Source organism: Aegilops tauschii, chromosome 5, assembly GCF_002575655.3.
Source record: "Aegilops tauschii subsp. strangulata cultivar AL8/78 chromosome 5, Aet v6.0, whole genome shotgun sequence".
Classification (NCBI taxonomy): Eukaryota; Viridiplantae; Streptophyta; class Magnoliopsida; order Poales; family Poaceae; genus Aegilops; species Aegilops tauschii.
The window spans coordinates 292,130,255-292,202,343 of NC_053039.3; the positions used below are offsets into that span (position 1 = coordinate 292,130,255).

Below are 72,089 nucleotides of genomic sequence, written 5' to 3' on the forward strand. Positions count from 1 at the left end.
TAGGTTCTGTTTAGCAATTAATTTTGCATCTAGCCTCTGGTTAGATGTGGTTTTGTGCTTTAATTAGTGCTTGTGCCAAGTAAGACCATTGGGATAGCTTACGGTAATAGTTGATTTGATCTTGCTGAAAAAACAGAAACTTTTGCGCTCAGGAAAACAATTCTTATTTTCTACTGGAGCGTGGAAAAACTCTGAATTACAGTAGATTGATATACAAATTTCCTAGGACCTCCTAATTTTTCCGGATTTGTGGAGTTACAGAAGTATGCGAACTATTCAGATTACTACAGGCTGTTCTGTTTTTGACAGATTCTGTTTTTCGTGTGTTGTTTGCTTATTTTGATGCATCTATGGCTAGTATCGGGGGTTATGAACCTTGGAAAAGTTGAAATACAGTAGATATTACACCAATATAAATAAAGAATGAGTTCACAACAGTACCAAAAGTGGTGATTTATTATCTTATACTAACGGAGTTTACGAGATTTTCTGTTGAGTTTTGTGTTGTGAAGTTTTCAAGTTTTGGGTAAGGATTTGATGGACTATGGAATAAGGAGTGGCAAGAGCCTAAGCTTGGTGATGCCCAAGGCACCCCAAGGTAATATTCAAGGAGGCCAAAGAGCCTAAGCTTGGGGATGCCCCGGGAAGGCATCCCCTCTTTCGTCTTCGTGTATCGATAACTTTACTTGAGGCTATATTTTTATTCACCACATGATATGTGTTTTGCTTGGAGCGTCTTGTATGATTTGAGTCTTTGATTTTTAGTTTGCCACAATCGTCCTTGCTGTACACACCTTTTGGGAGAGACACGCATGAATCGTGATTTATTAGAATGCTCTATGTGCTTCACTTATATCTTTTGAGCTAGGCAAATTTGCTCTAGTGCTTCACTTATATCTTTTTAGAGCACGGCGGTGATTTTATTTTATAGAAATTGATGAACTCTCGTACTTCTCTAAACAACATGGTAATTTGCTTTGGTTATAGAATTAGTCCTAATATGATAGGCATCCAAGAGGGATATAATAAAAACTTTCATACAAAGTGCATTGAATACTATAAGAAGTTTGATTCCTTATGATTGTTTTGAGACATGAGGATGGTGATAGTAGAGTCATGCTAGTAAGTAATTGTGAATTTGAGAAATACTTGTGTTAAGGTTTTTGATTCCCGTAGCATGCACGTATGGTGAACCGTTATATAACGAAGTTGGAGCATGAGATGTTTTTTGATTGTCTTCCTTATGAGTGGCGGTCAGGGACGAGCGATGGTCTTTTCCTACCAATATATCCCCCTAGGAGCATGTGCGTAGTACTTTGTTTCAACGACTAATAGATTTTTGCAATAAGTATGTGAGTTCTTTATGACTAATGTTGAGTCCATGGATTATACACACTCTCACCTTTCCGCCATTGCTAGCCTCTCTAGTACCGCGCAACTTTCGCCGGTACCATAAACCCACCACATATCCTTCCTCAAAACAGCCACCATACCTATTATGGCATTTCCATAGCCATTCCGAGATATATTGCCATGCAACTTTCCACTGTTCCGTTTATTATGACACGCATCATCATTGTCATATTGCTTTGCATGATCATGTAGTTGACATCGTATTTATGGCAAAGCCACCGTTCATCATTTTTTATACATGTCGCTCTTGATTCATTGCACATCCCGGTACACCGCCGGAGGCATTCACATAGAGTCATATTTTTGTTCTAGTATCAAGTTGTAATTTTTGGGTTGTAAATAAATAGAAGTGTGATGATCTTCATTATTAGAGCATTGTCCCATGTGAGGGAAAAAAGAGAAAGGCCAAAAAAAAGAGAAGGCCCAAAAACAGAGAAAAGAAAAAATTGAGAGAAAAAGAGAGAAGGGACAATGTTACTATCCTTTTTGCCACACTTGTGCTTCAAAGTAGCACCATGATCTTCATGATAGAGAGTCTCCTATGATATCACTTTCATATACTAGTGGGAATTTTTCATTATAGAACTTGGCTTGTATATTCCAACGATGGGCTTCCTCAAAACGCCCTAGGTCTTCATGAGCAAGCAAGTTGGATGCACACCCACTTAGTTTTATTTTTGAGCTTTCATAAACTTATAGCTCTAGTGCATTGTTGCATGGCAATCCCTACTCACTCACATTGATATCTATTAATGGGCATCTCCATAGCCCGTTGATACGCCTAGTTGATGTGAGACTATCTCCTTCTTTTTTGTCTTCTCCACAACCACCGTCTATTCCACCTATAGTGCTATATCCATGGCTCACACTCATGTATTGCGTGAAAGTTGAAAAGGTTTGAGAACGTCAAAAGTATGAAACAATTGCTTGGCTTGTCATCAGTGTTGTGCATGATTTGAATGTTTTGTGTGATGAAGATGGAGCATAGCCAGACTATATGATTTTGTAGGGATAAGCTTTATTTGGCCATGTTATTTTGAGAAGACATAATTATTTTGTTAGTATGCTTGAAGTATTATTGTTTTATGTCAATATTAATCTTTTCTTTTGAATCTTACGGATCTAAACATTCATGCCACAATAAAGAGAATTACATGGATAAATATGTTAGGTAGCATTCCACATCAAAAATTCTGTTTTTATCGTTTACCTACTCGAGGACGAGCAGGAATTAAGCTTGGGGATGCTTGATACGTCTCCAAACGTATCTATAATTTTTTATTGTTCCATGATATTATATTATCTGTTTTGGATGTTTTATATGCATTAATATGCTATTTTATATGATTTTTGGGACTAACCTATTAACCTAGAGCCCAGTGCCAGTTGTTGTTTTTTCCTTGTTTTAGAGTTTCACAGAAAAGGAATACCTAACGGAGCCCAAACGGAATAAAACTTCCGCGATGATTTTTCTTGGACCAGAAGACACCCAGGAGACTTGGAATGCAAGTCAGAAGAGCCACGAGGCGGCCACAAGGGTGGAGGGTGCGCCCAATGGGGTAGGGCACGCCCCCCAACCTTGTGGGCCCCTCAGTGACCCCCTAACCAAGATCTTCCTCCTATATATTCTCATATACCCCAAAAACTTCCAGGGGAGCCACAAAACCACTTTTCCATCGCCGCAACCTTCTGTACTCGTGAGATCCCATCTTGGGGCCTGTTCCGGCATTCTGCCGGAGGGGGATTCGATCACGGAGGGCTTCTACATCAACACCATTGCCTCTCTGATGAAGCGTGAGTAGTTTACCACAGACCTACGGGTCCATAGCTAGTAGCTAGATGGCTTCTTCTCTCTCTTTGATTCTCAATACAAAGTTCTCCTTGGTGTTCTTGGAGATCTATTCGATGTAATACTGTTTTGCGGTTTGTTTGCCGAGATCCGATGAATTGTGGATTTATGATTAGCTTGTCTATGAATATTACTTGAATCTTCTCTAAATTCTTATATGCATGATTTGATATCTTTGCAAGTCTCTTCGAACTATCGATTTGGTTTGGCCAACTAGATTGTTTTTTCTTGCAATGGGAGAAGTGCTTAGTTTTGGGTTCAATCTTGCGGTGTCCTTTCCCAGTGACAGTAGGGGAAGCAAGGCACGAATTGTATTGTTTCCATCGAGGATAAAAAGATGGGGTTTTCATCATAATGCTTGAGTTAATTCCTCTACATCATGTCATCTTGATTAATGCGTTACTCCGTTCTTTATGAACTTAATACTCTAGGTGCATGCTCGATAGCGGTTGATGTGTGGAGTAATAGTAGTAGATGCAGAATTGTTTTGGTCTACTTGAAACGGACGTGATGCCTATATTCATGATCATTGCCTTAGATATCGTCATAACTTTGCGCTTTTCTATCAATTGCTCGGTAGTAATTTGTTGACCCACCGTAATAATTTCTATCTTGATAGAAGCCTCTAGTGAAACCTATGGCCCCCAGGTCTATTTTCCATCTTATAAGTTTCCGATCTACAATTCTAGTTTCCGATTTACTTTCTTTGCAATCTTTTACTTTTCGTTCCATAAACCAAAAATACCAAAAAAAAAATACTTTACTGATTATCCATCTCTATCAGATCTCACGTTGCAAATAACCGTGAATGGATTGACAACCCCTTTATCGCGTTGGGTGCAAGTTGGTGTTTATTTGTGCAGGTATTCGGTGGCTTGCGTGTTGTCTCCTACTGGATTGATACCTTGGTTCTCAAAACTGAGGGAAATACTTACTCTACATTGCTACATCACCCTTTCCTCTTCAAGGGAAAAACCAACGCAAGCTCAAGAGGTAGCATTTAACTTCAATTCCTGGAACATCTCAAATGGTTCATGACGTTCAAAACATCTTTGAAGTCCTTATTCTAAGCCGTAAAGCATAGCACACTGAACTGTCGAGTAGTCATCAACACGCGACTGCCAGACGTTCACAACGTCTGCAGTTGCTGGGGGTGGCACACCTAGCGGTACATCAAGGACATAATTATTCTGTGCAGCAATGAGGATAATCCTCAAGTTACGGACCCAGTCCGTGTAGTTGCTACCATCATCTTTCATCTTAGCTTTCTCTAGGAACGCATTAAAATTCAAGGGAATGGTGGCACGGGCCATTGATCTACAACATAGATGTGCAAAAACTATCAGGACTAAGTTCATGATAAATTAAGTTCAATTAATCATATTACTTAAGAACTCCCACTTAGATTGACATCCCTCATGTCATCTAAATGATACGTGATCCAAATCAACTAAACCATTTATGTCTACTATGCAACTTTATTCTTGTAGATTCGTGTTGGGCCTCCAAGCGCAGAGTTTTGTAGGACAGTAGCAACTTTCCCTCAAGTGGATGACCTAAGGTTTATCAATCCGTGGGACGTGTAGGATGAAGATGGTCCCTCTCAAGCAACCCTGCAACCAAATAACAAAAAGTCTCTTGTGTCCCCAACACACCAAATACAATGGTAATTTGTATAGGTGCACTAGTTCGACGAAGAGATGGTAATAAAAGTGTAATATTGATGGTAGAAATTTATTTTTATAATCTGAATAAATATAAACAGCAAGGTAGCAAATAGTAAACGGGCACAAAAATGGTATTGCAATGCTTGAAAATGGGGAAAACACCATATGATCCGACTATATTTACAAAGCCCGCGATACATCAAGATCGTGACATCTCAAGAACACAAGAGAGAGAGAGAGAGATTAAACACATAGCTACTGGTACAAACCCTCAGCCCCGAGGGTGGACTACTCCCTCCTCATCGTGGTGGCCGTCGAGATGATGAAGATGGCCACCGGTGATGATTCCCCCCTCCGGCAGGGTGCCAGAACGGGGTCTAGATTGGTTTTCGGTGGCTACAGAGGCCTGCGGAGGCGGAACTTCTGATCTAGGGTTAACCCCGAGGGTTTTTGGAATATTTGGGAATTCATAGGGCAAAGAGGGGGTGTAGGAGGCCACCGAGGTGGGCACAACCCACCTGGGCGTGCCCAGGCGCGCCCTGGTGGGTTGTGCCCCCCTCAGGATGATGTCGCTTGAAGCAACGTCGGTATTTCCCCGAGGAAGGGATGATGCAGCACAGCGGCGGTAGGTATTTCCCTCAGATATGAAACCAAGGTTATTGAACCAGTAGGAGAACCAAGCAACACAACGTAAACAGCCCCTGCACACAACTAACAACCACTCGCAACCCGACGTGTTAAAGGGGTTGTCAATCCCTTTCGGGTAACGGTGCCAGAAATGGTGCGTGGACGGGAGAAAATTGTAATAGATTGATAGATCGAACGCCAAATAAAATAAATAGAAATAAAATGCAGCGAGGTATTTTTGTATTTGTGGTTTAATAGATCTGAAAATAAATGCAAATAAAAAGTAGATCGCAAAGGCAAATATATGAGAAAGAAGACCCGGGGGCCGTAGATTTCACTAGTGGCTTCTCTCGAGAAAAATAGCAAACGGTGGGTAACCAAATTATTGTTGGGAAATTGATAGAACCTCAAATAATTATGATGATATCTAGGCAATGATCATTACATAGGCATCACGTCCAAGATTAGTAGACCGACTCCTGCCTGCATCTACTACTATTACTCCACACATCGACCGCTATCCAGCATGCATCTAGTGTATTAAGTTCATGGAAAAACAGAGTAATGCAATAAGAACGATGACATGATGTAGACAAGATCTATCTATGTAGAGATAGACCCCATCGTTTTATCCTTAGTAACAACGATACGTACATGTCGTTTCCCTTTCTGTCACTGGGATCAAGCACCGTAAGATCGAACCCACTACCAGGCACCTCTTCCCATTGCAAGATAAATAGATCAAGTTGGCCAAACAAAACCCAAATATCGGAGAAGAAATACGAGGCTATAAGAGATCATGCATATAAGAGATCAAAGAAACTCAAATAACTTTCATGGATATAAAAAGATATGACTGATCATAAACTCAAAGTTCATCAGATCCCAACAAACACACCGCAAAAAGAGTTACATCATATGGATCTCCAAGAGACCATTGTATTGAGAATTCAGCGAGAGAGAGAAAGCCATCTAGCTACTAACTACGGACCCAAAGGTCTACAAAGAACTACTCACACATCATCGGAGAGGCACCAATGGAGGTGGTGACCCCCATCCGAGATGGTGTCTAGATTGGATCTGGTGGTTCTGGACTCTGCGGCGGCTGGATGAATATTTCGTCGACTCCCCTAGGGTTTCTGTAATATTGGGGTATTTATAGAGCAAAGAGGCGGTCCGGGGGCACCCGAGGTGGGCACAACCCACCAGGGCGCGCCTGGGCCTCCTGGCGCGCCCTGGTGGGTTGTCCCCTCCTCGGGACTCCCCCTAGGTGCAACCAGGGCCCAATAGCTTCCTTCTGGTCCATAAAAAATCTCCGTGGAATTTTGTGGCATTTGGACTCCCTTTAATATTGATTTCCTGCAATGTAAAAAACAGCAACTGACACTTGGCACTATGTCAATAGGTTTGTACAAAAAATGATATAAAAATGACTATAAAATGATTATAAAACATCCAAGATTGATAATATAACAACATGGAACAATCAAAAATTATAGATACGTTGGAGACGTATCAGCATCCCCAAGCTTAACTCCTACTCGTCCTCGAGTAGGTAAGTGATAAAAACAGAATTTTGATGTGGAATGTTGCCTATCATGTCATATCATATTCTTTTTGAATCAAAGCAATAGTCTAGTTTTGACATAATAATTTAGATACTCAATCATATCAACAAGCAACCACGTCTTTCAAAATATCAATGCTAAAATAAGTTATCCCTAGCCCATCATGCTCAAACATTGATCCATTCATGGAACACACTTGAATATTAGCTACACCCAATACTTAAGTACGATCATATTGCCTCCTAGTTGGTGCTTTTTATGAGAGAAGATGGAGACTCAAATTCAAAAATAAATATTGCATAAAGTAAAAGAAACGCCCTTCACAGAGGGAAGTAGGGATTTGTAGAGGTGCCAAAGCTCAAAGCGAAAAAATAGAGATAAAAACATTTTGGGAGGTGTATCCATCCCACCAACGAAAACGACTCAGAGTTCCGAACACTTTCCATGCTAGATATGCCATAGGCGGTTCCCAAACAGAAAATAAATTTTATTCTTTTTTTCCACCATTCTTTCACTTTCCATGGCTAGCCGTATCCACGGTTGCCCTCCATACCAACACTTTCCAAGGAATTTATTATTTGACAACATAAAGTAAATTCATTTTTGCATTTCGGGAGTAGGCATCCCTAAAACCTTTGCCTTACTCTCGTGCAATGACAAGTGAATAAACACTCATCGTGAGAATAACACATCCAACATGGAAAATATTAGCCACCCCTCACCGCTCCATGAGCGAAACAAACACACAAAAGAGAAGTTTATTTTGAAAATTAGAGATGGCACATGCAAATTTGCTTTAGAACGGCAAAATAATACCGCATATAGGTAGATATAGTGGACTCATGTGGCAAAACTGGTTTAAAGGATTTTGGATGCACAAGTAGAGGTCATACTTGGTGCAAAATGAAGGCTAGCAAAAGATTGGGAAGCGACCAACCAAGAAACGGATAATCTCATAAGCAAGCATTAAGCATAAATAACACTGAATAATTCACCACAAGTAGGATATAATTTCATTGCATGACTATTATTGACTTTCATGCATGCATAGGGAATCACAAACCTTAACACCATCATTCTTACTAAAACATAATTACTCATCAACATAACTCACATATCACATCATCATATCTCAAAACTATTACTAGGAATCAAGTTTATTTTGTCCAATTATCTTCATGATTTTTTTTTACTTATCCTTCTTTAATATCTATCACTTTGGGACTAATTTTCATGTGTTGCTTTTCATAAGCTCAAACAAATATAAGTGAAGATCAAGAGCATGATTTTTTTCTTTCTCTCAAAGTAATTTAAGTGAAGCAAGAGAGAATTTCTTCAAAAAATTTACTAACTCTCAAATAGATCTAAGTGAAGCAAGAGAGCATTTCTTCAAAAATACTAAGCACACCGTGCTAAAAAATATATAAGTGAAGCACTAGAGCAAGTCCTAGCTCATAAAAGATTTAAGTGAAGCACAGAGAGCAATTCTAATAAGTCATGAAATAATTTTGGCTCTCTCAAATAGGTGTGTCCAGCAAGGATTGATGACTTAAAACACAAAATAAAGCAAGCAAAGACTCATATCATACAAGACGCTCCAAGCAAAACACATATCATGTGAAGAATAAAAATATAGCTTCAAGTAAAATACCGATAGTTGTTGGAAGAAAGCGGGGATGCCACTCGGGGGGCATCCCCAAGCTTAGTTGGTTGCTCATTCTTGGATAATAGCTTGGGATGCCGGGGCATCCCCAAGCTTATGCTCTTCTATCCTTCCTTCATCCATCGTAAGATAACCCAAAACTTGAAAACTTCAATCACACAAAACTCAACAAAACCTTCGTGAGATCCGTTAGTGTAAGAAAAATAAATCACTACTATAAGTGCTGTATCAAACCAATTCTTATTTTGTTTTTGTATTATATCTACTGTATTCCAACTTTTGTATGGCAAAAACTCATCAAAGAAAACCATAGAGCCATCAAAATAAGCACACAACACAAAGAAAACAGAATCTGTCAAAACAGAACAATCTGTATCAATCTGATTTGTTCGAATAATTCCGGAACTCCAAAAATTCTGAAAAACTACGAACACCTGGGTAATTTGTATATTAATCTTCTTCAAAACAAATTGGCATTTTATCACGTTCTGGTGATTTTTAACAATTATTTTCATGAGCACAAAGTTTCTGTCTTTTTCAGCAAGATCAAACAACTATCACCCAAGAAGATCCTATTGGTTCTACTTGGCACAAACACTAATTAAAACACACAAAAACACAATCATAACAGTAGCATAATTGTTCTAACACTCAAGTACAAAAAGCAAAAAGCTTAAAATTTATTCATTGGGTTGCCTCCCAACAAGCGCTATAGTTTTACGCCCTTAGCTAGGCATAAAGCAAGGATCTAAGTATTGTCATCTTTGGTTCGAGATCCATAAGATGCCCTCATGATTGATTCATAAGGTGGCCTAATTTTTTTTCTAGGTAAGTGTTGCATACCCTTCCTCAAGGGAAATTGGACTCCCCCCAGGTGCAACCAGGGCCCAATAGCTTCCTTCTGGTCCATAAAAAATCTCGGTGGAGTTTTGTGGCATTTGGACTCCGTTTAATATCGATTTTCTGCGATGTAAAAAACATGGAAAAACAGCAACTGGCACTTGGCACTATGTCAATAGGTTAGTACCAAAAAATGATATAAAACGACTATAAAATGATTAAACATCCAAGATTGATAATATAACAGCATGGAACAATCAAAAATTATAGATCCGTTGGAGACGTATCACCCAGGTGCTGCTCTAGCCCAATGGATGTCTTCTGGTCCATAAAAAATCCACAAAAGTTTCGCGGTGTTTGGACTCCGTTTGATATTGATTTCCTACGATGTAAAAAACAAGCATAAAAACAGCAACTGGCACTGGGCACTAGGTCAATAGGTTAGTCCCAAAAAATGATATAAAGTTGCTATAAAATGATTATAAAACATCCAAGAATGATAATATAACAGCATGAATACTTCATAAATTATAGATACGTTGGAGATGTATCAGCATCCCCAAGCTTAATTCCTACTCGTCCTCGAGTAGGTAAATGATAAAAGAAATAATTTATGAAGTGTGAATGCTAGCAAAGTGCACAAGTTTGATCAATGACAATTTCAATCACTTTTCCTAGAATCATAACAGCAATTTTTTCTTATAAAACTTCTCATGTTAAAGTAGCAACCAATTCACATGTTAAGGTTCAAACAATGATTTCTCTTGAATCTCAACAACCTATGTTCTCAGTCACCAAGCAATTGCAATTCAACTTATTCAACAGAGTCTAAGTAAGAGCTCCACATACTCAACCATCATATAGTCTTCTATGATTGCTAACACTCACCGCATACACATGAGCAAAATGTTTCAACCGGACACATAGAAAGATAGGGGCTTATAATTTCACGTCCCAACGTATTCACCTCAAGGGTGAAGTCAACAATAATAACTCATGCTACCCATATTCAACTGGACATATGTGCCTAGATCTTTCTCACCACGTGATGCTTGCCAAAGGAGAAAAATAAAAAGGAATAGAGAGAATTTTTTTAACTCTTGCATAAAAGTAAAAGATAGCCCCTTCGCAGAGGGAAGCAGAGGTTGTCATGCACTTATTTGTTTGTATGCTCAACCCCTTAGTGCAAAAGAACGTCACGTTATATTGCCCCTTATGATAGCAACCTTTATTATGCAGTCTGTCGCTTTTATTCTTTGCTATCACAAGTTCGTACAACGCTCAATTTTCTCTTACACTAAATGATCTAACACTTTTACAAGCAATTTTTATTGCTTTTTTGCACCGATGACAACTTACTTGAAGGATCTCACTCAATCTTTAGGTAGGTATGGTGGACTCTTGAAAATAAGATTTGGGTTTAAGGGTTTTTGGATGCACAAGTAGTATCTCTACTTGGTGCAGAATTTTTGGCTAGCAAAGATGGGGGGCAAGCACCACATGTTGAAGGATCTATGACAATATAACTTCTATGTGAATATGAACAAACATAAACCATTACGTTGTCTTCCTTGTCCAACGTCAACAATTTTGGCATATAATATTTTGATGGGGGCTCACAATCCCAAAATATTTCCATGATAGTGTATTTGCATATGAAAGTTCTCTTCCTTCTACTAATCATTCATGAATTGCTTGTATGACCAATATTGTGATTGTCAAGCTTTAAAAGATTTCACTTTCTAAACCCAATGTGAAGCTACCACTAGGAATGATATGCACATATAATTTCAACTTCATGATATTCAATTCATTCAACAATTTATTCATAGGATATAAGTGAAGCACAAGAGTAAATGACAAACTACTCAAAAAAAAGATATAAGTGAAGATCAAACGAGTAGTTAAGTAAATGGATAGCTATTTGAGGACTCTCTCTTATCTAAAAACTTTCAGATATAAGTATTTTATTCAAACAGCAAGCAAAACAAAATAAAATGACAATTTAAGAATAGCACAACTCATGTGAAGAAGCAAAAACTTAGGCTCAACCGATACTAACCGATAATTGTTGATGAAGAAAGGTGGGATGCGTACCGGGGCATCCCCAAGCTTAGATTCTTGAGACTTCTTGAAATACTATCTTGGTATGCCTTGGGCATCCCCAAGCTTGAGCTTTTGTGTCTCCTTAATTCCTTTTATATCACGGTTTCCCTAAATCTTAAAAACTTCATCCACACAAAACTCAACAAGAACTTGTGAGATAAGTTCGTATAAACCAATGCAAAAACCATATCATTCTCTAATGTAGCAAATCACTAACATTATTATTCAACATTGCATACTAAATACCTCTGCATATTTAATACTCCTATCCTCAAATAGAATCATTAAACAAGCAAACATATGCAAACATAACAGCAATCTGCCAAAACGGTACAGTCTGTAAATAATGCAATATTCATCATACTTCCCTAACTCCAAAAATTCTGAAAAAATACCACACTGTAGAAAATTTACCATAGCATATTGTGTAAACATTTCAAGATTTTATCACGTTCTTACTTTCCAGAATAATTCAGACAATGAGAGAAAACTTTCTGTTTTTAAACAGCAACATGTAGACTTGCAAAATAAGCATGGTAAAGGCTATCCTTGACATTTTTATTGAAATGAAAGATGCAAAACATTATTTTAAATAACAGCAAGAAAATCCTAACAAAATAAATGACGCTCCAAGCAAAACACATATCATGTGACGAATAAAAATATAGCTCCAAGTGAGGTTACTGATAATGTTGGAGACGAAAGAGGGGATGCCTTTTTGGGCATCCCCAAGCTTAGTTGCTTGGATCTTCCTTGAATATTACCTTGGGGTGCCTTGGGCATCCCCAAGCTTAAGATCTTGTCACTCCTTATTCTCCTCATATCGATATCTCACCCAAAACTTGAAAACTTCAATCACACAAAACTTAACGGAACTCGTGAGATGGGTTAGTATGATAAAGACAAATCATTCACTTTGGTACTGTCAAAGACAAGATTCATACTTGTTCTCACACAATGCCTACTGTACCTCATCATTTCCACAATTTATGTTGAGCAATATAAGCTATAGAAACTAGAAAACAAGCAAGCTATGCATTGAAAACAGAATCTGTCAAAAACAGAACAGTACGTAAAGATCTGAATATTAGTCATACTTCTGCAACTCCAAACATTCTGAAAAGTTAGGACCACGTAGAAAATTTGTATATCAATCATCTGTAAAAAATTCTGAATTTTTTGACGCTCCGGTGAATTTAAATCATTCTGTTTTTGGAAGCAAAAGTTTCTGTTTTTGCACAGAATCAAGTCAACTATCATCCACACTATCCCAAAGGCTTTACTTGGCACTTTATTGAAACAAAAGCAATAAAACATGATTACTACAGTAGCCTAATCATGTGAACACACAAAAATAGTAGATAAAAGTGTTGGGTTGTCTCCCAACAAGCGCTTTTCTTTTATGCATTTTAAGCTAGGCATGATGATTTCAATGATGCTCGCATAAAAGTAAAGAATTGAAACATAAAGAGAGCATCATGCATCATAAGTTCCTCTCTCATAATAATTTTCAGTAGCATCATGAATAGATTCATCAATATAACCATTACATAAAGCATTATTTTCATGATCCACAAGCATAGAAATTTTATTACTCTCCACGTAAGCAAATTTATTCTCGTTCATAGTAGTGGGAGCAAACTCAACACAATAACTATCATGTGATTGAAAATTAAAATCATGATGACAAGTTTCATGGTTATCTTTATTCTTTATAGCACACATGTCATCACCATAATCATCATAGATAGCAACTTTGTTATCATAGTCAATTGAAGCCTCATCCAAAATGATGGATTCATCACTAAATAAAGTCATGGCCTCTCCAAATCCATTTTCATCATTATAATCATCATAATAGGAGGCATGCAATCATTATAACAAATTTGCACATCAAATCTTGGGGGACTAAAAATATCATCTTCATCAAACATAGCATCCCCAAGCTTATGGTTTTGCATATCATTAGCATCATTGATATTCGAAGAATTCATACTAACAACATTTCAATCATGATTATCATTTATGCCAAACATTTATTGAATTCTTCTTCTATCAATTGAGCACAATTTTCCGCTCCATCATTTTCAAGGAAGACATTATAAACACGACTAATATGATGCAACCTCAATTCCATTTTTTTGCAGTTTTCTTTTTATAAACCAAACTAGTGATAAAACAAGAAACTAAAAGATTCAATTGCAAGATCTAAAGATATACCTGCATGCACTCACCTCCCTGACAACGGGGCTAGAAAAGAGCTTAGTTGACGGGGTGTGAGTGCCGCTTACCTAGCCTCCTCGGCAACGGCGCCAGAAAAGAGCTTGATGTCTACTTATGCAACTTTATTCTTGTAGACTCGTGTTGGGCCTCCAAGCGCAGAATTTTATAGGACAGTAGCAATTTTCCCTCAAGTGGATGACCTAAGGTTTATCAATCCGTGGGAGGTGTAGGATGAAGATGGTCTCTCGCAAACAACCTTGCAACCAAATAACAAAAAGTCTCTTGTGCCCCCAACACACCAAATACAATGGTAATTTGTATAAGTGCACTAGTTCGGCGAAGAGATGGTAATAAAAGTGTAATATTGATGGTAGAAATATATTTTTATAATCTGAATAAATAAAAATAGCAAGGTAGCAAATAGTAAACGGGCACAAAAACGGTATTGCAATGCTTGAAAATGAGGCCTACTAATGCAATCTCTCAACAATGCTAATATAATTGGATCATATAACCATCCCTCAACGTGCAACGAAGAATCACTCCAAAGTTCATATCTAGCGGAGAACATAAGAAGAAATCGTTTGTAGGGTACGAAACCACCTCGAAGCTATTATTTCCGATCGATCTATCCAAGAGTTCGTACTAAAATAACACCAAATAATTTCAGATTCATTATACTCAATCCAACACAAAGAACCTCAAAGAGTGCCCCAAGATTTCTACCGGAGAAACAAAGACAAGAACGTGCATCAACCCCTATGCGTAGATTACCCCAATGTCACCTCGGGAATCCGCGAGTTGAGTGCCAAAACATACATCAAGTGAATCAATACGATACCCCATTGTCACCACGAGTATTCATATGCAAGACATATATCAAGTGCTCTCAAATCCATAAAAGTATTTAATCTGATAAAATGAAATCTCAAAGGGAAAACTCAATTCACAACAAGATAGAGAGGGGAAAACACCATATGATCCGACTATATTAACAAAGCCCGTGATACATCAAGATTGTGACATCTCAAGAACACGAGAGAGAGAGAGAGAGATTAAACACATGGCTACTGGTACAAACCCTCAGCCCCGAGGGTGGACTACTCCCTCCTCATCGTGGTGGCCGCCGGGATGATGAAGATGGCCACCGGTGATGATTCCCCCTCCAGCAGGGTGCCGGAACGGGGTCTAGATTGGTTTTTGGTGGCTACAGAGGCCTGCGGCAGTGGAACTTCTGATCTAGGGTAACCCCGAGGGTTTTTAGAATATTTGGGAATTTATAGGGCAAAGAGGGGGTGCAGGAGGCCACCGAGGTGGGCGCGCCCTGGTGGGTTGTGCCCCTGTGAGGCACCCCCCAGGTGCTGCTCTGGCCCAATGGATGTCTTCTGGTCCATAAAAAATCCACAAAAAGTTTCGCGGTGTTTGGACTCCGTTTGATATTGATTTCCTACGACGTAAAAAACAAGCAAAAAATAGCAACTGGCACTAGGCACTCGGTCAATAGGTTAGTCCCAAAAAAGGATATAAAGTTGCTATAAAATGATTATAAAACATCCAAGAATGATAATATAACAACACGAATACTTCATAAATTATAGATACGTTGGAGACGTATCAACCATGTCCGATCATCACGTGAGATGGAGTAGTCATCAATGGTGAACATATCTATGTTGATCATATCTACTATATGATTCACGTTCGACCTTTCGGTCTCCAGTGTTCTGAGGCCATGTCTGTACATGGTAGGCTCGTCAAGTTTAACTCGAGTATTCCGCATGTTTAAAATTGTCTTGCGCCTGTTGTATGTGAACGTAGAGCCTATCACACCCGATCAACACATGGTGTCTTAGCACGACGAACTGTCACAACGGTGCATACTCAGGGAGAACACTTATACCTTGAAATTTTGTTAAGGGATCATCTTATAATGCTACCGCCGTACTAAGAAAAATAAGATGCATAAAAGATAAACATCACATGCAATCAAAATATGTGACATGATATGGCCATCATCATCTTGTGCCTTTGATCTCCATCTCCAAAGCACCGTCATGATCTCCATCGTCACCGGCTTGACACCTTGATCTCCATCGTAGCATCGTGGTCGTCTCGCCAACTATTGCTTCTACAACTATCGCTAACGCATAGTGATAAAGTAAAGCAATTACATGGCGTTTGCATTTCATACAATAAAGCGACAACCATAAGGCTCCTGCCAGTTGCCGATAACTTTTACAAAACATGATCATCTCATACAACAACGTATATCACATCATGTCTTGACCATATCACATCACAACATGCCCTTCAAAAACAAGTTAGACGTCCTCTACTTTGTTGTTGCAAGTTTTACGTGGCTGCTACGGGCTTCTAGCAAGAACCGTTCTTACCTACGCATCAAAACCACAATGGTGATTTATCAAGTTTGATGTTTTAACCTTCAACATGGACCGGCCGCAGTCAAATTCGATTCAACTAAAGTTGGAGAAACAGACACCCGCCAGCCACCTTTATGCAAAACTAGTTGCATGTCTGTCGGTGGAACCGGTCTCATGAACGTGGTCATGTAAGGTTGGTCCAGGCCGCTTTATCCAACAATACCGCCGAATCAAAATAAGACATTGGTGGTAAGCAGTATGATGATCACCGCCCATAACTCTTTGTGTTCTACTCGTGCATATCATCTACGCATAGACCTGGCTCGGATGCCGCTATTGGAAAACATAGCAAGCAATTTAAAAAAATTCCTACGCTCACGCAAGATCTATATAGGAGATGCATAGAACGAGAGGGGGAGAGTGTGTCCACGTACCCTCATAGACCGAAAGCAGAAGCGTTTGACAACGCAGTTGATGTAGTCGAACTTCTTCTCATTCTGACCGATCAAGCACCGAACGTACGGCACCTCCAAGTTCTGCACACGTTCAGCTCGATGACATCCCTCAAAATCTTGATCCAGCAAAGTGTTGAGGGAGAGTTCCGTCAGCACGACGGCTGGTGACAGTGATGGTGAAGTGATCCGCGCAGGGCTTCGCCTAAGCACTACGAAGATATGACTGGAGGCGTAAACTGTGGAGCAGGGTGCCGCACACAGCTAACAATTGTTGGTATGTGCTAGGCGCCCCCCTCCCACATATATATAGGTGGGAGGGAGGGAGGAGCAGCCAAAGGAGGCGCCCAAGTAGGAGGAATCCTACTTGGGGTCCCTCCCAAGTCGCGCCCCATTCTTTCCTTATTTGGAGTGCTGGGAAAGGCAGGGGAGGGTGGCGCCCCTCCCTTTCCTTTCTCCCATGAGAGGGAAAGGCAGGAGAGGCTAGCCCTCCCCCTTTTCCTTCCCTAGGGCTGTCCAAACAAGTGGAGGGGCGCACCAGCCTCCTAGTGGGCTGGTGAGTCCCTCCCTTTGGCCCGTTAAGCCCATAACTTGCCGGGGGGTGCCCGGAACCCCTTTCGGTGACCCGATTCCTTCCCGGTACGTTCCGAAACACTTCCGGTGTCCAAATACCATCGTCCTATATACCAATCTTTAACTCTCGACCATTTCGAGACTCCTCGCCATGTCTGTGATCTCATCTGGGACTCCAAACAATATTCGGTCACCAAATCATATAACTCATATAACACTATATCGTCAACGAACGTTAAGCGTGTGGACCCTATGAGTTCGAGAACTATGTAGACATGACCGAGACACCTCTTCGGTCAATAACCAATAGCGGAACCTGGATGCCCATATTGGCTCCTATATATTCTACGAAGATCTTTATCGGTCGAACTATTATGACAACATAAGTAATTCCCTTTGTCTATCGGTATGTTACTTGCCCAACGTCGGTATCTTCATACCTAGTTCAATCTCGTTACCGGCAAGTCTCTTTACTCATTCCGTAATACATCATCTCGCGACTAACTCCTTAGTCATTTGCTTGCAAGCTTATGATGTGTATTACCGAGAGGGCCCAGAGATACCTCTCCGATACTCGGAGTAACAAATCCTAATCTCGATCTATGCCAACTCAACAAACACCTTCGGAGATACATGTAGAGCATCTTTATGATTGCCCAGTTACGTTGTGACGTTTGATAGCACACAAGGTATTCCTCCGGTATCCGGGAGTTGCATAATCTCATAGTCGAAGGAATATGTATTTGACATGAAGAAAGCAATAGCAACAAACCGAACGATCATTATGCTAAGCTAACGGATGGGTCTTGTCCATCACATCATTCTCCTAATGATGTGATCCCGTTATCAAATGACAACTCATGTCCATGGTTAGGAAACCTTAACCATCTTTGGTCAACGAGCTAGTCTAGTAGAGGCTCACTAGGGACACGGTGTTTGTTTATGTATTCACACATGTATTTAAATTTCCGATCAATACAATTCAAGCATGAATAATAAATCTTTATCATGATTTAGGACATATAATAATAACCGTTTTATTATTGCCTCTAGGGCATATTTCCATCATATATATGGTATGGCAGTGTTTTTCCTTCATTTGTATATCGTGTTTGTTGTCAAAGACGATGTTTGTTCTGAGAGAAGAGTGGAGTTGTTCAATGCATGGTGGTGGAGTTCTTACACGTTTCAGTCTTAGTGTGTGATGGTTGTGTGAGCTTCTATTCCACACCAAAATCGTGGAGTTACAGTTATAACACTCACATGGCCGGTCCATGAAGCTCTCGCCCGCTTAGCTCGGCTCCCTGCTTCGCTCGCTCTCTTAGCTTTATTTTCACTCGTTCCGCTCCTAGCTCAGAAAACCCGACTATGGGTTTTTATTTATAAAAATTTGCTAAATAAAAAGATGTTCACTAATGAACGATGATTTTCTTGAATTAAAAAGTACCTTGAATTTTGGAAAAAAAATATGTTTCCAAATTTAAAACATATTCATGGGGTCTCAACAGTGTTCGTAAAATTAAAAAAGGTTAAATTTTCAAATGTTGATAGAATTTTAAAAAAATCATTAACTTAAAAAAATATTTGTGGATTTTTAAAAAGTTCATGAATTTCATAAAATGTTATTTTTTTTAATAAATGTGATTTTTTTAAAATGAAACAAAAACTAAAGAAAAAACATTAAAAGAATAAGAAATGCATAAAAACAAAAATAAAAAATATTAGAATCAGTAAAGAAAAGCAAAATAAAACAGAAAAACAAGCAATACCTTCTAGAACCTTCTCTTGGAAAACCGGTCAACGCATTGGGACTATATAGGTGTGTTATTCTTAAATAGGGACACGCACCCTTACAAGCAGGACCCATAGCGACCCACAGCCCACGATGCACCAGGAAGCTCCGGATCAAAGGGAGTTTAGTAATAGATGAGTATCATCAACAAAGTTATTGTATCACGCCCACCTTCATATTTTGGACTACATATGCCCTTATGTACATGATCAATGTAATTCTTGCATCAACATTGATAAATTTGATTAAACCTCAACTTTTCGGACTAAAATTTGATAACACTTAGTTCACACATAGTCTCTTGACCATTTTTCATTAAACGTCAGAATCCAATAAGGTACTAGATGCACCTTTTCGAATTAGATGACAATGGCCAATATGAAATAAACCTAAACTGGAAGTGGCAAACACAAAAAATAAAATGAGAGATTACACAGATGGAAGTTCTCATAGTCTTCCAGCTACTAAGAAGAGACCAGGTTTAATCCTTTTCCGATCTTTAGCGTATCATCTTGTCCTTTGACGCTCCTAGTCGATCACATTAAAGGACGCAACTCCCATCCCAAGATCCGCTATAAATGAGTATAGCAACGAGCGAATAATTGAAATTGTGCTCAATATATCTCACAAACCTGTAACCATCGACAATGATTCTATTAATGGAATTAGGAAGTAATGGCTAAAATGATATGCTAAGATTTAACGGGTAGTCACAGAAGAACAGAAAAAACAAACATATATTTTCCAATAATAATACAATCAATATGGACTAATATGTTCCCACCCCTATGGCTCTCTCCTTCATTAAATTTTCATATCATCTTCTTGCATTTTCAAATAATTAGCAGAAAGTTCCTGTGGAGGTTGAGCTACATAGAACCCCTTATCCTCACCCCTCCAACAACATTGCTCTGAGATTTGTGCTCTCCAACTAACTTACTACGCAACTTTTTTTTTTGTTTCTCTCAAATAAAACAACATATGGACTTCAAACTTTGCAGATCAAACAAACTTTAGAACTTCAATGTGTGAAAAAGCATTCAGCTTTTTTGGTCTGACATAAATATACAAAATGAGACTTTTTTATTAAAAGATTATTTTAAGCATTTAAAGTACATGAAAAAAAATCCAAAAGTTTGTTTCCATGTTATTGCTAGAATTTTTTATTGTTCTGAAAAGTTTGAAGTTTATATGTTGTTTCATTTGAGAGAAGCAAAAAAGACAAATTTGCCTGCACGGATCGTGATGCCGAAATGGATGGCTAAGATAAGGGGTACCATATAGCTCAACCTACAGAAAACCACACTCAATAATTAGGCTATAGTAAGGAGGAGATTTAGCCTCTTTACAATTGGTGGCACATCTTCATATCTTCTTTGTCGATCCCTATCTGATCGCACGCATCGCCACCCAAATCTTATATATACGCTTTTAACGAGGAAATATTCATTAAATAAATTATCTCCAATAATATTTTGGCGCAACATCACTAGCTAAAAAAGAAACTAGCAGACATGTAGTGGCAAGACTGATATAAACTTGAATAGGAAGTGTTAAGAATGAGAAAAACAAATTATGAATGGTAGAAATAAAATTTCTCACAATCTGCCAATTAATGCAGACTAGCTAATATTTGCTCAACCCTTAACTCTCTCTCTCTCTCTCTCTCTTTCTTAAAAGTCTTCTTCTCTCTTGGTCAAAAGATAAGGGGAGTAGGGGGAAGATTTTAGGTGACTTCCAGACGAAAAGCTGCAGCCCTTTCTTTATATCTTGGTGCCAAGTATAAAAGAAGAGTGCAAACAGAAGTCAGTTGCAATTAATGTCTGATTTTGTATCCTTTTGCTAGAGATGTGCATAGTGTGAAGAGAGAGAGAGAGACGAGGTGGAGGATGGTCAGAGCCTTCATAAGGGCTTCATGGGAGGCATCAGAGAAGAAGATCACCACCATCACCAACCCTCGGAGCTCCCCCTGGGCTTCCGGAGCGCCCCGCCACCGCCGATGATCGCCTCTTCCTCCATGTAAGTTGATCACACGAGCTATACGTTTTCCCCTCTTCTTTTGGCCTTTCCAGAGTTCTCTCCTTGAGTCTCCCGGCCCCCAGCCTCCACGCAAAGAGATGAACAGCACACTTTTGCTTGTTTGGTTCCATAGAATAGCTAGGAATTCACCAACTCCATACTGATATTTGTTCCTTTTAGTTCTCTGTTCTCACTTTTGGTTTCCCCCGCTTTCCTCTCTAGGTTTAATTTTATTTTGTCAGTCACCGAAGAAATTGTTCTTGTGTGCCTATGCATAGAGGTAACTAGTTTAATTAGCAAAACGATCAAGATTCTTCTACCGTCATTTCACATCTTGTGGAGTTTGGGTTTTTGATTGTTTTGAAGAATTCATACACAGACATACATGAGGAACTGTTCAGCTCTCGATCATTATGTCAAATTACTTATCTAGTGATTAGTTAGGGACATGGAAATAGTTTAGGGGCTGAGATAAGGAAAGAGGGCAACAAATTTTCCAATATTAGGATACAATTCTTTTCCTTGTACCTTTCAGCAAGTAGCTAAGATCAAAAAAAAAATAATGGATTTCACACACCGACTCTTCTATCTGCTCCATTAAAGAAAAGTTGTGTTCCTACTTGCTTCCTGATGTATTCAACTACCGACTATTGCTTGTTTCCTCATCCAATTTCCTTTTTAGGAGCAAGGAGTCGACGAGCTACGACATGGCAGATTTCGATCAAACGGCAATATTTCTCTACCTAGATGGTCATGACCCACAGTCGATTCAGGAACAACGACGTAAGTTATCGGAAAAAACCCACCTACATACATATGCTTAATCACCCGGTTTGTTGTGTCTAATTCGTTGTTGGTTTCGTGTGTTTTGTTCCTGATGATGTGTTCCTTCTTGGTATTGATTTGGTAATTCTTCCTGTGTGAAGAGTGTGACATGTAACAGACTGTCTCCCCCCTTTGCAAGAACTTGATCTTAAAGAAGCTATAAATATTCCTTCTTTCCTCTTCTCACACATTCCTTTCCATTTGCGCCTTCTCATGCACCCTGTTGAATTGCAGCCCCAGAAGCATGCGTTACAAGTACCACATGTATTTAAGATGGAAAGCACTTTCTCCAAGAACGATTAGTGTTAATTCTGGATTAATTCCATTCGCTCAATATTTCTAGCTATAGCTAGCTTCCAAAGCACCACGCAACATCTTTTTCTCTATCTCTCTCTAGCTACGAGTTGCAGCACCCTTAATTACCTTGCTAATCAATCCTACTCCCACTTGCAGAAACTCTGAACATCTTCCCCTCGCAGCCCATGCATGCCGCCGAGCCGCTTAACCCTGCCGCAAAGGTACGTATATGCGTACGTATGCACGCAAATTACACAATACATACGGTTCATTTAATTGATTTGTCATGCATGGCGTGGTGGTGATATATTTGTAAGTGTAGATTAATGGCGGCGCAGTCATGGCGGCCATGCTTGCTAATGGCGGTAACCCGCAGCAGGCGTCTCCAAAGAGGCCTGAACAGCAGCAGCTGGTGCTGCAAGGTGCCGCCGGCGGCCCCAATGCAACACCCTTGCTGACTGGTTCAGCCAAGGACAACAAGAACAGTGCCAGTCTCATCAAGGTATCTTATTTTACAATCTCTTCCTTCCTATCTAGAGAAGTATAGGCAGAATATATCTAGAAATGTCCCCCCTTTCTCTCACATGTTTTTGTAACAAATGTGGCTTGCAGAAGGAAGGAACCAGCAGTGGGAAGGGTGCAACATCATCTAGCACAGACCCAGATAGGGAAGGGAGCAGGAGAACACAGGACCCTAAGGTAAACTAGCTAGGCTACTGATTCGGGCCTAGGCCTTCTTTCTAAAAAGAAATCTTGTCAAATATTAGTACATATTTTGAAAAATAATAATTTAATTAGTCTAAAGGTAAAATAACATAACTAATTAGAAGAGCTTTTTCTTATAGAATAGTACTAATTAGGAGAGGGTGAACAGTCACTGTCTACAGGGCAGGCAGGCTACACACATACATACAAATGGTAGTTAACCCTAGCTGCATATATATGTTATGACTCTTGACTTTGACATGTGTGTGTATTTTATATGTGCATGTTGCAGACACTGAGGAGGCTTGCACAGAATAGAGAGGCAGCCAGGAAAAGTAGGCTCAGGAAGAAGGTGAGTCAGTCAACCAAGAAACACCACAACTTAAAGAAACAAATCATGCATGCATATATTTCTGTATGTAGATGTCTTCATAAACATACATTAATACATGTGGCATTAATTAAGGTCCAAACATATGTGTATACGCTGTTCATATGCAATTAACACCGCCATTAGTCAACTATACTTTTCCCTTCACTAAATAAATGGGGTTTCATTGTCTGCTAGTAGTGATTAAATGAGATTTGTGATGTAGCAGTTTTTGGCTCTTTCTTTCAGACTTATGTGCTCAGGGATATCTTTATTTTCTTGAACTTGACAGACCAACTAGCTAGAGAACTATGTTACTTTCCAAGAGTGTTATCGCTATTTATGTTTCGATATTCCCTGGTTCAATATATTCTGATCATGCCGTGGCTGGTTGGCTCTACAAACTAATATAGCACCTCAAGACCTATGGTTGTTTGTGGCAGTTATCCCTCATTATTGTGTGCGAGCAGATATAGAAATTAGACTACTTTAGTAGCAGAAAAGTAAGCTTTGTATGCTACCAAATTTTCATGCATCGTCCTGATATATTTAAGGAAAATAACTTTTGTATATCGTGAGTGAACTCTTTATTCAAGCGCTGTTTGAATATTTCTAGATCCAGGACGTTCAGAAACCGAAATAGAATGTGCATCTACCATACGCCTTGATGCAGCATATGTAACTATGTAAGGAACTAATTAGAGGTAATTACCTCTTCATTCTTCAGGCTTACATCCAACAGTTGGAGACAAGTAGGATTAGGCTAAGCCAGATCGAACAACAGGTTCAAGCAGGAAGAGTACAGGTAACTAAAACGGAAAACACCACTTGATTTTTTGATTAACTCTCCTAGCTAGAGTTATGAATCAGTTCGTGACAACTGACAAACTCCATGCTAAAATAACTACTGCAGGGTGTCTTGTTGGGTGCTGGAGATCACCACCAAGGCCTTCCTTCTGCCCCTTCATTTGGTAATGAGACACTCAAAACCAATCAATCAATCAATCCCTTTAATTTTGTGAATTATTAAAACAATCCTCTAAATGTGTCTTTAATTATGCATTTGGTTAACAAGTGTTGCAATATTATTTCTAATATTCCATGTGATATCTATGATGGGCAGCTGGTATGTTTGATGTGGAGTATGGGAGATGGGTGGAAGAGCACAGCAAGCTGATCTTCCAGCTCAGGGCATTGTTGAACGACAATGCGCCGGACAACCAGGTGCAGGTGTTGGTCGGTGGTGCCATGGCACATCATGAAGAGTTGCTAAACCTCAAGGCCGCGATTGCCAGGACTGACATTTTCCATCTCTTATGCGGTGTGTGGGCTAGCCCCGCAGAGCGTTGCTTCCTTTGGTTGGGTGGGTTTCGGCCCACAGAGTTCATCAAGGTATGCACACAGTTGCTTGATTGTTTTGCAAGGGAAGACCTACCAATTCAATCTCATGTTCCGGGTAGTATTTCCTAGCTAGTGTATGTATTCAACCAGGTGGTTTCTGGGTGGGGGGGGGGGGGGGGGGGGGGAGGGGTTATGCAAGCAAGCGTAGGAGGTCAGATTGTGGGCCCTTGATGAGCGACGAGGAAGTGGGAACAGATTTTGATGTGCAATTACTCTTCATGTTTGTATATCTCTATCTCTACCAAACTTCAGTCCTCGGGTGGCAAGAGAGAAGGTGGATTTCTTCGCGCTTGTGGCATTCTTTGTTTAGTTTGTTAGGTTTTTGTGTCCTCATGTTGTTTGTCTGGGTGATGAAGACGAAGGTACAGTGAAATAAGTACCTTGCCCACATCCACGTCACAATGACATTGGTTATAGCGTCACCACAAATAGCATGAGCGTTGATTTCCCCTGATCCATTAGATCGGGTTGTGCGGAAGAGCCGTCAACCATGATGCTTCAGAGAAGCACAAACAAAAGGGGGCATGGGAGAGCAGGGCATCGCTCTGTTGGTCAGTTGTGCGGGAGCGCACACGCAAACCACCCGGGTTCGAGTCTCGACTCCCCTGCAGTGCTAATGTTGTTTCTTCTATATAAAAAATGCCACCAAGGCCTAGCCCTGGTTGGTCCCTTTTTTAGAAGGGGAGGAGAGGGTAGGCTATGATTTATGAAAAAAATTCATTCTTTTGAATTTCTAAAGAGGGTTTTCATGGGATTATGGGCTAATATATTTCAGCCCTAAGACCCATCATCTTGGGGCTTGTCTCCATCCATGAATGTGGAAATGTAACACAATAAATATTATGGTAGTGGATTTAGCCCTGCAGTTAGACATATCCCGCGATGCAGCTAAAAGAGAAACCCATTGCATGTAGCTCCCGCTTGCGCAGGGTCCGGGGAAGGGTTCAACCACTTTGGGTCTTTTGTATGAAGCCTTTCCCTGCATTTTTACAAAAGGTTGTTTTCAAGACTCGAACAGGCCGTGACCTCATATCATAATCACAAGCCTTCCCTTCGATTTAGGATGCAAACTAGAAAGACTAAAAAAATTCCCAAAAAATAAATGGTGCATCTAGTTGATATCATGTCAACTTATTCCTCTTTTAAGCTTTGTTAAAAGCTCGGTCCGCGGTAGGTTTAATAGTAAGGCGAGAGACTAATGTTCATGCATGAGTCCCCTACTACTCCCTTTTAGAGTCTCGGCCAAATATGATTAACCATGTATTTACCATTGGGACTGGAAATACCGTATTGTACCAGTATGCTATAAATCCATTTGTTTATATTAGATGGGAATTTCTGATTGCAAAAATAACATTCTTTGAAAATATGACTTTGTTTCTTACTCTCCTTTAACCAAACAAGCTCATATAGTGCAAAACTATCAAGAAGTATCTCATGGTCTAGGCAATACATATGAACAACATTGCAAACAATATAGTGGGATGGAAGCATGTAGTTTATTCTCTGCTATTATGTTTCTAGTTTTCATATTTTTTTGGCGACAGATCAAATTTAGTTCTTGCTATTTGATCCTGTTTATATGAAGAACTAATTAATCATCTCAAAGCTGATGAAAGAGTCTTCCTCATTATATGGTATCCCCCCCCCCCCCCCCCCCCCTCTCAAAAGGTCAGCTAATCCTTCAAATATCAATACATACATGTCAATTCTTGATTGATACAATACCCTAATTTCATTTCCCTTGATCAATTCACTCAAGAAGCATGCCACTTCGAACCTACCACACTATATATCCTACCTGGGGTTGGCCATTTTCTGCCATCAGTCTCTAGTTGATTGTTTCAATTACATTTCGATCTTGTTGTGACAACGCAAGAATCAATTCGGTCTATACACTTAAAAGTTTTATTTGCATTTTTAAAACACAAACGTTATGTAATATAGTACTAGCTATTTTTTACCACAAAAATCATAAATCCCTAACTTTTCTGACCCCCCCCCCCCCCCACCCCTCAAAATTCCATTCATTTATGTACATTTTTTCTGTGACAAACATCGAGTACAACATACATTTTGGGATGAGTACGTGTGGTAGTAAACCTAAAGACATGTTAGGTTGAGTCACCACTTCCAACTTTTTTTCCCATCAAAAAGAAATTTCTAATAAAATCTGCCTTACCCTTTTTAGCTAACGAGCCCCTTATCTTACTTGCATTCTCCAGCAACTCTAGGGCGGCTTTGGAAAAGCTAAAACATATCTTAATTTTCCCCATTCTAATTACATGGTCAACAACTCCAGAGGTCCCTTAACTTATTCCAAAACTGAAAAGGTTTTGCTAAGAGGGTCCAATATATACTTGATGGAATAGTTGAAACTGAGGAAGGAAAAAAAAACAAGGTTAGCTTTTTGGATGCATGTGCATTGTTGAGACACAATGGATTGATTGGGGAGTAGGTAATATTGGACAGAAACATGTGTAGGAGAAGTTAGATGTGTGATGGGGACGGTTTTCCAAAACACATAGTGATTCTTCTGCCGTTCACTTATTCTACAAAGATAACATTCTTGGCCATGCTGAAACCAGGAACTGCACATATTTCGTGTTAGAGGTATATAAAAAATGGACTTTGAAACTGACTATCATGCTTGCTTTTGTACGTGGTTTATACTGTCCAGCGAGCAGTATATTCAAATGCCCAAAACATTTTATTTTTTTGAAAAGGAGAAAAAACCCCGGCTTGTGCATCAGAATGATGCATGCAGCCATTTTATTTAATAAAAGTACAAAGACAAAGTCTGAGGTTCAGTACTGTCTCACAAAGGAGCTGAAACGAAGTAAATAAAGTTAAAGATGCCACAACCGGCGAAAAACAGGCTACAATGACTAAACACCTAGCCTAAAACATATCAAGCTAAGGAAATACGGCTTGGCGTGAGAAAATTTAGATCAAAAGAGTGCACATACCAAATATTTAGCAGTTCGGTTATGGGTCACGTGTGTGAATTCATCAGTCTAACTTTATTTTCCACACCGTCTTCTCACAAATCATCAATCTCCTGCATAATAATTTTGTAATAACAACAAAAAATGCAGCGATTTTAGGTAAAGAAAAATGTTAATCATGTTATCTCACTTAACTGTGATCCTTTTCCATATCATTGACCTTCTAGAAGGTATATATGTAGGCACATATATCCTAGAAGCGTGTGTATATATAAAACTCGGCCCGAGAAGATCACCTGCAACAAGATTCTCAAAAAGAGAACATCACGTAGTTTTGAGTGTCTTTTCATTTGGACTTTTCGGCATATATTAGGTTGTGTTTTTTGAGCTTACTCTATACATATTCCAGATGGAACGGGTAAATCATGTATATGTGTTGATGAAATGTGCTCTACACTTTCCTTCAAAGAAATGCACTACACGCGCACCTAGCTCATTAATTTCTGTTTTCCAACATGGACCATATATATTTTTGTTCTCCATTTTTGTGGAGAATAGAGATATTTGTTTTCAATATATATTTAGAAGCTAGGCATCTAATTTCTGATCATTATATATAGCTAAACCTAAACCATATTATATACTGTCCATAATTTCAAAAATGCTCTCAACTAATTGGGCTAAATATTCAAAAGTGATATACGCTTAACTCTATATGATGGATAACTTAATAAATAATTAACTAATGCAGGTAATGTTGAAGCAAGTGGAGTCGCTGTCAGAGGGGCAGCTCCTGGGAATCTACAACCTCCAGCGGTGGGTGCAGGAGACGGAGGAGTCGCTGAACCACACCATGGGGACCCTCCAGCACTCCCTCTCCGACACCATCGCCTCCCCGGAGGCCGCCGGCGGCAACTTCATGGGCCACATGTCCCTCGCCCTCAACAAGATCTCCTCCATGGAAGCCATCGTCAGGCAGGTGCGTAGTATATGATCACATGTGATGTGTACGTCACGTCTGGGGCCCACTACCAGACCCTAATTAGGACGTGAGACGAACGTACGGCCAGCATCATCCACACGTGTGCGCTGCGTCATCATGCATGCATGGTTGGTGAGAACAGCATGCACGGCATGGCGGGACGGATGTAGGTTGGGCGAAACCTAGCTAGCCAGCAGCTGCCAGACGCGTTGCGCCAAGTCAAATTCGCCCGTCCATCCACACACACACGTGTGCGCTAGACGCTGCAGACGTACGAACGGACGCACGTTAACATAGAAACTGGGGGATGACAAGATGGAGAAGTTGGGACATCATGATCTTGCAGAATTAATGTGCAGGAAAAAGTAGCAGCAGCTTGATTATAGAGTGATCCTGACAGATCGATCGAACCGGCCCATACGTAGTTTATCATCTCCCACATGATCTTATGTGTTGCCACTTGATGGAACCGTTCGGAAGTCGACGTTTTCTCTCGATTACCACTGTTCAAGTGTACATGAATGATTGTCCAAGTTAACTACTAATAGTGTTTCTTCCTTCTGTGTGCTGCAGGCAGATGGGCTGAGGCAGCAGACCCTGCACAAGCTGCACGGCATGCTGACGGTCCGACAGACCGGCTGCTGCTTCGTCGCCATCGCCGACTACTTCCACCGCCTCCGCGCCGTCAGCACCCTCTGGGCTGCCAGGCCACGGCACGACGAGCAGGGCCCGCCGGCGCCGTAGAAGAAGAACAGCAACAGCAGCGATCGATTGATTGCGAGATTTAGCTTAATTAAGGTCCAGCATATGCATGCATGCACACTGGGGAGAGAGGGTGTGCGTGCATGCACGTGTGGGAGTTCAGCTCTCGGTCGATCTGCACATGTGAAACTTGCAACTTAATTTTGTAAGGTGTACATACAGTGTTAGCTGCTAGCCAGAGAAGAATGCTAGGGTATTAGTGTGGTGACTTGATTCCAACCATTTTTCTTCCTAGCTAACTGATTTTCAGCAACTATTGGATATTTTAAGTTCATCTAGAGCAAAATTGAGTTGGCTATGGTCTGTCGGGTGTTTGCATTGAAGTCGTAGCATTATATGTCTGAGTTGCTTGATTAGCATGCTGAGTGGTTAGTAACTTATTCTGAAACTAACTGACACCAAGAAAACTTTTGAGAAAAGGTTCAAAATGTTCACCAACTATTTAATTTCCCACAAAAGTGAGTAGAGGTTGAAATGTTCTCCTAGCCTAAACCTTTTGACACTAGTGCAGATCCATCCATTGCACGCGATTAAAAATCTCTAACGCACACGATATGCGAATTGTCGTCTTGCCATGGTGTGCCATAGGGGGGCGCATCACACACGATATGGGCTACGTAGCTGTGTGCAATAGGGGAACCCATCTCACACGATAAGCTCGTAGCAAACGTGTGTGATGGGATGAGCCATCACATACATTTAGCCAGACGAGTATGTGTGAGATAGATCGTACATCGCACATGATTATTGTGTAGGAATCGTGTGTGTTTGTATACCTCATTGTACGCGCGTGGAGAAGCACTAGCATGTGTTTTTATTCATCGCACACGATTTTATTGTAGGGAATGTGTGTGTTGGTTTGTCCATCGCACACAATGTCACATATATGTCAAAATCGTGTGTGTTGGTTCATAGCAGCACACGTTGTCTATGTCATAATCGTATGTGTTGCATGTGTTCATTGCACACACTCTGATATACGCAACCCTGTGAAATGCAATGACCAGAATAGCAGGTTTGTTTGCTCATTATTTTATCGTTACAATAATCAAATTCACATTTCATATCCAACAAATATTCACCATAATTCTATATTCAACACACAACACATTTCATATGCAGCAAAATACCCACCATGATTTCATATAATTGACATCATAGTACCAAAGTATACAAGCACCAAATTAATCATGTACCGCAGAAGCACTTCACATGTACTCCCTCCGTTCCAAATTACTCGTCGTGGTTTTAGTTTAAATTTGAACTAAAACCACGACAAGTAATTTGGAATGGAGGGAGTAACATCTAAAACTTTTGAAAAGTGGCATCATATAAGGTTAATACACAGATGGATCTCATATGAAAAGTTGCTGAAGCGGAAGGCAAATATAGTGCCTTTGATGATCTTAAAGGTGTGAGCAACTGTAGGGCAACACATGTGGATGATCGCCTGCCCGTCCTTCACTCTTTTGAGAAAGACTTCAGTATTATACTGTGGGTGCTATATGAATACCTCCCTTGCCTCTTGAGCATACAGGTGGTTTGAGAGATAATAATTGGTGAACTACTTTGAAAAATACTGAAATCAAATATATTCGTAATTTTGTTGTCTAAATATTCAAATATTGTTAAGAAAAACAAGGTTGATGAGTGTATTTTTACACTCATTCCACCATTGTTTGAACCGGATATTCATGGATATTCCAAGATAATGACTTTGTCATTTTTGACACTTCAATATTTTCTTAGTTCTATGTTCTCTCTCGTAGAATTTTCCAAGTGTGTAAAAATGACCTAAACCTTGAAATTCAATGACACACTATTGCATGTATATCTTCAGACAAAAGCTATGTCAGATTTCCCATCAATTCCTCTCGAGGGTGTCGCTCTTTTATCACTTTATCATCACTCTTTGTGCTCAGTGTGAGTCTTCCTTCATCTGGTTGCCCCTATAGACTTCTTTCATTGCCCCATCATAAGAAACTAGACTGCATTAGTTGATTCAGGACGCAAAAAGTATATCACAGATTCTTGTTAGATAGTGACCATAGTATTATCAATCCTTGTCATAGTTGCCTTTACAATTTATCAACCACATCCACATCAAGCTTGTTCTACAGAGAACATTAGGTAATACTTTCCAAAGCATGAGTAATTCTTCCAAAGGTGTGGGGAATTAAAAGACAGTAACCAAATAGGTGAGTCGACAATTAAGCACCGGTTTAATCTATAGAAATATATATCTTTATTTATCTGCGGGAAGATGAAAATTTACGTAAGTCCTTAATTACTTAGTAGGTTAAGAATATAGTGGTACAAATATTGAACAAATACTGTAATATTGATTTATGGATAAAATGACATTATCACATTAATTAGTAGAGGAATTATACACTATCATCGACATTAGTTAGTCCTCTTGATGTTCATGTTCATACATACTATATAATCCGCATAAATATTCATTTCCAGATATTTGGACAAAAAATGACATGTTATTTCCTCGGATTTATAGTAGCACGCACATGACTTTTTTTTACAAAATCCAAAGAAGAACAATCAAACAATTATATACCATAGTTCCCAGGTTTCACGAAAAGCCCCTCCTGACCTTATTCTGGAGTATGGGCTGGATTGCAAGGAAGGCGTACAGATTGCAACATATGAATAGGCTGAATGAAAGCAAGGTTCAAGGTTGTACTCAGTATGGTTGCAACATATGAATAGGCTGAATGAAAGCAAGGTTCAAGGTTGTACTCAGTATGGTTGCAACATATGAATAGGCTGGATTGCACGGAAGGCGTACGTTTCAAGCTAGCAACCTCTGTAGTACAGTTTGTCTGCAATCTTACAATGACAGTGCTCTTTTTCATGAGACCGAGAAGGAACCAAAACCCTGCTAACATGTGGTTGTATAGACTATACCCAAGCCACGCCTTCTTTAGAAAAACTGACATGAGGCAAAATTATATATGAACCAACTACCACACGGCTAGGAAATTACTCACTCCGTTCACAAATATAAGATGTTCTAACTTCGTTCTGAATCAGATGTATATAGAAACGTTTTATTGTGTTCGTTCACTCATTTCAATCCGTATGTAGTCCATATTGAAATATCCAGAAACATCTTATATTTGTGAACAGAGGGAGTACTTCCTAACTGTTCCCACTATTTTTCATATCACAGAGCTTATTTTTGCCAACCTACGGTCTAAATGACACCATAGGAAAATCTACTATAAGATTCCATTAGTACAAAATTCGCATGTCATTTTTTCTAAGGGAAGAACCAGTGAAATTCGCTTGTTAACCCCTCATGCGGAAACTTGCTCTCTGAACTTTTAAGTTTTAACACTTGATGGAGACCAGCGAGAAAGTCACCCCCACAGGAGAGGATCGAAATGAATAATTAAGCCTGGTGTTATTTTCAGCACGAGACACTGAATGTTCTCTGAGAACAAATGTCAAAGCGCTGAATGTTCAGAAATTCCATCATGACACGGTCTTTGTCTATCTGCGATGCTTGCAAAACCGTGCAGTATCTTCCTGATGTACTAGTAATTCATGGTGGGCAACGAGGTCAAAGTCAAAAACAGCTCCGGTATTTGTTTCGTATTACTGCGAATTACTGCAAAAATGGGTGGTTAGCCACCTTTTTTGCCCCCTTTGTAACTTGATAACAGAATTTTGTTTATACATATATATAAAATACGATGACTGTGCTTACGAAGAACCAGCTTTCGGTTTCCACGGCCGCTTAGACCATAGCTTACAACAGCAACAACAAACTAAGCCCTCACGTGCCTTAGCAAAACTAAGCCTCAAATGGTCACAACAATGGATAACGGTTTTTTTTTTTCTAGGAGGTACTCCCTCCTAACGTAGAATACTACTCCTAATGTAGCCTTAGAAAACTAGTAACCGAGCAAACATGACAACAACGCAAAAGACAAAATTCAGATTCTTGCGGCCAGGGTGCGAAAGAATATTGGAGAGAAAGGCCTATTTCTATTCGGGAACGTCCTCCATTATACTAGAATATAAGAGAGGCCTGTGCCGTTCTACCTTTCGCAAGGTGGCGTTAGTTACGTGTCATACAAGTCTCTTCTTATTTCAGATCCTTCTTTTTCTTCCTCGTCAGATTACTAATCTCTTAAATGCATGTGCCAAATTCATCTTGTAGCACCGTTTTAACGTAGTGAACATTCTCTCCTGACGACAATGATAGGCAAGGCATCTCACCTCTACATAACAGAACATGTGCAATAATGGCATCATCTGCTCAAATGTTAAATAGCCGACGGTACGGGTGATTCTCACCAATTTTGGGTGAACTACTCTAGATCCAACACCACGTGCTGAGGGAGACTGCACACGATGATGCAATAGGGCATATGCAGGCTGTCGAGCATTACTGCAGATACTCAAAGTCTTCAGTTATGCCCACCTGAAATTTCACGACAATACACATCAGAAGAAAGCAGAACCGGTTTCTGAAATAAAATCGTCTTGTCGAGGACATGATGATATGGATTGCTGAGGATGCAAACAAGCCCACGCTTCTCCCCAAGATGAAGAAAAATCTCAAACTTTATTAGTAGTTGTTACGTGCGACATCAATCAAATCAATCAATCAAAACTACTCTATCTTCACCTTCGAAACATTCAATTCTTTATACACATGTTTCTATCTCCTAGCAAGCACAAACTAGTAAAAGGATGGCAGGAGCTTCTGAATTCTGGTGTCCTATTTGATTATGCCCGGGAGCAAGGCATGCCATTTTACTCTTAGTTTCTTAAACACTTAAATCGAGCAAGCTGAACACATACGGTGAAGGAGCTCTACTGGACAAAAGGGCTTCACAATTAAGTGGGCAAGCAGCTTTGAGGGGTCTAAACACAATGCCTCACGTAGATCCACTACTCCATGGATAAAAGATACATGGCACAAGCCACATCTAGTCCATGAAGATGGGTAGTCGCAGCCTTTTTTATGCCTGATGGCAGTCATAAGTTTGTTATGTTATTATAGGAGAGATAAGCTGCAAGAACAAATAACAGATGGACATGGTTTATTGGCTCATAGTTATAGAGCTGATCCAAAGTTAGCTATCGGGTTATTGGGGTCAGCTGACCCAATGGCCAAGAGCAAATTCCTTTGTAAATATGTGATACTTAATACTCCCTCTGATCCATAGTAAGTGTCACAGCTTTGAATTAAGGTTGAACTAAGCTTAGTTCAAAACTGCGACACTTGCTTTGGATCGGAGGGAGTATTAATTAGTACTCCCTCCGTCCCATAATATAAGAGCATTTTTGACACTAATGTAGTGTAAAAAACGCTCTTATATTATGGGACAGAGGGAGTAGATGACAGTGACACCAGTGCAATGGAGGCTGCCCCGTTCCTCTTCTCAGGTGTCTACGCCCCTGTTCTAGAGCCCAAATGGCAAGCATACAGCAAATTCTAGCGTGTTCATGTACCGCAGCCTTACATAATCAGCATAACCATCATGTTACACTCTTAGTAATATTACTTTACGAAAAGAAAGAGTGCCAGAACGTTGTGTAGGTAGTTAACAAGAAGAAATATATTGGCTGACCGGCAAAAAAGATCTAGCTGTGGCTAGCAAGGACTTGAAGGATAATAAAGGTTTACTGTACATGCATGATAATTTACTTGCTAATATAGTAATATCAATGAGGCGGGTGATCTTAAGTTTGCTATATTTATGGTTTCATCCATTTGAATGTTTTTATGCTCATCAATAGTTATTGTTGCACTTGCCCAGAACCATGTCAATCCACTCTGTACTGTACCAATGAAAATGTCCAAGCAGCATTCTACTAACTACAAACTGTTGATTCTTCCAAGCTTCAAGCATTCTACTAACTACAAACTGTTGATTCTTCCAAGCTTCAAGCAATGCTTATGAATCATTGGTTCCAATCGTACATCGACCCAAGAAGTCAAGTAACAGCATGCCATCTCTCTATTTTCCAAATTTCAATCGTATATCGACCCAAGAAGGGCAGAAAACATACCTCCTTGTACATGTGTTCAAGCTGTTCTTTTGCTTGCGGGAATGTAGTTGAACACCATTGTTGCAAAGTGAAGATGTTGTCTGAAGTTTCATTCAACATGATATTAGCCGAAGTGATGATAGGCAAGCCGAAAGCATATGAACTTCTCACGAAGTTGACAAGTGGAATTACTAGTACCTGTCCATCTGTTAGCTGCCGAATGGGCAACCTCAGTAGCATCCTCTGCAATCATCACCATACAGTTTAGAATAAAGTAATTTACTGCAAGAACTTAGATGAAATGGGATGTTTGCATGGAAACATGGTCAGAGTGATGTATCAAAACAATAATAGATGTCCAAGTGCCAACGCCCATGGTAAAATGAGGAATGATGGATCTCATACTCATCGCCTCTAGTGCAGATGGATCACTATCAGCATAGGCAGCTAGTTCTTCCTGAAATGAGTACAGAATTTGTTGAGCAGCACATGGCACTGATAAGAACTAATTAAGAGATGAACAGATGTAAATGAACCTTTAACTTCTTATGGCGTAGCTCTACAGCCTTCAGCTCCTCCAAAGCGTCTTCTCTCTCATCCTAGAGGAATGTACACGAGTTGATCTACATCCTTCTTGCACAGCTCAATAGAGGAGATGGAGAACAACTTACAGTGTCTTCCCTGCCTCTTTTCAAGTCATCTCTCTGCTCAAGAAGCTCCATGTAACGTTTTTTAGAGTTTGAAAGATCAGACTCCAGCTTGTTGTAGGTAGTCCTCAGCTAAAAACAAATTCAAAGAAGAGGATCAGCCTGAATCTCTATTCTAACATCTAATGATCAACAAGGATACGAAAGTGTACTAGAAAGAGTACTAATTTATTGAGATTTTTCTACTCTGCACCACTGTTATAAGTCGCTCTTAAGAAGTTACAGGTGATGGACTTAATTCGTATCATTATGCGTTGTCGGTTGTCGTGAAAGTCCAACCATACATACATGCAAAGTCAAAGTTTAATAATGACATTATGCAATGAAAGAAGAGCAGAGTTCACTTTATCATAGCAATACCTGATTTCCGGCACAACTGGGAAGACTCCAAAAGTACACCTGCAAGGATACTAATAAGTTCAGAAACTAGAAACTAGAGGCACATGGATGATAATGTAAGTTAAACAAACAATTGGCATGCCCTCTCTTTGTGATGCACACAACATGCAAAGTTACAGTATGTTCGACTCATGCACAATATCTTGAAGAACGTATTATCTTAACTAAATCATTGAAGAACATGATAAGTCAATAAACCTTTTGTGAATTAAAGATAGATCAACTTAATGCATATCCTATATGCAAATAGCTACATGACCGGGAAGTGTGAAGACAATTATTCTTTTCCCATTCATGCTACACAAACATATAAGCAGAAATTCTACAATAACTGATAAGCAGAAGAACTTACAGAAGTTCCTATTTTGTCTCTCAAGACAAGATCATCATCCACCAGGCTTTGCACAACATCCTTAACAGACTGGCTGATCACTCCTTTTTTAGGACCCATCTTCTCAAGCTCTTTAAGCTGAAAGGGCAAAGAGAGTTAGAGATTTATGAAACACCAAAACATATTGAACAGTCTACACAGAAAAAATAACTCTGTACATATTAATGAGTGTTTGTAAGGCAAAAACCAAAAGGCGGCATGCCTGAATGAGACTTTAAGTACACTGAACACAGTTCATCAAAGCACGATGACACTGGTATATAGTTGTATATAGTACTCCATCAGTGTATATTGAACCTACAACTTTAACCTAAACTTTAACCATCAGTGTAATATTGATGACACTGCATGTGCATATTAAACCTACAACTTTAACCTAAACTCTGGAGTATTATACATACTGCTAGCACTAATATAAACAGTTGTAGGTTCAGGTATTAATGGTGAAGAGTAGCTGGAAACAGATACTGATTTCTTGTGCAAAATACATAATGTAAGATGGAGGTGACAATTTGATAGTTTAAAATCAATACATAGAGCGAAAACAGGAATGAACTGCAGAAATTAGCTTGGCATCTGGCATATCACTAGCTTTCTTCAATCACCAACTTTCCAAAGTATAATTAAACTACATAAAAGACCTGTCGGTCCATCTTCAAGCTAAAACTTCCACATTAGCACCAGAAAGAAAATAACCCATGAGTTTGTTGCTTCCGAACAAAAAGCAGTCACTGCAAACAGCTAATCTTGCTATACTGAGGTAGAATAGTATAACGAAATCTCCACAGAAGATCTTACCAGATAGAAGTCTTGACTCTCGTAAAATATTTGAAGCATTTGCTCCCGCTTCTCCTCCAAGGAAAGGCCCCTCTTCTTCGACTAAACACGATATGGAAAATAATCAGCTAAACATCATCCATTTATTTACAGTATATAAAGATGCTTGCAGATACAGTACAAGAAAAGGTCACCGCAATTCCAAATTCGTCGTAGGGAATGTAGTCCCAACAGCCCCATGGCATTGTAAACCCCAACTGCACCCAGCAGCATACCCAGTGACCCACAAGCAACTGACAGTCTGAGATTTGCCGAGGCAGCACGTGTGCTACGCTAAACTGAATTATATGGCGGTAAGCTGCAAAATGCACCTTCAATACGATGGCCGGCAGCGTGATAATGGAAAACCTAGTGTTGGAAGGAAGATTCACAGCCCGAAATGTACCGACTTCTCCAATCTAAGACTTCTCAGTGTATAACCCAAGTACCTCGCGAGCAAGAGGGGGCTTCACTTCCAGTTCAGCCGATTCACGGACCCAGTGGCTGCCCCGACCAAATTCGGCGGCAAGTGGTGCGCAAGGCTGAAGGAAGGGGGTGGGGGAAAAGGAACTCACCATGGCAGGCTATGGAACACCGCCGAGCCGGTTGAGAGGGAGGGCGGGGCGGCAGCCGGTCGCCGGAGACGGGAGGTCGGCGTCGCCGGAGAGTGAACGCCCGCCGAGAGACGCGAGAGCGAGAGGGGAAGGCCGGTCGGTTTCGGTTTGCTTCCAGACGAGGCGAGGGTGCGTTTTGGACCCCCGGCCTGCCTACAAATTGGGCCTGCTGGGCTGCACCGACGCAGGCCGGCGGCCCGGGCCTGGAACCCGACTTGTCTCTGCCTCTCCCACCCACGCGGAGCCGAGTCGGCATCATTCCATCGTCATATTCTCTCTCCTCCCCGATTCCCCACCCCCACCCATCGCACCAAATTCCTTCTAGGGTTTGGTTCCCCCGTCCGGTCTCTCTCGATCAGGTAACTCCCCCTTGCCATCCGCCCTCCCGCCCGATCCGATCCTGCGATTCGAGGCCTCGCATCTCCGTCGATGAATTTCCCCCCATTTTTTGCACGCCAAGTTTCGGCTGAATCGGCCGGTCGTTGCTTGTAGATTTATAAATTTGTTGGAATTTGTCTGAGGGGGAGGCTAGATTCCCCTCCTTCCGGAAGTAAATAAATAGGGATGATCGCATGCATGCATGCGTCTAGGGTTTATTTCGGTGGATTATATGTTCGGTAGACCTGTTAGCTTTTGTGTGACCACCATGGTGGTGTCTTGATTGGAGCTTAAAGGATTGTGTAGCCATGGATAAGGGCCTCTTCGCCAACGACGGCTCCTTCATGGAGAGATTCAAGCAGATGCAGCAGGAGATGCAGGACAAGGAGAAGCCCGTGGCCCCCGCCGCCGCTGGCGCTGTCTCCTCTGCGCCGGCCAAGCCTGTCAACCCCAAGACGCCTCTTGTCATTGCGGCAAACAAAAGGCCGCTCGAGGTGAAGAAGGCTGGCTCGGTCTTGTCGGGTGGGAAGCTGGCCTTTAGCCTCAAGAAGAACAAGATCCCCATTGTGCCTGTCAAGTTTGGAGCCGATGAGGACGACGAAGACGACGTTGCTGGTGTGGAGAGGGGGGATCATGCAAAGCGGCACAAGTCCATTGATGCTCCCTCAGCTGCTGCCCCAGCTAGGGTTGTTGGTAATCATTTTGTTTCATTTGCTGCTATTACTGTATTTCTTTCTTATGAATACTCTCTGAGATCATATGCCCTTACCATGGGTAGTAGCTATAAGGGCTTTAATTTTGACAAATATTTTTGAACATTAGAGATGTTGTATCTTCTATATGCACATGTGCACAATTGTGATCAAGATTGTCTCAAATGTGATGAACTTATTCTGAGCTAAACATGTTGGTGCAAAAAACAGTTGTTTCTTGGCTCTTGACCTGAGAATTGCAATACTTACAAAGATACACTGCTTATCTGATATTTTAATCATCATAGTATTTTAATCTTACCTGTCAACTTAACTAATAATAAAATCAATTGACATTGCACAACACCAGTGAAACTCTGCTTTTGCCTAGCCATGCATAAATTAGTAGCTTGTCAAATATGGACTTCAGTCCTCAGCATCTAATATGCTCCAACTGATATTATTGAACTAATAAAATCAATTTACATTGCACACCACCAGTGAAACTATGCTTTTGCCTAGCTATGCATAAATTAGTAGCTTGTCAAATATGGACATCAGTCCTCGGCATCTGTAATATGCTCCAACTCCTATTATTTAACTAATAAAATCAATTTACATTGCACACTACCAGTGAAACTCTGCTTTTGCCTAGCCATCCATACTTTAGTAGCTTGTCTAATATGGACATCAGTTCTCAGCACCTGTAATATGTTCCAAATGCTATTAGCAGCAGAAAGTTGTGAAGGTTTTGGTTTTTCTTATGGCTGCAGCTTATAGATTAACTGTATCGACATGGCTGGGAAGGATGTTGATTGAAAGGGTTGGAAATATGGCGCTACTGCTACTGCAGTAATTTGCATTCCCTTGTTCACGCGCTTGATATTAATGAGTTCTTAAGTACATGCAGCCTCAGCACCACCAAATGATATGACAGTGAGGCAGGTTGCTGACAAATTAGCAAGCTTTGTTGCCAAAAATGGGAGACAGTTCGAGGATATTACACGCCAGAAGAATCCTGGAGATTCACCATTCAAGTATGACGGCCGTAGCTTTGCTTATCAACGCAAAAAAAAAGAAAATGCTTACATTAAATTTGGAGATCAAAATTGTATCATTAACTGTTGCAATAATAAACTCTTAACCTTTGGTTATTTGCAGGTTTCTGTTTGATAAGAACTGTTCAGACTACAAATATTACGAGACTCAGCTTGCTGAAGAGGAAAAGGTGCATGCTCAAACAAAGGATGCTCAGGCTTCAAAAATTGGTTCGTGCCAGACAATATCATTACTTTTGGTATCACTTATCATCTATGCAAGTTCTGATGGCATATGTTCTTGGTAAAATGCAGTTAATTCAAGCACTGCAAGCTCCATAGCACATACTGGTGCACAGAGAAGCTCATTTGAACAAAGGTCTAACTATCAAACACCTGCTTCTGCTTTATATGGTGCATATGAAGGTAGTTCTTCCCAGGGAAGCTCATCTAGTCATGGTAAGTTACTTGAGGTGTCTGTGGATCACTTCCCTTTTCTTAAGCTTGCGTGCTAGTCTGGTTTGATTGCTTCCACACTATTCCAGGGTTGGGTACGCATGTTACGTAATGTTTTCTTGAGTTCGCAGTTCTGCTCCGCCAGTTAATTGTCATCGGATTTTCTTCTCTGAGTTTTTGGCATGCTCTGTACTGTAGTATTCGTGTGGCCTAATGCATAGAATGGACATATTATGATGTTCCTTTATGTGAACAACTGAATTCTGTATCCTGTTATCATCCTACATTATAGTTTTCTTCAGAAGATGATATGTCTTTTATCTAGCAGTTCGATCCTTTTTTCTGTTTTGTAAATTTTAGTTGGTTGATGCTGTCTCATGTTATTACAGGTGGTCAAAGTATGTCTGCACCCTCAGATCCAGTAGCATTGATGGAATTCTACATGAAGAAAGCTGCACAGGAAGAACGGAAGAGACCACCAAGGCAGTCAAAAGACGAAATGCCACCACCTCCATGCCTTATTCAGGGTACATTTTTCACATTTATTGTTCGTCGCTCTGATGGAAGGTTGTAGAGACTTTATTTACTATTCATCTTTTCTTTCTTTCCAGGTCCTCCTAAGAAGGGACACCACATGGGGGACTTCATTCCACAAGAAGAACTCGAGAAGTTCATGGCACGCTGTAATGATGCTGCAGCACAAAAGGCTACCAAAGAAGCTGCAGAGAAGGCTAAGATTCAGGCCGATAATATTGGGCACAAGCTTCTGTCTAAGATGGGCTGGAGGGAAGGTTAGTCCTCAAATTGAAAACTAAACACCAAAGCTCCAGTTCTAGTAAATGCCTGTTTGGCATTAGGATCTTACTTGGCCTGTTGGATTCTCTTTTATAACAAGAAAATCAAATGAAACAATGAATCCTGTATTCCTAATAATCCATTTGGGTAGCTTGTGAATTGTTAAGTTTACGTCTGCATGCATTCCTGCTAGCCTCCCCCCTGTTGAACACTTCTGCTCAGTGACCTAATTAATCCTATGGTAATTGTACTCAATTCAGTTGTAGGTGCTAAATGTAGTTTATTGTGCAGGTGAGGGTCTTGGCAGCGAGAGAAGTGGCCGTGCAGATCCCATTATGGCTGGAGATGTGAAACAGGACCACCTTGGTGTTGGTGCTATCCAACCTGGTGAGGTGTCATCTGAAGATGACATCTACGAGCAATACAAGAAGCGAATGATGCTAGGCTACCGCCATAGGCCAAACCCACTGGTATACTGCCCAGCCAAGCCATGACCTTCTTTAATGAATGATTTGTTATATACTTTTGTCTCATATGTTGTGCTATTTCCTGCAGAACAACCCAAGGAAACAATACTACTGATGCAAGGGGAGGTCAGCCAGGGGGAGACGTAAGAAACCAATTTTGCTGCAATGTTTTGCTCACAGAACTAACTGCTGCTTTGGGAAATGACTAACAGTATTGAAAGCTTTGTTCATCAGCAGAGAAGCCCAGAAGTTGATTTATTCAGCAAGTAACTTGGAATGCCACAGCTTTGGGGCTTCCTGGGGTTCTGCAGTAGCTTTGCTGTTTTAGTGTTTGTTTAAGTACTACTACTATGAATGTGTCCTACGGTGGTGTTCTATGCCAAAGTTGATGTTTCAAATGGTGATGTATTTCTACCTCTGTTGGTGGACAATGTAACTTTGTGATTATGGATTTTCTGCTGGGACTTCCTTCAGTTGATTACTGTTTCTTTTTTTGGCTAGTGCAAAGCGAGTGTGTGGTTGTAGTTGCTGTTGGTTGTTTTTTGTGGCTACTCCCTCCGTCGTGGTTTATTAGGCACCCTCACATTTTGGGTTAAAGTTTGACCATAGATTTAACTACTAAAATATAAACTGTGTCACAAACATTACACTGATATTGAATACAAAGTCAACAGTATACTTTTTGTAGCATATATTTTATATTTTGTTAGTCATATAGATGGTCAAAATTTGACCCAAAGTACGGAAGACACAATAAACTCAGACGGATGGAGTAACTGTTACATATGCCTAAAGGAAATGAAATCTGGGCACTGAATTTGCGAGTTGTTGGGCACTACGATGAATTGTGTTGATGACTTACTGAAGAGACAAGTCATTTGAGGGGGGTGATGTCGAGGTTTTTCTTTTTAATGAAACTTGATATTGTTACCTTAACCAGCCTATAGTGGTAGGAGCTCTTGGGTGCTCCACACCCCTATATGAATATTAAATGTAAAAGAAACCCAAAAAATTCAAAAAAAATCTGAAATTTGAAGATATCAAACCTGGGTTTTCAATGTATTCTCATGTGAAATTTTGTGTAAAAATATCAGAAAACATATCGGTGGCAAAGGAAATACTGTCCGAGCAAAAATCCATCCAAACAGTTTTTTTTCTATACGCAAGAATTTTTTGTCTTTTTGCCACAAATACATTTCCTGGTTTTTTTTCAAGAAATTTCATACGGGAGTAGATTGGGAACCCAGGTTTGATATCCCAAAATCTCATATTTGTTTTTTCAAATTTCTCAAATTTTCTTTTGATTTAATGTTCATATAGGGGTGTGGAGCACCCTGGTGCTACAAATACGCTTCCGCCAGGTCTTGTTCTAAAACAAGTGCCAATGTTTCTTTTTTTTCTAAAATTTGCTTTACTAATTTTTGTGATCTTGAACTGTCGGACCAGTGACAAAGGAATTTTTAAACAATACTAGCAAACATGCCCGTGCGTTGTAACGGGAGAAAAAAATCTACGCATTGTCCTACTAAAAAACATAACGTAGAAAGCGCGCTATACGGGATGTGGTAAGAGAAATGTGCAAACTTTGCTGTTATCTTTTTTTTTGGCTCACATTGTAAACACCTAGAAAAACCTCATCTCGTCCAAGTGAGAAGTTGGTGTCGGGGAGGATATATGGAAAATTGCATTTTTGGAATTTGCAATAATGCGACGGGCGAACGACGGGAATTGAACCCGCAATCTTTGATAAAACAACAAAGAAAAAGCATGCACAATAAAATTCTAATTATTCATGTGGTTACTTTTGACTCATTCGTGACTTTTTTTTTTGGTTTTTCCTTTACGTTATGGGACATGCTTTCCCTTTAATATACGCCTTGTTCATTCAGCATGGTATGGCAAGTCGCCCATTATCTTCCTCATATTAATGCTGCCTCAAGAATTTATTTTTTCCAAATCTGATTGATGCTAATCCAAATGATGGTGCTGCCTGCAAGGCACCCCTTCTTCTTTTTTTGCGAAATTGGCACCTCCCTCTTCTCATTCTCTGTTCGTTCCCGTGGTGGCCTCCTGATGCTCATGACAACTTGCGAAACATTTTCAATTGCTGAGATTCGCTAATGGACCGATGTGGGACTACTTATTAGAAAGGGAAAGAAAGAGTACAAAGGGTTACAGTCTAGGAGAGCTAGAGCTGCGACCGCAAAAGTACAACCACCTCACCGCGTGTCCCACCGAAAAAACACACGATCAACAAAGAGCCCAAGCTCATGCCACCAAATCGCTAATACAACCCGCGGCCCTCCAGACGCCGATATCCTTCAGGATCAGGTCCCGAATCTTGTCAGCAGAACTTGCCACATTATCAAAGATCCTCGTGTTCCTTTCCTTCCAAATCCTCCAGTGAAGAAGAATGACAATCGTGTCGAAGTTCCTCCGCATTGGCTTCGGGATCGTCGCCCTTGCCTTCAACCACCACTCTTCTGTAGAGTTGAAGGTAACATCAGGGATCAGGAAATCAGCCCTCGTCCGTGCCTTAAAACGAAGCCAGACTAGCTTGGTGAAATTGCAGTGCACAAAGAGATGTGAGTAGGACTCAGGCTCAGAAGCGCAAAGAGGACAGATGCCATTGGATGGCCAGTTCCTCCGCTCCAGGTTGTCAGCTGTCAGACATCTACGGTGGACAGCCAGCCACATGAAAAACTTGCAACGCGGTGGCGCCTTGGATTTCCAGATCGGCTTGTAGCAAGCAAAGCTAGTGTTCCCGAGGAAGAACAAGTGATAAGCACTCTTAACAGAGAACTGTTGATCGTGCGACAATTTCCAGATCGCCCGGTCTCTGGTTCCCATAGTCAGCGATGTGTCCTGGACATTCTCCCAAACCCGCAGGTATTGGGCCATGGCTATAAGAGTTAAACCTCCTGAGATATCTCTGATCCAGGTCTGGCCTTGCAAAGCCTCTCTCACTGATCTCCCTTTGTCCCTAACAAAGGAGAACAATGCTGGAGCCATAGCAGCAATAGAACGGCCATCCGGGAGCCAGTTGTCAGTCCAAAACCGCGCGGGTTCACCGTCACCCAGACTGATGCAGCAGGCCGCATTGAACATGGCCTGAACGTCCTTCTCTGTGGAATCAGGGGTATGTTGCCACGGTCTCTCCTTTGCGTCCCATTGTAACCACGGCCATTTGCATCTGAGTGCCAAGCCGAACCACTTGAGATTAATAATGCCGAGCCCTCCAGCCTCCAAAGGTAAACAAACTCTTGACCAAGGCATGAGACAATGGCCCCCATTGATCTCCTCCTCACCCTTCCAAACAAAACCCCGGCAGCGCCTGTTAATGATTTTTATGGCCCACGTCGGCAAAGGAAGCACAGCCATCAGGTGGATAGGCAAGGCCATGAGCACTGATCTCGTGAGAGTTAGACGGCCCGCAGCGGCGAGCATCCTCGGCTTCCAACCTTTCATTTTTGCGGAGACTTTGTCGATGAGAGGTAGAAGATCATGGCGTTGCAATCTGTAGATGGACAGTGGTAAGCCCAGGTATTGGATAGGGAATTGTTGTCTCCTGCACTGAAAGTGCTCCTCCACCGCCTCAGCCACCACATCATCACAGCGAATGGTCGTGACCGTACTCTTTTGCATATTGATCTTCAACCCCGTGGCCTCTTCAAACAGCTTCAAAATACTAGATATGATCTGTAGGTCTGAGTGAAGGAAATATGCCCTAGAGGCAATAATAAAGTATTATATATTTCCTTATATCATGATAAATGTTTATTATTCATGCTAGAATTGTATTAACCGGAAACATAATACATGTGTGAATACATAGACAAACAAAGTGTCACTAGTATGCCTCTACTTGACTAGTTCGTTAATCAAAGATGGTTATGTTTCCTAGCCATAGACATGAGTTGTCATTTGATTAACGGGATCACCTCATTAGGAGAATGACGGGATTGACATGACCCATTACGTTAGCTTAGCACCCGATCGTTTAGTATGTTGCTATTGCTTTCTTCATGACTTATACATGTTCCTATGACTATGAGATTATGCAACTCCCGTTTACCGGAGGAACACTTTGTGTGCTACCAAACGTCACAACGTAACTGGGTGATTATAAAGGTGCTCTACAGGTGTCTCCAAAGGTACTTGTTGGGTTGGCGTATTTCGAGATTAGGATTTGTCACTCCGATTGTCGAAGAGGTATCTCTGGGCCCACTCGGTAATGCACATCACTATAAGCCTTGCAAGCATTGTGACTAATGAGTTAGTTACGGGATGATGTATTACGGAACGAGTAAAGAGACTTGCCGGTAACGAGATTGAACTAGGTATCGAGATACCGACGATCGAATCTCGGGCAAGTAACATACCGATGACAAAGGGAACAACGTATGTTGTTATGCGGTCTGACCGATAAAGATCTTCGTAGAATATGTGGGAGCCAATATGGGCATCCAGGTCCCGCTATTGGTTATTGACCGGAGAGGTGTCTCGGTCATGTCTACATTGTTCTCGAACCCAAAGGGTCCGCACGCTTAAAGTTACGATGACAGTTATATTATGAGTTTATGTGATTTGATGTACCGAAGGTTGTTCGGAGTCCCGGATGTGATCACGGACATGACGAGGAGTCTCGAAATGGTCGAGACGTAAAGATTGATATATTGGACGACTATATTCGGACACCGGAAGTGTTCCGGAGAAGTTTCGGATTAAACCGGAGTGCCGGAGGGTTACCGGAACCCCCCGGGGAAGTATTGGGCCTTAGTGGGCCTTGAGGGGAGAGAGAGGGCAGCAGCCAGGAGGTGGTGCGCCCCCTCCCAGAGGAGTCCTAGTTGGACTAGGAGAGGGGGGCGCAGCCCCCTTTCCCTCTCCCTCTCCCTCTCTTTCCTTCCCCCCTTCTTTTCCTAGTAGGACTAGGAAAGGGGAGTCCTACTCCTACTAGGAGGAGGACTCCCCCCTCTCCTTGGCGCGCCCCATAGGCAGCCGGCCTCCCCCTTGCTCCTTTATATACGGGGGCAGGGGGGCACCTAAGAACACACTTGATATACGATATTTTAGCCGTGTGCGGTGCCCCCCTCCACCAGATTACACCTCGATAATACCGTCGCGAAGCTTAGGCGAAGCCCTGCGTCGGTGGAACATCATCATCGTCACCACGCCGTCGTGCTGACGAAACTCTCCCTCAACACTCGGCTGGATCGGAGTTCGAGGGACGTCATCGAGCTGAACGTGTGTAGAACTTCGGAGGTGCCGTACGTTCGGTACTTGATCGGTCGGATCGTGAAGACGTTCGACTACATCAACCGCGTTGTGATAACGCTTCCGCTGTCGGTCTACGAGGGTACGTGGACAACACTCTCCCCTCTCGTTGCTATGCATCACCATGATCTTGCGTGTGCGTAGGAATTTTTTTGAAATTACTACGTTACCCAACAGTGGCATCCGAGCCTGGTTTTATGCGTTGATGCTATGCACGAGTAGAACACAAGTGAGTTGTGGGCGATATAAGTCATACTGCTTACCAGCATGTCATACTTTGGTTCAGCGGTATTGTGAGATGAAGCGGCCCGGACCGACATTACGCGTACGCTTACGCGAGACTGGTTTCACCGTTCGGAGCACTCGTTGCTTAAAGGTGACTGGCGGGTGTCTGTCTCTCTCACTTTAGTTGAACCGAGTGTGGCTACGCCCGGTCCTTGCGAAGGTTAAAACAGCACCAACTTGACAAACTATCGTTGTGGTTTTGATGCGTAGGTAAGAATGGTTCTTGCTAAGCCCGTAGCAGCCACGTAAAATATGCAAGAACAAAGTAGAGATCGTCTAACTTGTTTTTGCAGGGCATGTTGTGATGTGATATGGTGAAGACATGATGTGATATAATGTGTTGTATGAGATGATCATGTTTTGTAACCGAGTTATCGGCAACTGGCAGGAGCCATATGGTTGTCGCTTTATTGTATGAGATGCAATCGCCATGTAATAGTTTTACTTTATCACTAAACGGTAGCGATAGTCGTAAAAGCAATAAGTTGGCGAGACGACAACGATACTACGATGGAGATCAAGGTGTCGAGCCGGTGACGATGGTGATCGTGATGGTGCTTCGGAGATGGAGATCACAAGCACGGTGCTTTGGAGATGGAGATCACAAGCACAAGATGATGATGGCCATATCATATCACTTATATTGATTGCATGTGATGTTAATCCTTTATGCATCTTATCTTGCTTTGATTGACGGTAGCATTATAAGATGATCTCTCACTAAAATTTCAAGATAAAAGTGTTCTCCCTGAGTATGCACCGTTGCAAAAGTTCTTCGTGCTGAGACACCACGTGTTAATCGGGTGTGATAGGCTCTACGTTCAAATACAACGGGTGCAAAACAGTTGCACACGCGGAATACTCAGGTTAAACTTGACGAGCCTAGCATATGTACAGATATATGGCCTCGGAACACAGAGACCGAAAGGTCGAGCGTGAATCATATAGTAGATATGATCAACATAGTGATGTTCACCATTGAAACTACTCCATCTCACGTGTTAATCGGTCATGGTTTAGTTGCTTTGGATCACGTAATCACTTAGATGATTAGAGAGATGTCTATCTAAGTGGGAGTTCTTAAGTAATATGATTAATTGAACTTAAATTTATCATGAACTTAGTCCTGATAGTATTTTGCAAATTATGTTGTAGATCAATAGCTCGCGTTGTTGCTTCCCTGTTTATTTCTGATATGTTCCTAGAGAAAAATTATGTTGAAAGATGTTAGTAGCAAAGATGCGGATTGGATCCGTGATCTGAGGATTATCCTCATTGCTGCACAGAAAAAATTATGTCCTTGATGCACCGCTAGGTGACAGACCTATTGCAGGAGCAGATGCAGACGTTATGAACGTTTGGCTAGCTCAATATGATGACTACTTGATAGTTTAGTACACCATGCTTAACGGCTTAGAATCGGGACTTCAAAGACGTTTTGAACGTCATGGACCATATGAGATGTTCCAGGAGTTGAAGTTAATATTTCAAGCAAATACCCGAGTTGAGAGATATGAAGTCTCCAACAAGTTCTATAGCTAAAAGATGGAGGAGAATCGCTCAACTAGTGAGCATGTGCTCAGATTGTCTGGGTACTACAATCGCTTGAATCAAGTGGGAGTTAATCTTCCAGATAAAATAGTGATTGACAGAATTCTCTAGTCACCATCACCAAGTTAGTAGAACTTCGTGATGAACTATAGTATGCAAGGGATGACGAAAGTAATTCCCAAGCTCTTCGTGATGCTGAAATCGACGAAGGTAGAAATCAAGAAAAACATCAAGTGTTGATGGTTAACAAGACCACTAGTTTCAAGAAAAGGGCAAAGGGATAGAAGGGGAACTTCAAGTAGAACGGCAAGCAAGTTGCTGCTCAAGTGAAGAAGCCTAAGTCTGGTCCTAAGCCTGAGACTAAGTGCTTCTACTGCAAAGGAACTGGTCACTGGAGGCGGAACTGCCCCAAGTATTTGGTGGATAAGAAGGATGGCAAAGTGAACAAAGGTATATTGGATATACATGTTATTGATGTGTACTTACTAGTGTTTATAGCAACCCCTCAGTATTTGATACTGGTTCAGTTGCTAAAGAGTAGTAACTCGAAAACGGAGTTGCAGAATAAACAGAGACTAGTAAAAGGCGAGGTGACGATGTGTGTTGGAATTAGTTCCAAGATTGATATGATCATCATCGCACACTCCCTATACTTTCGGGATTAGTGTTGAAACTAAATAAGTGTTATTTGGTGTTTGCGTTGAGCATGAATATGATTTGATCATGTTTATTGCAATACGGTTATTCATTTAAGTTAGAGAACAATTGTTGTTCTGTTTACATGAATAAAAACCTTTTATGGTCATACACACCAACGAAAATGGTTTGTTGGATCTCAGTGATACACATATTCATAATATTGAAGCCAAAAGATGCAAAGTTAATAATGATAGTGCAACTTATTTGTGGCACTGCCGTTTAGGTCATATTGGTGTAAAGCGCATGAAGAAACTCCATACTGATGGGATTTTGGAATCACTTGATTATGAATCACTTGATGCTTGCGAACCGTGCCTCATGGGCAAGATGACTAAAACGCCGTTCTCCGGAACTATGGAGAGAGCAACAGATTTGTTGGAAATCATACATACAGATGTATGTGGTCCGATGAATATTGAGGCTCGCAGCAGGTATCATTATTTTCTGACCTTCACAGATGATTTGAGAAGATATGGGTATATCTACTTGATGAAACACAAGTCTGAAACATTTGAAAAGTTCAAAGAATTTCAGAGTGAAGTGGAGAATCATCGTAACAAGAAAATAAAAGTTTCTACGATATGATCGCAGAGGTAAAATATTTGAGTTACGAGTTTGGCCTTCAGTCAAAACAAAGTGAAATAGTTTCACTACTCACGCCACCTGGAACACCACAGCATAATGGTGTGTCCGAACGTCATAACCGTACTTTATTGGATATAGTGCAATCTATGATGTCTCTTACCAATTTACCACTATCGTTTTGGGGTTATGCATTAGAGACAGCTACATTCACGTTAAATAGGGCACCATCAAAATCCGTTGAGACGACGCCTTATGAACTGTGGTTTAGCAAGAAACCAAAGTTGTCGTTTCTTAAAGTTTGGGGTTGTGATGCTTATGTGAAAAAGTTTCATCCTGATAAGCTCAAACCCAAATCGGAGAAATGTATCTTCATAGGATACCCAAAGGAGACAGTTGGGTACACCTTCTATCACAGATCCGAAGGCAAGACATTCGTTGCTTAGTATGGATCCTTTCTAGAGAAGGAGTTTCTCTCGAAAGATGTGAGTGGGAGGAAAGTAGAACTTGATGAGGTAACTGTACCTGCTCCCTTATTGGAAAGTAGTTCATCACAGAAATCTGTTCCTGTGACTCCTACACCAATTAGTGAGAAAGTTAATGATGATGATCATGTAACTTCAGATCAAGTTACTACCAAACCTCGTAGGTAAAGCAGAGTAAGATCCGCACCAGAGTGGTACAGTAATCCTCTTCTGGAGGTCATGTTACTAGACCATGGCGAACCTACGAACTATGAAGAAGCGATGGTGAGCCCAGATTCCGCAAAATGGCTTGAGGCCATGAAATCTGAGATAAGATCCATATATGAGAACAAAGTATGGACTTTGATTGACTTGCCCAATGATCGGCGAGCCATTGAGATTAAATGGATCTTCAAGAGGAAGACGGACGCTGATAGTAGTGTAACTATCTACAAAGCTAGAATTGTCGCAAAAGGTTTTCGACAAGTTCAAGATGTTGACTACGATGAGAGTTTCTCACTCGTATCTATGCTTAAGTCTGTCCGAATCATGTTAGCAATTGCCGCATTTTATGAAATATGGCAAAGGGATAAACAAAACTGCATTCCTTAATGGATTTATTAAAGAAGAGTTGTATATGATGCAACCAGGAGGTTTTGTCAATCCTAAAGGTGCTAACAAAATATGCAAGCTCCACCGATCCATCTATGGACTGGTGCAAGCATCTCGGAGTTGGAATATATACTTTGATAAGTTTATCAAAGAATATAGTGTTATACAGACTTGCGGTGAAGCCTGTATTTACAAGAAAGTGAGTGGGAGCACTACAGCATTTCTGATAAGTATATGTGAAGGACATATTGTTGATCAGAAATAATGTAGAATTATTCTGCAAAGCATAAAGGAGTGTTTGAAAGAAGTTTTTCAAAGATAGACCTCGGTGAAGCTGCTTACATATTGAGCATCAAGATCTATAGAGATAGATCAAAACGCTTGATAAGTTTTTTCAATGAGTACATACCTTAACAAGATTTTGAAGTAGTTCAAAATAGAACAGTCAAAGAAAGAGTTCTTGCCTGTGTTACAAGGTGTGAAATTGAGTAAGACTCAAAGCCCGACCACGGCAGAAGATAGAAAGAGAATGAAAGTCATTCCCTATGCCTTGGCCATAGGTTCTATAAAGTATGCCATGCTGTGTACCAGATCTATTGTATACCCTACACTGATTTTGTCAAGGGAGTACAATAGTGATCTAGGAGTAGATCACTGGACAGCGGTCAAAATTATCCTTAGTGGAATAAGGATATGTTTCTCGATTATGGAAGTGACAAAAGGTTCATCGTAAAGGGTTACGTCGATGCAAGTTTTGACACTAAATCTAGATGACTCTGAGTCTCGGTCTAGATACATATTGAAAGTGGGAGCAATTAGCTAGAGTAGCTCCGTGCAGAGCATTATAGACATAGAAATTTGCAAAATACTTACGGATCTGGATGTGACAGACCCGTTGACTAAAATTATCTCACAATCAAAACATGATCACACCTTAGTACTCTTTGGGTGTTAATCACATAGCGATGTGAACTAGATTATTGACTCTAGTAAACCCTTTGAGTGTTGGTCACATAGAGATGTGAACTATGGGTGTTAATCACATGGTGATGTGAATTATTGATGTTAAATCACATGGCGATGTGAACTAGATTATTGACTCTAGTGCAAGTGGGAGACTGAAGGAAATATGCCCTAGAGGCAATAATAAAGTATTATATATTTCCTTATATCATGATAAATGTTTATTATTCATGCTAGAATTGTATTAACCGGAAACATAATACATGTGTGAATACATAGACAAACAAAGTGTCACTAGTATGCCTCTACTTGACTAGTTCGTTAATCAAAGATGGTTATGTTTCCTAGCCATAGACATGAGTTGTCATTTGATTAACGGGATCACCTCATTAGGAGAATGACGGGATTGACATGACCCATTACGTTAGCTTAGCACCCGATCGTTTAGTATGTTGCTATTGCTTTCTTCATGACTTATACATGTTCCTATGACTATGAGATTATGCAACTCCCGTTTACCGGAGGAACACTTTGTGTGCTACCAAACGTCACAACGTAACTGGGTGATTATAAAGGTGCTCTACAGGTGTCTCCAAAGGTACTTGTTGGGTTGGCGTATTTCGAGATTAGGATTTGTCACTCCGATTGTCGGAGAGGTATCTCTGGGCCCACTCGGTAATGCACATCACTATAAGCCTTGCAAGCATTGTGACTAATGAGTTAGTTACGGGATGATGTATTACGGAACGAGTAAAGAGACTTGCCGGTAACGAGATTGAACTAGGTATCGAGATACCGACGATCGAATCTCGGGCAAGTAACATACCGATGACAAAGGGAACAACGTATGTTGTTATGCGGTCTGACCGATAAAGATCTTCGTAGAATATGTGGGAGCCAATATGGGCATCCAGGTCCCGCTATTGGTTATTGACCGGAGAGGTGTCTCGGTCATGTCTACATTGTTCTCGAACCCAAAGGGTCCGCACGCTTAAAGTTACGATGACAGTTATATTATGAGTTTATGTGATTTGATGTACCGAAGGTTGTTCGGAGTCCCGGATGTGATCACGGACATGACGAGGAGTCTCGAAATGGTCGAGACGTAAAGATTGATATATTGGACGACTATATTCGGACACCGGAAGTGTTCCGGAGAAGTTTCGGATTAAACCGGAGTGCCGGAGGGTTACCGGAACCCCCCGGGGAAGTATTGGGCCTTAGTGGGCCTTGAGGGGAGAGAGAGGGCAGCAGCCAGGAGGTGGTGCGCCCCCTCCCAGAGGAGTCCTAGTTGGACTAGGAGAGGGGGGCGCAGCCCCCTTTCCCTCTCCCTCTCCCTCTCTTTCCTTCCCCCTTCTTTTCCTAGTAGGACTAGGAAAGGGGAGTCCTACTCCTACTAGGAGGAGGACTCCCCCCTCTCCTTGGCGCGCCCCATAGGCAGCCGGCCTCCCCCTTGCTCCTTTATATACGGGGGCAGGGGGGCACCTAAGAACACACTTGATATACGATATTTTAGCCGTGTGCGGTGCCCCCCTCCACCAGATTACACCTCGATAATACCGTCGCGAAGCTTAGGCGAAGCCCTGCGTCGGTGGAACATCATCATCGTCACCACGCCGTCGTGCTGACGAAACTCTCCCTCAACACTCGGCTGGATCGGAGTTCGAGGGACGTCATCGAGCTGAACGTGTGTAGAACTTCGGAGGTGCCGTACGTTCGGTACTTGATCGGTCGGATCGTGAAGACGTTCGACTACATCAACCGCGTTGTGATAACGCTTCCGCTGTCGGTCTACGAGGGTACGTGGACAACACTCTCCCCTCTCGTTGCTATGCATCACCATGATCTTGCGTGTGCGTAGGAATTTTTTTGAAATTACTACGTTACCCAACACTGAGTGCACCGTCTTGAAGAACATGACTGCATCATCCGCAAAAATAGATGCCCTCGGCAACCTTGGATTGCACTCAAGATCAGAAAGCAACTTGTTCTGCACTGCCCATTGCAATAATCCGTGTAACGTATCCATGGCAAGGATAAAAAGAGTAGGCGACAACGAATCACCTTTCCTAACCCCCTGACCTAGTGCAAACGGCTGGCACAAATCTCCATTGATGAGAACCGATGAAGATGCAGTAGAGAGAAGACCACAAATCCAGGAGCACCATCTTCTACCAAAGCCTCTTTTCCGCAATACCTCGAGAAGGAATTCCCAAGATAAAGTGTCAAAGGCTTTGGATATGTCGATCTTCATCAAAACCGCTTGCTTCCGCTTCTGGTGTAGCCAACGAGCCATATTGCGCACAAACTTGAAGTTCTCATGCATGTTGCGCTTGCAGATAAACGCGGTCTGTGCCTGAGATATGAGAGCTGGCAGAAAGGGAGCCACACGCACTGCAAGCACCTTGGCAAAAATCTTGGCAGCCCCATGAATTAGATTTATAGGCCTGAAGTCGCTCACCTCGAGAGAGTCAGATTTCTTTGGCAGGAGGGTGATAATGGAGGAATTAAGATCTCCGAAAGAGAGAAAACGGCCATCATACAGAGCCTTCATCACTGCCATAAAATCCTGCGCGATGACCTCCCAGCAAACCTTAAAAAATAACCCAGAAAACCCATCTGGCCTCGGTGCCCTATCCGAGGGCATGTCCTGTTGGGGATCGTAGCAGAAATTTAAAATTTTCTACGCATCACCAAGATCAATCTATGGAGTCATCTAGCAACGAGAGAGAGGAGTGCATCTACATACCCTTGTAGATCGCGAACGGAAGCGTTCAAGTGAACGGGGTTGATGGAGTCGTACTCGTCGTGATCCAAATCACCGATGACCGAGCACCGAACGGACGGCACCTCCGCGTTCAACACATGTACAGAGCAGCGACGTCTCCTCCTTCTTGATCCAGCAAGGGGGAAGGAGAGGTTGATGGAGATCCAGCAGCACGACGGCGTGGTGGTGGAAGTAGCGGGGATCTCGGCAGGGCTTCGCCAAGCGCAAGCGAGAGGGAGAGGTGTTGCAAGGGGAGAGGGGGGCGCCAGGGGCTGTGGTGCGGCTGCCCGCCCTCCCCTCCACTATATATAGGGGCCTGGGGGGCGCCGGCCCCTGGGAGATCCAATCTCCAGGGGGGCGGCGGCCAAGGGGTGGCTTCCCCCCAAGCCAAGTGGGGGGCGCCCCCACCCCTAGGGTTTCCAACCCTAGGCGCAGGGGAGGCCCAAGGGGGGGCGCACCAGCCCACCAGGGGCGTCCCCTCCCACTTCAGCCCATGGGGCCCTCCGGGATAGGTGGCCCCACCCGGTGGACCCCCGGGACCCTTCCGGTGGTCCCGGTACAATACCGGTGACCCCCGAAACTTTCCCGGTGGCCGAAACTTGACTTCATATATACAATTCTTCACCTCCGGACCATTCCGGAACTCCTCGTGACGTCCGGGATCTCATCCGGGACTCCGAACAACTTTCGGGTTACCGCATACTAATATCTCTACAACCCTAGCGTCACCGAACCTTAAGTGTGTAGACCCTACGGGTTCGGGAGACATGCAGACATGACCGAGACGACTCTCCGGTTAATAACCAACAGCGGGATCTGGATACCCATGTTGGCTCCCACATGTTCCACGATGATCTCATCGGATGAACCACGATGTCGAGGATTCAATCAATCCCATATACAATTCCCTTTGTCAATCGGTATGTTACTTGCCCGAGATTCGATCGTCGGTATCCCAATACCTCGTTCAATCTCGTTACCGGCAAGTCACTTTACTCGTACCGTAATGCATGATCCCGTGACCAACCACTTGATCACTTTGAGCTCATTATGATGATGCATTACCGAGTGGGCCCAGAGATACCTCTCCGTCATACGGAGTGACAAATCCCAGTCTCGATCCGTGTCAACCCAACAGACACTTTCAGAGATACCTGTAGTGTACCTTTATAGTCACCCAGTTACGTTGTGACGTTTGGTACACCCAAAGCACTCCTACGGCATCCGGGAGTTACACGATCTCATGGTCTAAGGAAAAGATACTTGACATTGGAAAAGCTCTAGCAAACGAACTACACGATCTTTGCGCTATGCTTAGTATTAGGTCTTGTCCATCACATCATTCTCCTAATGATGTGATCCCGTTATCAATGACATCCAATGTCCATAGTCAGGAAACCATGACTATCTGTTGATCAACAAGCTAGTCAACTAGAGGCTTACTAGGGACATGTTGTGGTCTATGTGTTCACACATGTATTACGATTTCCGCATAACACAATTATAGCATGAACAATAGACAATTATCATGAACAAGGAAATATAATAATAACCATTTTATTATTGCCTCTAGGGCATATTTCCAACAGTCTCCCACTTGCACTAGAGTCAATAATCTAGTTACATTGTGATGAATCGAACACCCATAGAGTTCTGGTGTTGATCATGTTTTGCTCTAGGGAGAGGTTTAGTCAACGGATCTGCTACATTCAGGTCCGTATGTACTTTACAAATATCTATGTCTCCATTTTGAACATTTTCACGAATGGAGTTGAAGCGACGCTTGATATGCCTGGTCTTCCTGTGAAACCTGGGCTCCTTGGCAAGGGCAATAGCTCCAGTGTTGTCACAGAAGAGAGTCATCGGGCCCGACGCATTGGGAATCACCCCTAGGTTGGTGGTGAACTCCTTTATCCAGATTGCTTCTTGTGCTGCCTCTGAGGCCGCCATGTACTCCGCTTCACATGTGGATCCCGCCACGACGCTTTGCTTGCAACTGCACCAGCTTACTGCCCCTCCATTCAAAATATACACGTATCCAGTTTGTGACTTAGAGTCATCCAGATCTGTGTCGAAGCTAGCATCGACGTAACCCTTTACGACGAGCTCTTCGTCACCTCCATACACGAGAAACATATCCTTAGTCCTTTTCAGGTACTTTAGGATATTCTTGACCGCTGTCCAGTGTTCCATGCCGGGATTACTTTGGTACCTTCCTACCAAACTTACGGCAAGGTTTACATCAGGTCTGGTACACAGCATGGCATACATAATAGACCCTATGGCCGAGGCATAGGGGATGACACTCATCTTTGCTCTATCTTCTGCCGTGGTCGGGCATTGAGCCGTGCTCAATTGCACACCTTGCAATACAGGCAAGAACCCCTTCTTGGACTGATCCATATTGAACTTCTTCAATATCTTGTCAAGGTACGTACTCTGTGAAAGACCAATGAGGCGTCTTGATCTATCTCTATAGATCTTGATGCCTAATATATAAGCAGCTTCTCCAAGGTCCTTCATTGAAAAACACTTATTCAAATAGGCCTTTATACTTTCCAAGAATTCTATATCATTTCCCATCAATAGTATGTCATCCACATATAATATGAGAAATGCTACAGAGCTCCCACTCACTTTCTTGTAAACACAGGCTTCTCCATAAGTCTGTGTAAACCCAAACGCTTTGATCATCTCATCAAAGCGAATGTTCCAACTCCGAGATGCTTGCACCAGCCCATAGATTGAGCGCTGGAGCTTGCATACTTTGTCAACATTCTTAGGATCGACAAAACCTTCCGGCTGCATCATATACAATTCTTCCTTAAGGAAGCCATTAAGGAATGCCGTTTTGACGTCCATTTGCCATATCTCATAATCATAGAATGCGGCAATTGCTAACATGATTCGGACGGACTTCAGCTTCGCTACGGGTGAGAAAGTCTCATCGTAGTCAACCCCTTGAACTTGTCGATAACCCTTAGCGACAAGTCGAGCCTTATAGATGGTCACATTACCATCCGCGTCTGTCTTCTTCTTAAAGATCCATTTATTTTCTATGGCTCGCCGATCATCGGGCAAGTTAGTCAAAGTCCATACTTCGTTTTCATACATGGATCCTATCTCGGATTTCATGGCTTCTAGCCATTTGTCGGAATCTGGGCCCGCCATTGCTTCTTCATAGTTCGAAGGTTCACCATTGTCTAACAACATGATTTCCAGGACAGGGTTGCCGTACCACTCTGGTGCGGAACGTGTCCTTGTGGACCTACGAAGTTCAGCAGTAACTTGATCCGAAGCTTCATGATCATCATCATTAACTTCCTCCCCAGTCGGTGTAGGCACCACAGCAACATCTTCCCGCGCTGCGCTACTTTCTGGTTCGGAAGGGGTGACTATCACCTCATCAAGTTCCACTTTCCTCCCACTTATTTCTTTCAAGAGAAACTCTTTCTCCAGAAAGGACCCGTTCTTGGCAACGAAGATCTTGCCTTCGGATCTGAGGTAGAAGGTATACCCAATAGTTTCCTTAGGGTATCCTATGAAGACGCATTTTTCCGATTTGGGTTCGAGCTTTTCAGGTTGAAGTTTCTTGACATAAGCATCGCATCCCCAAACTTTTAGAAACGACAACTTAGGTTTCTTCCCAAACCATAATTCATACGGTGTCGTCTCAACGGATTTCGACGGAGCCCTATTTAAAGTGAATGCGGCAGTCTCTAAAGCATAGCCCCAAAATGAGAGCGGTAGATCGGTAAGAGACATCATAGATCGCACCATATCCAATAGAGTGCGATTACGACGTTCGGACTCACCATTTCGCTGAGGTGTTCCAGGCGGCGTGAGTTGTGAAACTATTCCACATTTCCTTAAGTGTGTGCCAAATTCGTGACTCAATATTCCCCTCCACGATCTGATCGTAAGAACTTTATTTTTCTGTCACGTTGATTCTCAACCTCACTCTGAAATTCCTTGAACTTTTCAAAGGTCTCAGACTTGTGTTTCATTAGGTAGACATACCCATATCTACTCAAGTCATCAGTGAGGGTGAGAACATAACAATAGCCACCGCGAGCCTCAACACTCATTGGACCGCACACATCGGTATGTATGATTTCCAATAAGTTGGTTGCTCGCTCCATTGTTCCGGAGAACGGAGTCTTGGTCATCTTACCCATGAGGCATGGTTCGCACATGTCAAATGATTCGTAATCAAGAGACTCCAAAAGTCCATCAGCATGGAGCTTCTTCATGCGCTTGACACCAATGTGACCAAGGCGGCAATGCCACAAGTATGTGGGACTATCGTTATCAACTTTACATCTTTTGGTATTCACACTATGAATATGTGTAACATCACGTTCAAGATTCATTAAGAATAAACCATTGACCAGCGGGGCATGACCATAAAACATATCTCTCATATAAATAGAACAACCATTATTCTCGGATTTAAATGAGTAGCCATCTCGCATTAAACGAGATCCTGATACAATGTTCATGCTCAAAGCTGGCACTAAATAACAATTATTGAGGTTTAAAACTAATCCCGTAGGTAAATGTAGAGGTAGCGTGCCGACGGCGATCACATCGACCTTGGAACCATTCCCGACGCGCATCGTCACCTCGTCCTTCGCCAGTCTCTGCTTATTCCGCAGCTCCTGTTTTGAGTTACAAATATGAGCAACCGCACCGGTATCAAATATCCAGGAGCTACTACGAGTACTGGTAAGGTACACATCAATTACATGTATATCACATATACCTTTAGTGTTGCCGGCCTTCTTGTCCGCTAAGTATTTGGGGCAGTTCCGCTTCCAGTGACCACTTCCCTTGCAATAAAAGCACTCAGTCTCAGGCTTGGGTCCATTCTTTGGCTTCTTCCCAGCAACTGGCTTACCGGGCGCGGCAACTCCCTTGCCGTCTTTCTTGAAGTTTGTCTTACCCTTGCCTTTCTTGAACTTAGTGGTTTTATTCACCATCAACACTTGATGTTCCTTTTTGATCTCCACCTCCGCTGATTTCAGCATTGAATATACCTCAGGAATGGTCTTTTCCATCCCCTGCATATTGAAGTTCATCACAAAGCTCTTGTAGCTCGGTGGAAGCGACTGAAGGATTCTGTCAATGACCGCGTCATCCGGGAGATTAACTCCCAGCTGAGACAAGCGGTTGTGTAACCCAGACATTTTGAGTATGTGCTCACTGACAGAACTATTTTCCTCCATTTTACAACTGAAGAACTTGTCGGAGACTTCATATCTCTCGACTCGGGCATGAGCTTGGAAAACCATTTTCAGCTCTTCGAACATCTCATATGCTCCGTGTTTCTCAAAACGCTTTTGGAGCCCGGTTCTAAGCTGTAAAGCATGCCGCACTGAACGAGGGAGTAATCATCAGCACGTGATTGCCAAGCGTTCATAACGTCTTGGTTCTCTGGGATGGGTGCGTCACCTAGCGGTGCTTCTAGGACATAATCTTTCTTGGCAGCTATGAGGATGATCCTCAGGTTCCGGACCCAGTCCGTATAGTTGCTGCCATCATCTTTCAGCTTGGTTTTCTCTAAGAACGCGTTGAAGTTGAGGGCAACGTGGGCCATTTGATCTACAAGACATATTGTAAAGATTTTAGACTAAGTTCATGATAATTAAGTTCATCTAATCAAATTATTCAATGAACTCCCACTCAGATAGACACCCCTCTAGTCATCTAAGTGAAACATGATCCGAGTCAACTAGGCCGGGTCCGATCATCACGTGAGACGGACTAGTCAACATCGGTGAACATCTTCATGTTGATCGTATCTTCTATACGACTCATGCTCGACCTTTCGGTCTTCCGTATTCCGAGGTCATGTCTGTACATGCTAGGCTCGTCAAGTCAACCTAAGTGTATTGCGTGTGTTCCGAGGCCATGTCTGTACATGCTAGGCTCGTCAACACCCGTTGTATGCGAACGTTAGAATCTATCACACCCGATCATCACGTGGTGCTTCGAAACAACAAACCTTCGCAACGGTGCACAGTTAGGGGGAACACTTTCTTGAAATTATTGCGAGGGATCATCTTATTTAAGCTACCGTCGTTCTAAGCAAATAAGATGTAAAACATGATAAACATCACATGCAATCAAATAGTGACATGATATGGCCAATATCATTTTGCTCCTTTTGATCTCCATCTTCGGGGCGCCATGATCATCTTCGTCACCGGCATGACACCATGATCTCCATCATCATGATCTCCATCATCGTGTCTCCATGAGGTTGTCACGCCAATGATTACTTCTACTTCTATGGCTAACGCATTTAGCAATAAAGTAAAGTAATTTACATGGCGTTATTCAATGACACGCAGATCATACAAAAAATAAAGACAACTCCTATGGCTCCTGCCAGTTGTCATACTCATCGACATGCAAGTCGTGATTCCTATTACAAGAACATGATCAATCTCATACATCACATATATTTCATTCATCACATCCTTTTGGCCATATCACATCACAAGGCATATGCTGCAAAAACAAGTTAGACGTCCTCTAATTATTGTTGCATGTTTTTACGTGGCTTCTATAGGTTTCTAGCAAGAACGTTTCTTACCTACGTAAAACCACAACGTGATATGCCAATTTCTATTTACCCTTCATAAGGACCCTTTTCATCGAATCTGTTCCGACTAAAGTCTGAGAGACAGACACACGCTAGCCACCTTATGCAACTAGTGCATGTCAGTCGGTGGAACCTGTCTCACGTAAGCGTACGTGTAAGGTCGGTCCGGGCCGCTTCATCCCACGATGCCGCCGAAACAAGATAAGACTAGTGGTGGCAAGAAAATTGACAACATCTACGCCCACAACAAGTTTGTGTTCTACTCGTGCATAGAAACTACGCATAGACCTAGCTCTGATACCACTGTTGGGGATCGTAGCAGAAATTTAAAATTTTCTACGCATCACCAAGATCAATCTATGGAGTCATCTAGCAACGAGAGAGAGGAGTGCATCTACATACCCTTGTAGATCGCGAGCGGAAGCGTTCAAGTGAACGGGGTTGATGGAGTCGTACTCGTCGTGATCCAAATCACCAATGACCAAGCGCCGAACGGATGGCACCTCCGCGTTCAACACACGTACGGAGCAGCGACGTCTCCTCCTTCTTGATCCAGCAAGGGGGAAGGAGAGGTTGATGGAGATCCAGCAGCACGACGGCGTGGTGGTGGAAGTAGCGGGGATCTCGGCAGGGCTTCACCAAGCGCAAGCGAGAGGGAGAGGTGTTGCAAGGGGAGAGGGAGGCGCCAGGGGCTGTGGTGCGGCTGCCCTCCCTCCCCTCCACTATATATAGGGGCCCGAGGGGGCGCCGGCCCCTGGGAGATCCAATCTCCAGGGGGGCGGCGGCCAAGGGGTGGCTTCCCCCCCCCCCCCCAAGCCAAGTGGGGGGCGCCCCCATCCCTAGGGTTTCCAACCCTAGGCGCAGGGGAGGCCCAAGGGGGGGCGGACCAGCCCACTAGGGGCTGGTTCCCCTCCCACTTCAGCCCATGGGGCCCTCCGGGATAGGTGGCCCCACCCGGTGGACCCCCGGGACCCTTCCGGTGGTCCCGGTACAATACCGGTGACCCCCGAAACTTTCCCGGTGGCCGAAACTTGACTTCATATATACAATTCTTCACCTCCGGACCATTCCGGAACTCCTCGTGACGTCCGGGATCTCATCCGGGACTCCGAACAACTTTCGGGTTACCGCATACTAATATCTCTACAACCCTAGCGTCACCGAACCTTAAGTGTGTAGACCCTACGGGTTCGGGAGACATGCAGACATGACCGAGATGACTCTCCGGTCAATAACCAACAGCGGGATCTGGATACCCATGTTGGCTCCCACATGTTCCACGATGATCTCATTGGATGAACCACGATGTCGAGGATTCAATCAATCCCGTATACAATTCCCTTTGTCAATCGGTATGTTACTTGCTCGAGATTCGATCGTCGGTATCCCAATACCTCGTTCAATCTCGTTACCGGCAAGTCACTTTACTCGTACCGTAATGCATGATCCCGTGACCAACCACTTGATCACTTTGAGCTCATTATGATGATGCATTACCGAGTGGGCCCAGAGATACCTCTCCGTCATACGGAGTGACAAATCCCAGTCTCGATCCGTGTCAACCCAACAGACACTTTCAGAGATACCTGTAGTGTACCTTTATAGTCACCCAGTTACGTTGTGACGTTTGGTACACCCAAAGCACTCCTACGGCATCCGGGAGTTACACGATCTCATGGTCTAAGGAAAAGATACTTGACATTGGAAAAGCTCTAGCAAACGAACTACACGATCTTTGCGCTATGCTTAGTATTGGGTCTTGTCCATCACATCATTCTCCTAATGATGTGATCCCGTTATCAATGACATCCAATGTCCATAGTCAGGAAACCATGACTATCTGTTGATCAACGAGCTAGTCAACTAGAGGCTTACTAGGGACATGTTGTGGTCTATGTGTTCACACATGTATTACGATTTCCGCATAACACAATTATAGCATGAACAATAGACAATTATCATGAACAAGGAAATATAATAATAACCATTTTATTATTGCCTCTAGGGCATATTTCCAACATGTCCATGATAACCTTCTTGACCTCCTCTTCCTTGAAAGAAGCTTCCAGACTACTTGACATCTCAGGTGAGAGCTGACCCAAATGTAGAGCATCAAGACAGATAGAATGTCCACTTCGGTCCGGGACACCCATGAGTTTACTGAAGAATTGCCTCGCCATGTCCAGCTTGTCCTCACTTGCCGTGACCGTCTGGTTGCCTGACTTGAGGTACGGGACCAAGTGTTTTCTGCGCCTCCCATTTGCCTTCATATGGAAGTACTTAGAGTTTGCATCACCCTCCTGAAGGTCACGCACCCTCGCGCGCTGCCTTAAGCGCACCCTCTCCAGAGACGCAAAGGCCAAACATTTGCCCTTCAGAAATGCTTTCAGACTACTCTCACTCTCCGACAGAGGCCTGAACTCTTGTGCTGCATCGAGCCGCAAAATGACCTCGCTAGCCATCTGGAACTGCAGATTAAGCCGGCTCATACTCTTCTGACCCCAACTCCTTAAGGCTTTAGCCGTGCGCAGAAATTTGATGCTCAGGATCCTCATTGGGTCGCTACCAAAAACCTCTTGGCCCCATGCTTCCTTCACAACATCCATGAAACCGGGAAGTTTGCACCAAAAATTTTCAAAGTGAAAACGTCCAGTCCGCGGTCTAGCCGCACAACAGGAGAGCAGCAAGGGTGTGTGATCTGAAATATTAGAACTGAGCGGCAGCAGATCACTAATGGGGTGAATATCTTCCCAGTCATTGTTGAAGAGCACCCTGTCCAGCCTGGCCATTACAGATCACTCCTGCTGATTGCACCAAGTGAATCGCCTGCCCATCATCGGCATATCATGCAGCCCCAGTCTGTTAATGGTGTGTCTGAATTTAGACATGAGTCTTCTGTTACCCCTCCCTGAGCTGCGCTCCTCCTCGGAACAGATCAAGTTAAAGTCACCATTTAAGATCCAAGGCAAGTGAACTTGCTCACCAAACTGCAGCAGCTGCTCCAGAAATCGCAATTTATCATCATCACCTTGAGGCCCATATACTGAGGAAACCATCCATTCTCTACCATCCTCCAGTGAGAGAACCTGAGCAGAGATCATAAATTCATCTTTCTGAATATTGGAGAGCCGTAGCTTGTCCGATTTCCATGCCATCAAAATGCCACCTCTCGTGCCTTCCGCCGGAAGAAAATCAAAGCCATCAAAAGCGGGACCCAAAGTCTCACAAACCACCGCCGCATCCAACAGTTCCATCTTAGATTCTTGCAAACAAACTAGAGAGATGTTGTAGGACTGGGAGAACAGTCTGATCGAGCACCTCCTAGCAGGGTTATTAAGCCCCCTTACATTCCACACTAAAACACCTAGAGAGACCTCCATAACACAAATAATTGGACCACTGCAACCACACACTCACACCTAGACGCCACATGGCTCCACTGCTTCAGGAAGGGAGAAGTCGCTGAAACCCTGCTGCATTGGCTCATCGAAGTCAGCTTCACCAGGGGCAAAGAGGGCGATCACAGCTTTGACATGGTTTGGTGCCAGGGGTTTGTCGAACAGCTTGATATACTCGTCCAGAGCATCATCAGATACCTGCTCCTCTGCCTGAATAACTCCCAGCTGCCGGAGCAGAACAGCTTGAGCACGCCGTACTGGACCCAAATTAGACCCACCCGCAGCTTTGTTCAGTCGAGCACTCCTCCTCGGGGTGAAATTGGGCGGCAGCTGTTTCTTCTTGCGCGTCGGAGCCAAAGCCGACGGCCTGGGCCCCAGGATGGAGGGGACCGGGGAACACCCAAGTCCTTGCCAAAGCGTATCCTCCGCCGATAAGGGGCCGACCTTCACACGCGGAATCAGCTGATGCTCCGCCAGAGGAATGGCAACCGGAGTACGCGCGGGACTATGGCTGGCCTCACGCCGACAAGGGATCTGAATGGAGAGGCTACCTCCCGAGTTATGCATCAGATCAGTGACAGGCACCTCACATGAACTCCTGTCCTCCTCAGCTCCGTCTTGAACCACCGTGCATTCATCACGCTGGACCACTGCACGATCCACCAGAGGAGCCGAATGGCTCCCATCGGCAGAGAGCGACACAAGCACCACCAAAGCCTGATCATCCGCCCCCATAGATCCCATCTCCATGGCCCCCTCCTTCCTCCCCGGCGTGGCCACCTCCTTGAAAGGTGGGCTGAAGGACAGCCTACATGGTGCAGCAGTGACCCAGAGGGCAGCACGGTCCAGGGTTGGCGTCGAGACCAGGGCACCCGAGCCTACCGCCGTGGGTGCGGCCGAGAGGTGAAGATTTGGCGTGGCGCCTCCCGCACCCGAGCCCACCGCTGTCGAGGCCAGAGAGCCTGGCGTGCCCCGAGAGCATGAAAGCCCGCCGGACCTCTCGACCGACGCCTCCCCCGATGGCAGCTTTGCTCCTGAAGTATGCGGACCCCAAGACAGCGCCCGGCCGCCCGCAGGCGGAAGAACACCATTGACGCGGCGACCTCCGCCCCAGTCGCCCGCCATGCCGTATCCGCCCGGGCCACCAAAAGGTTGAGCACCTGAATTGGGTACACCCCCACGACCTGTGCCATCGATTCTTCCCCGGAAGCAGCTACGAGAGTAGTCATGCCTTCTTGTAAGGTCCTCGTCGTCGTCAGGCTCGACATTGGGCCTGAACTGGAGATAGGGGACGGTGCGGTCCACCACATCCAGCACATGAATGGTGAGGGGGTGGATCAGAGTCGGCCTCTCTGTCGGAGGCGAGGGATGCGGCGGCGACACCGTGAACTCCTCATCAAGCGAGTCCGGCAGGCCGACCGGCTCCGGAATCTCCATGTCGTAGATCTTTGGGATGCCCGAAGGATTCTTCATCCAAGAGGTGACCTCGAGCTGCCAGCGGTCGTCCGACGGCAGGATCTCCACCAGTTGACCATTCAGATTGTTGATCAGTTGACTGATTGCCCCGCACTCCCACGCGCTAGCCGGCATCCCCTCGATCCCGAGCTTGCAGAAGAAATCCAGCTTGCCGCTGGAAGCCTGAGCGCACCTATGCCACCTCTGAAAAGAGACGGGCGCGCCCGCACAGCGCAGCTTGCCGGAGAACGAGAAGACGTTGTCGCAGTCCGCGTTGGAGGCGAAGGTGATGAAGAAATCTGCCGGGTGAGTGACCTCCACCCTGACGTGCCTCCTCTCGATCCCGCAGATCCTGGCCAGGGACTGGACCAGCGCCTCAGGGGAGACGGCGGGCCGCCTTCCCCCCACCGTGGTGAGCAGCGCCCTATTGCGGAAATCCGCCTCGAGCTCCACCATCCCCGGCGTACGTGAAATGATGCCGCCGCCCCTCTTAGGCCGCAGATCCGGGTCACCGTGGGTGAGGAGCTCCCCGGGGAAGCGTTGAAGAGCAAGCGGCGGGTAGTGCGCCATGTTGAGCGGCGGAGGTGGACGGCGATGCGGGCGCTGGGCCGGAGCAGGGCGAGGGCGTTGCTGGGCTGCACGAGGAGTGGCCTTGGCGGCGCCGCACGAGGAGTGGCCTTGGTGGATCTGGAATGAGGAGGGGGTTGGTGGAGCGACGAGCTTGGGGAAAAAGAGCAGTCACGGGCGAGATGTCCCGAGACCCAGCACTTATGACAGCGAATCTCGCCGGAGCATTTAGCTTTCTGGTGCCCCTCATCCAGGCACTTAAAGCACCTGCCCAGAAGCCACCGGGGAATCCAAAGCTTGGAGCTAGCGGGGTGATGGACGGTGGGGGCCGCCACATAACGGGGCTGGCGACGACGGTTGCGGACCTGGATCCATCCTTCACAATCCGGCTCCAAATCGACAGAGGCAGGCCGCGAGCGGCCCGGCAGAGGAACATCCGCAGATGTGCGGGACGAAGCAGCCGTACCGGAACCGTGCCGTCTGTGAGCGTTATCTGGCCGACGGCCCTCGGAGCAAGGAACCGGCGGGTGGGGTTGTGGGTGGGGATGCGGATGTGGGATCCGGCGGCCGTGGATTGGTCCGTTGGCGGCGGCCGGAGCCTGGGAGCGAGACGACCGTTGGTGGGGGCGAGCCATCTCTCCTTCAATAGCTATCTAATCTCTAACCGATGTGGGACTACTTAACTGCACAATCCAATGTGTCCTCTCCTTGTTAATACTATTAGGAAAACCCTCTTACATAAACACAAATATTTGCTGTCTCAATTGGCTATCGGAGTCTACTTCGCACGGCAGCATGGGAGCTCACGTGTTCAAATCCCACACCACCCGCAACCAATATTTTTTAACTGGCTCAACCTTTTGGGGTTGTGGCGGAAGGCCTAGCGGAGCGAGCGCAGGCCTAGCCGAGCGGCCCACCTGCCTGGCACGGCCCGTAAGAATAGCGCAAAGAACGTACGAAAATTTTCCGACAGCACGAACCCTTTTTTTTATGATGAAGTGCGGGTTGATTCTAAAAAACATAAGGGGTTTTATGTAAAAACGCGCACGACAGACCAAGAATACCTATTCCCTTTGATAGTAGGTATAGATATAGATATGTGTAGAAGTGAATTTAATGGAAAAAAAATGGACGAGAGGTCATTTACGAAAACCATTAGCAGCTGGATTATCATGGTATAATCCACCTCAACCTCAGTCCAAAAGCCAAAACCAATGAAGAAGGACAAAAGTGAAACTGGTTGCTCGATTAAAGGCTGTTGCGTGCGGATGAAGAGTGTTGTTGATCATGGTGCCGTTGCTGTTGGCCACCTCGAAGCTTTTCCTTGCCTCGCTGTGGCAGCACTAGCAGGCACCGAAAGCCACCCTGCTGCATTGTCCACAATGATGAGTGGTGGTAACCGTGCATTCCCCGTGAACGATGAGAGGAAGGAAGCAGGAGGTAGGAGATGGCAGGAAGGAACGGCCTCAATAAGTCGAATGAAGCAACAAGGTTAGCACGTGGGATTTCGCCGAAGGAAAACCAGAACCGCTGCCCAAGTGCCGAGTCGTGCAGGGCGATCGTGGACTTGGGACGTCCTAAAAGTATTTTAATGCTACCCGCAAAAAAAAGTATTTTAATGCGTTATAAGCTCGTTCGCAACGTTTTTTGCAGTCGGATGATACGTGTGCCATACTGTCATGGTCAATTTCTCTCGAGAACAAGCACCGTTTTTTCTTTTACCAAAAAGAACAGGCACTGTTTGTGGTACAAGTACAAGAGAGAAGGCAACAGCACCGGTACATTTTTTATATATAAAAAAAACAGCACCGGTACATTTTAGTAGTACATCTGGTGTGGGTGGCGGGGCCGTTGACGGTTGAGCACGTCTTGGCAGCTGATTTTCCACCTCATGTGCATACCCGCTTTCCTGTTGATCGCTTCAACACAACACTGCTCCTCCTCCCTAATTTTCTAACACTAAACAAACCAAACCAATTCATCATCATCATCGCCGCCACCACCACCACCATCATCATCTCTTCTTCTCCAAATAACAAATCAGCGCTTCGCCAAATCCCACCCACCACCTGCTCCCCTCGCCCTTCTCCTAAATCGCAAGCACTTCCTCCGCCTTCCGCGTTCTTGATGCAACAGACAGTCCTGCGATTTCAGTAGCCAGGAAGGAGAAAGGGGGCAGGCGCCGTTTTCTGTCCTGAGAGGAGATCTTGCTGGTCTAGTCTTGGTTGTTGAGGCAGGGAGATTAAGAGCCGAGGGAGGGAGGGAGATGTCTCGTGGCGGCGGCTACGGGGAGATGGGGCAGAAGATCGACTACGTGTTCAAGGTGGTGCTCATCGGCGACTCCGCCGTCGGCAAGTCGCAGCTGCTGGCCCGGTTCGCGCGCAACGAGTTCAGCCTCGACTCCAAGGCCACCATCGGCGTCGAGTTCCAGACCAAGACCCTCCAGATCGACAACCGCACCGTCAAGGCCCAGATCTGGGACACCGCGGGACAAGAGAGGTAAATATTTCACTAATCACTAATCAAACCCCAAACCCACCCTGCTAGCTGTATCTTGGCCTCGATCATTTTATTGTATTGTATTGTATTGTATTGTATTGTATTGTATTGTATTGTATTGTATTGGAGAAGCATATTATTGTACATATAGGCCATGATGTACTACAGCACTACTAGCCCGCGGTAGTAATTATCTTCTTGTCTGTTTCTCTAGTTATTATGAATGAATGAAGTTTGTTGTATGGAAATGTGGAATGCAGCTAGGCTTCTAGTTTCCTCTATATATTGGTTTCGCGCATGGTCCGGTCCTTGGTCAGTGCAATAGTGATGGATATGTTTGGTCTCTGCAATTATGTTGGAATTAATACACTGTCTGCTTTAAAAGGGAATTATTGTTCCTTGTGTTCCTTGCTCTGATGAGGTGTCCTCGCCCGAAAATTATGTTCAGAATTGGGGTGTTTCTAGTTCTCATCTAACTCCTACACCGTTGGATTTTACATGAAGATTCGTGGGGATTCTTTCTTTTATTTATTTTTTGTTTGGTTAATCAAATAGTGTAGGAGTTAGATGAGACTTTGTTAATTCTCATCTAGATGAGAATTAGCAAATCCGTTAGAATTGACATACAGATGTTACGCCTGTTCATTTACAACGACACAAATACTTCCATGGTAACAAATTTGATGTTTGTTCGATCCAAATGTGGATCAGATAGTTGCATCAGAATAGCATGCCTTACATTTTGACACCTATCTGAAATTACAGTTACCTATTATCATACATAATTGCAATTAGGGGTAAGATTAGAATCTCCCGAAAAACTTTAAACAACTTCTCATGGCACATTAAGCAGCTTAGATGATAAGCCTCGGCATCAGCCTATGGCACCTAATAGCAATGTCTTTTGGCAGCACCTAATAGTACCAGGTCTATCAGTTTTTTCATGATTTTTTTCTTAATTTTGCAAATGAACAGTACTGATTGTTGTTGTAAGTGAACGCTAACAGTAACAATAGCCTACCCCAGCTTGCTTTCTTATCTGATTGTTCACTTTCAACATCTAAACCAGCTGCACTGAATGTGGTAACAGGTACCGAGCGGTAACCAGTGCCTACTACAGAGGCGCAGTAGGAGCTATGCTAGTATATGACATGACCAAGCGCCAGTCCTTCGACCATATGGCGCGGTGGCTCGAGGAATTGCGAAGCCATGCTGACAAGAACATCGTCATCATGCTCATCGGGAACAAATCGGACCTGGGCACGCTCCGGGCTGTCCCGACAGAGGATGCCAAGGAGTTTGCCGAGCGCGAGAGCCTCTTCTTCATGGAGACGTCCGCTCTCGAGGCCACCAATGTTGAGAAGGCCTTCATGACAGGCCTCGAGGAGATATACCGCACTGTCAGCAAGAAAAACCTTGTCGCCAACGACGAGGCTAACTCCGGCGGGAACTCCAGCTTGCTGAAAGGAACGAAAGTTATCATCCCTGGCCAGGAGCCGGCCCCTCCGGCCAAGGCAGCATGTTGTATGTCCTCCTAGATACCATCTTGTTTCTGGCAGGTAAAGTTTCTAAGTTGATCTCGCGGTATCGACACGCTGAATGGGTGGGATTCTTGGGAGGAGGGATGTAATTACATGAATAGGTGACTCACATAAATTGTAATCTTGTTGATGATTAGAATTTGTATCTGATTATACGGTGGCATACAGTTATCACGAATCCTTCTATTTGGGATGTAATTAGCCCAACCTTTCGTGCTGGTTTTGCTGTTCTCCCCCCTTTGCTCTCCACAAACATACTAGACCGAAAGCGTGTGCTGCCGCGTATATCTGTCAACGAACTACAGAACGACATGAGAAAAATCGGAAGGGCCGGCTGATACAAATATCTGAATACTTTGGTTGCATGCATCCTACTAGTTGTATAGAACCTGGGTGTGAGCTTGTTTTGTTTTATATCCGCTTGATACGGCATTATGAGTTGATAAAGTACCCTTTATTGAGAAATAATGTCTGAATACTAATACAAGAGTACTGTCAATGTTGGTACTCCGTTCATCTCTGTCTTACCGTTCGTCAGGAGTACAGCATGGTAAGCACAGGTGGCATGAACCATATTATG

At 43.1% G+C, this 72,089-nt stretch overlaps 4 protein-coding genes across 7 annotated transcripts; 3 read left to right on the forward strand and 1 right to left on the reverse strand.

Moving 5' to 3' along the window:
• Window positions 1-20,864: 20,864 nt before the first annotated feature.
• LOC109776646 (transcription factor TGAL7) lies at window positions 20,865-29,766 on the forward strand. The gene is made up of 11 exons (XM_020335303.4): window positions 20,865-21,173; window positions 21,856-21,956; window positions 22,452-22,516; window positions 22,618-22,797; window positions 22,908-22,994; window positions 23,293-23,352; window positions 24,098-24,175; window positions 24,284-24,341; window positions 24,494-24,762; window positions 28,471-28,698; window positions 29,275-29,766. Exons 1-11 carry the CDS (start codon window positions 21,070-21,072, stop codon window positions 29,443-29,445), a joined length of 1,401 nt encoding a protein of 466 aa, XP_020190892.1. The 5' UTR covers window positions 20,865-21,069; the 3' UTR covers window positions 29,446-29,766.
• A 3,805-nt stretch (window positions 29,767-33,571) lies between these two features.
• LOC109776645 (meiotic nuclear division protein 1 homolog) lies at window positions 33,572-38,540 on the reverse strand. The gene is made up of 10 exons (XM_020335302.4): window positions 38,379-38,540; window positions 37,786-37,866; window positions 36,949-37,065; window positions 36,558-36,596; window positions 36,162-36,269; window positions 36,027-36,089; window positions 35,896-35,947; window positions 35,689-35,733; window positions 35,512-35,591; window positions 33,572-33,913 (listed from the first exon to the last, which is right to left on the reverse strand). Exons 1-10 carry the CDS (start codon window positions 38,379-38,381, stop codon window positions 33,878-33,880), a joined length of 624 nt encoding a protein of 207 aa, XP_020190891.1. The 5' UTR covers window positions 38,382-38,540; the 3' UTR covers window positions 33,572-33,877.
• A 72-nt stretch (window positions 38,541-38,612) lies between these two features.
• On the forward strand, window positions 38,613-42,715 carry LOC109776647 (SURP and G-patch domain-containing protein 1-like protein). Of its 4 annotated transcripts, none has more exons than XM_073500247.1 (10): window positions 38,613-38,776; window positions 39,102-39,488; window positions 40,398-40,524; window positions 40,649-40,755; window positions 40,840-40,983; window positions 41,370-41,507; window positions 41,592-41,771; window positions 42,067-42,245; window positions 42,331-42,385; window positions 42,477-42,715. In XM_073500247.1, the coding sequence occupies exons 2-9, from the start codon at window positions 39,104-39,106 to the stop codon at window positions 42,355-42,357; spliced, it is 1,287 nt and encodes a 428-aa protein (XP_073356348.1). In that variant the 5' UTR covers window positions 38,613-38,776; window positions 39,102-39,103; the 3' UTR covers window positions 42,358-42,385; window positions 42,477-42,715. The 4 variants fall into 4 exon arrangements, with proteins under 4 accessions (XP_073356348.1, XP_020190893.1, XP_073356350.1 ...); XM_073500249.1 differs by having other exon boundaries at window positions 38,670-38,776; window positions 39,092-39,488; XM_020335304.3 differs by having other exon boundaries at window positions 42,331-42,715.
• A 26,580-nt stretch (window positions 42,716-69,295) lies between these two features.
• LOC109766705 (ras-related protein RGP1) lies at window positions 69,296-71,721 on the forward strand. Its single transcript, XM_020325487.4, has 2 exons — window positions 69,296-69,968; window positions 71,059-71,721. Exons 1-2 carry the CDS (start codon window positions 69,736-69,738, stop codon window positions 71,504-71,506), a joined length of 681 nt encoding a protein of 226 aa, XP_020181076.1. The 5' UTR covers window positions 69,296-69,735; the 3' UTR covers window positions 71,507-71,721.
• The last annotated feature ends 368 nt before the right edge of the window (window positions 71,722-72,089 follow it).

Coding starts and splice junctions, on each gene's coding strand:
- LOC109776645 (XM_020335302.4), bottom strand. Junction 36,597..36,948: donor GAGACAAAATAGGAACTTCT/GTAAGTTCTTCT, acceptor GTATCCTTGCAG/GTGTACTTTTGGAGTCTTCC. Junction 36,270..36,557: donor CCAGTTGTGCCGGAAATCAG/GTATTGCTATGA, acceptor ATTTGTTTTTAG/CTGAGGACTACCTACAACAA.
- LOC109776647 (XM_020335304.3), top strand. CDS start 39,104: ATGGATAAGGGCCTCTTCGCCAACGACGGCTCCTTCATGGAGAGATTC. Junction 40,984..41,369: donor GGGAAGCTCATCTAGTCATG/GTAAGTTACTTG, acceptor ATGTTATTACAG/GTGGTCAAAGTATGTCTGCA. Junction 41,508..41,591: donor ACCTCCATGCCTTATTCAGG/GTACATTTTTCA, acceptor CTTTCTTTCCAG/GTCCTCCTAAGAAGGGACAC.
- LOC109766705 (XM_020325487.4), top strand. CDS start 69,736: ATGTCTCGTGGCGGCGGCTACGGGGAGATGGGGCAGAAGATCGACTAC. Junction 69,969..71,058: donor GACACCGCGGGACAAGAGAG/GTAAATATTTCA, acceptor ATGTGGTAACAG/GTACCGAGCGGTAACCAGTG.
- LOC109776646 (XM_020335303.4), top strand. CDS start 21,070: ATGGGAGGCATCAGAGAAGAAGATCACCACCATCACCAACCCTCGGAG. Junction 22,517..22,617: donor CGCTTAACCCTGCCGCAAAG/GTACGTATATGC, acceptor TTGTAAGTGTAG/ATTAATGGCGGCGCAGTCAT. Junction 24,176..24,283: donor TTCAAGCAGGAAGAGTACAG/GTAACTAAAACG, acceptor TAACTACTGCAG/GGTGTCTTGTTGGGTGCTGG.